This window comes from Narcine bancroftii, chromosome 1, assembly GCF_036971445.1.
Source record: "Narcine bancroftii isolate sNarBan1 chromosome 1, sNarBan1.hap1, whole genome shotgun sequence".
Lineage (NCBI taxonomy): Eukaryota > Metazoa > Chordata > Chondrichthyes > Torpediniformes > Narcinidae > Narcine > Narcine bancroftii.
The window spans coordinates 159,362,157-159,434,245 of record NC_091469.1 but is presented as its reverse complement, the minus strand read 5'-3'; the positions used below and the strand labels follow the sequence as shown (position 1 = coordinate 159,434,245).

At 44.7% G+C, this 72,089-nt stretch overlaps 1 protein-coding gene across 2 annotated transcripts; it reads right to left on the bottom strand.

Moving 5' to 3' along the window:
- Positions 1-28,527: 28,527 nt before the first annotated feature.
- Positions 28,528-68,325, bottom strand: LOC138765566 (uncharacterized). 2 transcript variants are annotated; one of them, XM_069942591.1, is made up of 6 exons: positions 68,200-68,325; positions 54,508-54,891; positions 51,725-52,120; positions 49,628-50,011; positions 43,381-43,774; positions 28,528-28,611 (listed from the first exon to the last, which is right to left on the bottom strand). In XM_069942591.1, the coding sequence occupies exons 1-5, from the start codon at positions 68,258-68,260 to the stop codon at positions 43,578-43,580; spliced, it is 1,422 nt and encodes a 473-aa protein (XP_069798692.1). In that variant the 5' UTR covers positions 68,261-68,325; the 3' UTR covers positions 28,528-28,611; positions 43,381-43,577. The 2 variants fall into 2 exon arrangements, with proteins under 2 accessions (XP_069798692.1, XP_069798693.1); XM_069942592.1 differs by having other exon boundaries at positions 49,670-50,011.
- Positions 68,326-72,089: the final 3,764 nt, after the last annotated feature.

Sequence of the window (72,089 nt, the reverse complement as noted above, 5' to 3'; positions counted from 1 at the left end):
AGGTTTATTCTTGAGTATGTTTTATGTCTAGCCGAGTAATATGAATATTCCTTTTCCTTTGGGTGTTGTTTCCTCCATATATCCAAAAGTTGCATTTCTTCCATCGATTTAATTATAAATTTGGTTACTTTGTTCTTTCTGTTAATTTTTTTCCCAGTTTTGTCCATATTTGAATCCAAATTCAGGTTGAAATCCCCTCCTATTAATATGTTCCCTTGCGTATCTGCTATCTTCAAAAAGATATCTTGCATAAACTTTTGATCTTCTTCGTTAGGTGAATATACATTGAGTAGATTCCAAAACTCCGAATATATCTGACATTTTATCATTACATATCTCCCTGCTGGATCTATTATTTCCTCTTCTATTTTAAATGGCACATTTTTACTAATTAATATAGCTACTCCTCTTGCTTTTGAATTATACGATGCTGCTGTTACGTGTCCTACCCAATCTCTCTTTAATTTCTTGTGCTCCAATTCAGTTAAATGTGTTTCTTGCACAAATGCTATATCAATTTTTTCTTTTTTCAGTAAATTTAGCAGTTTCTTCCTTTTAATTTGGTTATGTATTCCATTAATATTTAAAGTCATATAGTTCAACGTAGCCATTTTATACTTTGTTTATCTTCCCTTTCCTTTTCTCCATCATTACCTTTCCTTCTTATCCATTTCTGTTTTCTTGTTTTGAATCCTTTATAAGACAACATTCCTAAAACATCAAACATTTTCCTTATTCTCCTATTTAAAACTTCTTTAGCCCCAATCCCCCCTTCCCCTCCTGAGTTGTCCTTTATCCCTTGTCGGACAACCACATCTCCCCTCTCCATTTGGATTTGCGAATTCACTCGCAAGCGTCAGCTGATTTTGCAGTGACTGTAACTCCCCCCCCCACCCAGCCCCCCCCAGAATAGATTTCACTTTTCATATGTAACAAAGGTCACTCTTTTAATTCCCTCCTTATTCCCTCTTTTCCATTTCCTTCCCTTATTAATTCTTGTCTATACTATCTATATTTTCCTCTAAATACGGATACCTTCATATATGCACATTATACATATACACACATATACCTCTTTACCCACATACATATAAAGCGTGGTCATTTTTACTCTTATTACATGTCTTCATCTCTCTGTTTGTTTTGTAGTTGTTCTGCAAATTTCCTTGCTTCCTCTGGATCTGAGAATAGTTTTTTTCCATAAGATCGTTTTCGATGTATTGAACTCCTTTCTCTTCTTCAGGAGTTCAAAACTTATGTGTCTTTTTAGTTCGCAGTCTTTTGTACTCTCGTTACACGTCTTCATCCCTCAGTCTATTTTGTAATTGTTCTGCAAATTTTCGTGCTTCCTCTGGATCCGAGAATAGTCTGTTTTGTTGTCCTGGAATAAATATTTTCAATACCGCTGGATGCTTTAGTATAAATTTATACCCTTTCTTCCATAAAATCGCCTTTGCTGTATTGAACTCCTTTCTCTTCTTTAGGAGTTCAAAACTTATATCTGGATAAATGAAGATTTTTTGCCCTTTGTACTCCAGTGGTTTGTTGCCCTCTCTTACTTTTTCCATTGTCTTCTCCAGTTCCTTTTCTCTTGTAGTATATCTTAGGAATTTTACTACAATAGATCTTGGTTTTTGTTGTGGTTGTGGTTTAAAGGCCAATGCTCTTTGTGCCCTTTCTATTTCCATTTCTTGCTGTAGTTCTGGACATCCTAGGATCCTGGGGATCCAATCTTTTATAAACTCTCTCATATTCTTGCCTTCTTCATCTTCCTTAAGGCCCACTATCTTTATGTTATTTCTTCTGTTATAATTTTCCATTATATCTATTTTCTGAGCTAACAGTTCTTGTGTCTCTATAACTTTTTTATTAGATTCCTTCAATTTCTTTTTTAAGTCCTCTACCTCCATTTCTACTGCTGTTTCCCGCTCTTCCATCTTGTCCATTTTCTTTCCCATTTCTGTTAAGGTCATATCTATTTTATTCATTTTCTCTTCTGTATTGTTTATTCTTCTTCTTAAGTCATTAAATTCTTGCACTTGCCATTCTTTAAATGACTCCATGTATTCTTTAATAAGAGAAAGTATATCCTTTATCTTGCCTTTCCCTTCTTCTTCTATTTCACTGTACCCTTCCTCTTCCTCTTCTTCTTCCTCTGGGTTGGCCATCTGTTGTTTCTTTGTTGCCCTTTTCTTCTCTTCTTTCTTGTTTCCATTGTCTTCTGTGTTCTCCTCTTGCTGCAGGTGTTCTGCAGCTGTCATTGCCGGTTGTGGAGATCAACTCCCCAGCTGGTCACCCCTCCCGTCGGTGTGTTTTTTTTCATGCGCGGTTGCGCACTTTTACTCGGCTCAGCGAGCCATTTTTGTAGTCCACTTTCTTCCAACCTGAGGGAGCGGGTTTCTCTCTCCACCGCGGGCCTCTTCGAACAGGTAAGGCCTTCTCCTTCATCTTCCGTTGTCTTCTCTTCCTCTCTTCTTACCGTTGGTTTCGATTTTTCTTTTGTCATCGCCATCTTCTTTCCACCTTTATACTCACTTTACTTTAATTTTTATTTTTGTGCCTTTGTGTTTTCCTTTGTTTTTTCCGACTTTTCTGGAGAGGGCTGGAGTTCACCGTCCGGCCACTACTCCATCACGTGACTCCTCCCGTCCATATTGTATTAAACATTCCTTCAAATGTAAAAGTGACTGAGCTGGATTTGTTAGGTACATCAATACACCATCAGCAAATAAATTAATTTTATGCTCCTCATCTAAAACTTTCATACCCTGTATCTATGTAGAGCTCGTCGAAAGAACCAAACACTTGTTGATCCAAACCAAGGCTTTTATTAGCAAAAGACCGGAGCTCTTCACAGGTGGCCGACCAGTCCTGGCTAGGGACACAACCCTTTAAGGCCCAGACAATAGGTGTGGCTTAGCTCTCAGCCAATCGCTGTAAGCACAGTCTAGATACAGTAACTATATACACTATGTTCATTGGTGATAGAGCTGTACTATCACAATCTGTGTATTCTATCTTATCAACTATGCCAAAGGTTCAATATTTAGAAGTTAGATATTTTATTCAATCAGGAAAATTCCTGAGACAAATATTCTTGATTTCCTTTTTGACTTACAGCTCCCAAATCGAGGCTCAATATCAATTATTTATAATAATTTGCTGGACTTGAGAATAGCCTCACTAGTTAAGATCAAGAACGATTGGGAACATGATTTGAATCTATCACTTTCAGATGAAGTTTGGGATTCTATTTCCAATGCGATTAATACGACCTCCTTTTGAGCATGACATTGTCTGTTGCAATTCAAGGCCGTCCATGGAGCACATAGATTGAAACTTATCTCACTTTTATTCTGATATAAATGCAACATTTTTGAGCTTCATTGATTCTTAGGTTCTGGGTTTGCCCTCATTTACAGAAAATTGGAAAAACAACTTTCAAACCTTATCGGTGATTTTTAAGGTCAAGTTGAACCCTGTCCCTTCATTACATTTATTGGATGTTCTCAAGAAGCTGATGCTTTACTGGCTTCATCTCAAGAGCGAATTTTATCTTTCACTCCTCTGATAGCTACACAGGAAATTTTGATGAACTGGAAAGACAGTTCTCTGCCTACTCACACACAATTGTTAAGCGATATCATGTTCTACGTAAGTTTGGAAAAAAAATCAGATACACAATTAAAGACGTAAAGACCAACTTCCACAAGACGTGGGGCCCATTTATGGATTGTGATCATAACCTTAAGGATTAGAGTGTTTGAATGCTCCAGTGATGTGCGGCCTGGGTCCCCGTTGTTGGCATTCGATTCCCATTTGTGGCGGATGATGTTTGTGCTTTTATGCCATCATGTTGAAGTGTGAGGAATAACGAGACCACACACAAAATTGTCAGCCAGAGTAGAAGTGTTCATTGACGTGCGGTCAGGCTCAATATAGACACACAACATGTGACCCGCCGTCATGACATCTGACGTACGAACGACCTCATGATGTAGCTACGTTGAGTAGGCCAAGGCTTCTCAGTAGACCTGTGGGTTCTGCTGAATCACTCTGCCTCGTGGCTGTAATGGCTAATTACCAGTAGATAGGAGGCCTCTGTGTCTAGCCCCTTCTGCACTGGTTCTGCCCCTTCCGCCAAACATACCTCTACACCGTGTACCTTTATTTTAGATGACCTAGTTCAGAGGTCGGGGTTTTGATTTATAGGGGTGTTTGTTTTTCTTTGATAACATAATAGATAATTGTTTTATTTAATTGAGAATTGGAGATATTGATTATATTATAGAAGAAGATAAGCGTAAATTCCCCCATCTTTAAATAAGGGAAATTTTATAAGTTCCTTGAAAAGGAATTATAATTTCTTCTGTTTCTTTTCTTCCCTTCCCCACACCCCCCCCCCCCCACCAGATTTATTTGGGTGTCATGTTTTGATACATTATTAAGGTCAAGTCAAATCCTCTTTATTTGTCATTCATACTAGGCTTGCATGGTAAAGACGAGAGACCGTTTCTCCAGGACCATGGAGCATATTTACATAAATATACATTAGAATAGAGGTTAAACACATAAAAATATTAAGATGTACACAGTAAAAGTCCATGGTTCACTATCCACAAATGTCCTGGGAATTCAGGAGTCTGATGGTTTGGGGGTAAAAGCTATTGCCCAGTCTGGATGTAAGGGCCCGAGTGCCACGGTACCTCCTATCAGATGGCAGAAAGGAGAACAGTTTACGTGAGGGGCATGTGGAGTCCTTCACAATGTTTATTGCCTTTCACTTGCATCAAGTGTTGTAGGTGTCCTTCATGGTAGGAAGAGAGCCCCCAGTGATCTTTTCCACTGACTTCATTGTCCTCTTGCGGTCCGAGATGGTACAGCTTCCAAACCAGGCAGTGATACAGTTACACAGGATACTCTCGATACATCCTCTGTAGAAGGTAGTGAGGACGGAGAGTGGGAGTTGAGTGAGGGTCATGTCTGGTGCCAAATTCTATCTTTAATGAGCAGATGTCATCTACAAAAAGAAGTCCCGGTTTTTGAAACCCTAGATGAAAGGTTCAGCACCTGTCCTCTATATAACCAACATTTCAGGGCAGAGCCCTTCAAGATATGAGTATAAACTAGATACAGTCATCTGAATTAAAAGACTACTGGAGGGAAACAGGAAGAATGGGAGGGGGAGGAAAGCAGACCAACAGAAAAAGGGGTTAATAAGAGAGGCCGAGAGGCAGAGAGGGTGGGTTTTAACAGTATCTGGAGAACTGGATGTAAATGCCATCCGGTTGCAAGAGGTCCAGATGGGAGGCGAGGTATTGTTCCTCCAATTTGTGGGTGGTCTCCATCTGGCAGTGGGTGAAACCATAGACAGACATGTCAGCATAAGACCTAGGAACCTTTGACGCCCTGGCTCATCAAGAACCGATCAATCTCTGCCTTAAATATTGATGTCCTTCCTGCAACTGGGCTTTCCCTCCCTTGGAAGCTACACGGCCTGCTGAGTTCCTGCAGCATTTCTGTTCTTCTGTTATACGTGTCATCTTTACACTGTTGTGCCCCGTGGGCAGGAGAACGCAGTTTCATCGCGTTGTCCTGGTCCAATCGGATGACAAATAAACTTGAACTTTAACCTGTGTTTTATGGAGCAAATAAGGCTGTAATATAAGTGACAACACTCGGTATGACAGGATGGGCAGCGCCAGGGAGATTTTCATCTAATCAAATTACTTGAAAGTTGGGACTTATGTCGCGACCAATCACTTGTTCCCACCCCGGATGAGGGAGGGACGGGGCCGTCTTCCTGGGTTCAGCCATCGTCGACGATTGTCACCTTCACTGTTTCATCCCCACGGCTGCGTAGATGACACCTGAAACACAGGAAGCAGAATGGTGCAGGCACACTCCAGGAAGGGCACACCCGCACTCGAGAACCATGGGGTTTACAGGAGCAGGAGGCAGGTGACAAATACTCTCCCTCCAGTGGCAGCCGGCATCCGAGTCCGGCAGATGGTGGATTGATGTCCGACGCACATGCCGTTCAACGGGGGCCGACCTTCACACTGTTATCACAGACTCTCTGAACCCAGTTCTCCCCAGCGGAGTACTGTGGGCAGTTACACAGAACTGCAAAACTCTACGGCGCACAAACAGGCCCTTCAGCCCATCTAGTGTGTACCAACTATTCTGCCTCATCCCTGCACCCAGAACATATCCCTCCATATCCCTCCCATGAACTTACATGTTCAAATTTCTATTAAATGTCAAAATCAAGCCTGCATTCATCACTTCATCTGGTAGCTCGTTCCACACTCCCACGACTCTCTACAGTGGTTCGCAACTTTTTCTTTCCACTCACATTCCACTTTAAGTATTCCCTATGCCATCGATGTTCTGTGATTAGTAAGGGATTGCTTAAGGTACAAAGAAAAAAGTTTGAAAAACACTATTTTAATTGTACCTAATTAACTTGTTATGTGCATGGTTTCAGAACTTCAAAGGAAATGGACAATGACAATTTTTATCAAGCAAAATATTTCAGTAACATTTGGGTGTAGAGCAATGGTTCTCAACCTTCCCTTCCCACCCACATACGTCCTTAAGCAATCACTTCCTGACAAGTGAGGAGATGTTGAGTGTTCATGATAGGTCACCTTCCCCCCCCCCCCACGCACCCTTCCCACGGACACTGTCCACCATCACTGACCCCCAATGAATCCACTCCCACAGCCATGGAGTCACATGATAAATTCAGAACTCTATTCATTGATATCTTTTCTATAGTTATGTGATTAAAACTGCACACAATACTCCAAATTTGGTCTCACCAATGTCTTATACAACTTTGCCATAGCATCCCCATTCCTGTACTCAATACGTTGATTTATGAAAGCCAACATGCCACAAGATCTTTTTACAACCCTATCCACCTGTAACACCACATTCAGGGAATTATGTATCTGTGTTCTCAGATCCCTCTGTTCTACTTCACTCCTCAGTGCCTGACCATTTACCGTGTACGTCCTCTTTTAGTTTGTCCTTCCAAAACTCATCAGCTCACACTTGTCTTCATTAAATTCCATCTGCCATTTTTCAGTCCAATTTTCCACCTGGTCTCAAATTGGATGAGACCAAATGACCGACAGGTTTCTATTGGACACAAATCCAACAGCCATGAAGTCCAATGAGGCCCCATTTGGAGGACTGTGTCCAGATTTGCTCACCATGCTGCAAGGAAGATGTCGTCGAGCTGGAGAAGGTGCAGAGTAGATTTACAAAGATGTTGCCAGGACTCGGGGGGCTCTGAGCTGCAGGGAAAGGTTGCGCAGGCTGGGGCATTACTCATTGGAGTGCAGGAGGGTGTGAGGGGTGATCTCACAGAGGGGCACAGCATCATTAGCCCAGAGTAGTGGAATCAGTAACCAGAGGATCTACAGGAGGTTTAAGGTAGGGGGTGGGGTGGGATGGGGTGGAGAGATTTAACAGGAACCCGGAGGGCTGCCGGAGAAGAGGGTTGAGGCAGATACTATTGCAATGTTTAAGAAAATATTGGATGGAATCATGGATCAGGTGGGTTTAGAGCAGTGGTTTTCAAAGATTTTGTTCCACTCACAACCCACTTTAAGTCATCCCTACGCCATTGCTGCTTTGTGATTGTTAAGGGATTATTTAAGGTGGGGTGTGGGTGGGAAGGGAAGGTTGAGAGTTACTGCTCTAGACCCAATTGTTACTGAAATATTTTGCTGGAAAAAAATTGTCATTGGTCCATTTTCTTTGGAGTTTCTGAAACCGTGTACATAATGAATCAATTTGGGAAGATTAAAACAGTGGATTTCAAACTTTTTCTTTCCACCCACATACCAAACCTTAAGCAATTCCTTACTAATCACAGAGCACCAATGGAACAGGGAATAAAGTGGTTTCTGAGTGGAAAGGAAAAGGTTGAGAACCACTGTTATATACATTTATAAAGTCATGAGGGGCTTGGTTAAAGGGAAGGTTCACAGTCTTTTTCCAAGGGTCAAAGATCAGCTCATCTCCACCGACCTGCTTTTTCCCCTTATCTCTTAATTCCCTTACTATGTAAAAATCTACGCAACCCTGCCCTAAATCTATTTACTGAGGTCACCTCCACTGCTTCAATGGGCAGTGAATTCCACAGATTCACCACTCTCTGGGGAAAGCAGTTCCTCCCCATCTAAATCTACTCCCCTGAATCTTGAGGCTATGTCTCCTAGTTCTAGTCTCACCCACCAATGGAATCAACTTATCTTCCTCTATCTTATCTCTGATTTTCATCATTTTATACCTTTCTATAAGATCCACTTCCATTCCTCTAAATTCCAGCGAGTACAGTCCCAGATGACTCAATATCTCCTCATCGGCCAACCCCTTCATCTCTGGAATCAATCTGGTGAACCTCCCCTGCACCGTCTCCAGATGCATCTTCACCAGCAGAACCTCCCTGCTCCTAAATTCAATCCCTCCAGCAATGAAGGCCAACATTCCATTTGCCTTCTTGATAACCTGCTACACCTGCAAACCAATCTTTTGTGATTCATGCACAAACATTCCCAGGTCCTCTGCACGGCAAAATGCTTCAATCACTTGCCATTTAAATAATATTCTGATCTTCCATTTTCCCTTCCAACGTGGATAACCTCACATTTACCAACATTGGACTCCACCTGCCAGCCCCTTGCCCACTCACTTAACCTATCGCTATCTCTCTACAGATTCTCCAGATCCTCTGTACAATTTGCTTTTCCACTCAATTCAGTCTTATCACCAAACAGATACATCCCACTCTGTCCCCTCTTCCACATCGTTAATGCACATCATGAACAGTTGTGGGCCCAGCACCGACCCCTGCAATACCCTGGTCATCACTGATTGCCCAGAGGAGACCCATGCAGGTCACGGGGAGGTCGTACCAAATCCTCACAAACAGCAGGGTATTGGAACCGGGTCGCTGGCACCGTAACAACTTCGTACTAACCACTACGTGAATCGTGACCCCCCCTGAAGCTGCTCCATTTCTCCACTGGCTGTGATCCAAGTCACCTGGGAGGTGGCAATGAGGAACATTGAACTTACCTGCACCGTGGGCTTCAGGTGTTTGGGCTTCTCCACCACCGACCACAAGGCTGGCGTACGTGCAGGTATCTGTAAGACAGGCAGGGATGACGGCCGAGGTGCAGGTTGTCTGCAGACGTCCAACTCCACATACACGGAATCTCAATGATGTGGAGGTGTGGCTGATAGTGATGGGAGGGCGGGGCCTGATACTGATGGGAAGTGGGGGCCTAATACTGGCAGGAGGGTGGGGCCAAATACTGATGGGAGGGTGGGGCCTAATACTAATGGGGTGTGCTGATATTGACGGGAAGTGCAACCTGATACTGACGGGAGGTGGGGCCTGATGATGAAGGGGTGGGGCTTGATACCGAAGGAAGTGGGACCTGATATTCACTGGTGTTAACGGGAAATTCTGCAGAGACTATGACTGTGGCGCCTGTCGAACCCTAAGTTCAAATACAGTCAACACTCTGAGATGTTCAACTATATTCAGTCATTTACTCCCGCTCGTGATTCTGCACAACATGACTCCCTCGTGGTTCTGTGTAACATGCCAGCCATTACAATCGATAACCAATCTATGTAATCCTGCAAGTCATTATAGTCGATAACCAAACGATTATTTATTACAACTACACTAAATCCCTCCCTTATCAAATAAAAGGATCATCAAATAAATGAATAATGCTTAAACTACTTTTAAAACAGTCAACTTTCAATACTGATTATTTTCAATACCAATATCCACTTCCAAATCACATATTTTCCTGAATGATTTACAAAACACAGATTTGCAAACTATAAAATACAAAGTTAATACAAAGTTCTCCACACTAATACATCACAAAGTCTTGAAATCTCCTAGGTTGTTGTCGCTGACGTTGTGGTCTCTCTCCTGGTGGTCTCTGGCCCGCTTCTGGACCGCGATGTCTTGCTCAGTTTGTCTACCACCTTGATGCTGGTTTCCATTAGTTTCTCATTCCAGCTGGTGCATTCTAGGTCCATCAAGCTGGTCATCTCCGTTCTGCTCTTTCGCAGTTTTGTCTGGCGTAGACATCACCGGAGCGTTGCGACGATAATACTTTTTCCACATGTGATGTGTTTCTGTCATAAGTAACACCTTCTGGTGACTGGACCATTCCCTGATTTCCTTCTCTGGAGACCACAATATATGGTTGGGGAATAAATGGTGTGTCCATTTTATTCTGACTTTCTTTCTTCACCAGTACCTCATCCCCTGGCATTCCATCTGAAGGTCTGGAATTCCTCTTCGTGTCCACATACAGTTTTGTTGCCCCTTTTCCTTCAGCATCATGGTCTTCCACTTCTGGTCATTCATTACGTCAATAACTAGTGGTATTTTGTTTCTGATCTTTCTTCCGAAAAAGAGTTCTGCTGGACTCTTTCCTGTGGTACTATGGCACATTTCCTGTGGCACATTTCCTGTGGCATCATTTCATCAGATGCAAGGATCGACAATGAGATAGACAACAGACTCGCCAAGGCAAATAGCGCCTTTGGAAGACTACACAAAAGAGTCTGGAAAAACAACCAACTGAAAAACCTCACAAAGATAAGCGTATACAGAGCCGTTGTCATACCCACACTCCTGTTCGGCTCCGAATCATGGGTCCTCTACCGGCATCACCTACGGCTCCTAGAACGCTTCCACCAGCGTTGTCTCCGCTCCATCCTCAACATCCATTGGAGCGCTTTCATCCCTAACGTCGAAGTACTCGAGATGGCAGAGGTCGACAGCATTGAGTCCACGTTGCTGAAGATCCAGCTGCGCTGGGTGGGTCACGTCTCCAGAATGGAGGACCATCGCCTTCCCAAGATCGTGTTATATGGCGAGCTCTCCACTGGCCACCGTGACAGAGGTGCACCAAAGAAAAGGTACAAGGACTGCCTAAAGAAATCTCTTGGTGCCTGCCACATTGACCACCGCCAGTGGGCTGATATTGGCTCAAACCGTGCATCTTGGCGCCTCACAGTTCGGCGGGCAGCAACCTCCTTTGAAGAAGACCGTAGAGCCCACCTTACTGACAAAAGGCAAAGGAGGAAAAACCCAACACCCAACCCCAACCCACCAATTTTCCCCTGCAGCCGCTGCAACCGTGTCTGCCTGTCCCGCATCGGACTTGTCAGCCACAAACGAGCCTGCAGCTGACGTGGACTTTTTACCCCCTCCATAAATCTTCGTCTGCGAAGCCAAGCCAAAGAAGAATGTGGTATCGCTCTGTATGCTGCTACATAGGTTAAAAGAGCTTCTTTCCAATCCTTCCCTTCTGATTGAATGATTCTCATTCTCTTCTCCATTAACTGATTCTGACATTCAACTTCTCCATTGGCCTGTGGCCACTTTGGTGTAACTTTGTTGTGGTTTACACCAGTAGTTCTCAAGAATTCTTGGAGTATCTCTGATATGAATTGAGCTCCATTGTCTGAATGCAAAGTCACTGATAAGCCATGTCTGGCGAAGATCTCCCTCAGTTCTCCGATAGTCTTTTTTTTTGCTGTTATTGATTTCATTATGACCTACTCATAATATCTGCTGTAATAATCGACAACCACCATAAGCGACTCTCCCGTTGGGAATGGGCCCAAGAGGTCTACAGCAATATCCTCCCATGGTCCTGCTGGTCTCAGTGTACTTCGTATCGGTTCAGGTGGGTTAGGTCTGCTTGTCACCTGACACCTATGGCATGATCTCACATATTTTTCCATGTCGTTTTCCATTACTGGCCACCAAACGATTGTACGGAGAGTTTTTGTCCCAACAATTCCTAAATGTCCCTCGTGAGTCAGTGCTACCATCCTCCCTCTCAGTTTCTGTGGAATAACAAATCTGTTTCCCCTGAGTACACATCTTCCAATTGTACACAGTTCATCTCTGATGGCCACATAGGTTTTATTTTGACAGCTGTTGATCTGATCCCTCATGTCCATCAGTTCTGAGTCCATACATGATTCCTTCTCAATCTACCTGGTTTGTACTGCTACACCACAACGAATCTCACGAACGATTCAGCTTCCATCTCAAGCATTGAATGCTTTACCCCATCTTCTTTCAACAACCTTGATAATGAATCAGCAATATTATTTTTTCCTGTTATGTAAATCATCCTGTAATGATATTTTTGTAATCCCAGGATCCATCTTTCAATTCTAGCACATGGCTTCGAACTTGAAGAATAAATTGCTTTGAGTCCTCTGTAATCAGTTAAGAGCTGAAACTCTATGCCATATAGATAAGCATGGAAATGTTTGCAGGCCCATAAAAGTCCCAGGGCCTCCTTCTCTGTCTCTGAATAACGTCAGTAAGTGACTTGCTCACATATGCAATCACCCTCCATTGTTCCCCTTGCTTCTGAACTAGGACTGCTCCAAGTCCCACTGGGTTGGTATCAGCTATAACTCGTGTCTGAACCTTTGGATCAAAATATCCCAATGTATGTGCACTCATCAGGCTTCTTTTCAATTTCTGGAATGCCTTCTTTTGGTCGGGTCCAAGCACGAAGTGAGCATTTTTCCATGTCAGCCTTCTCAGTGGTTCTGCAATAGTTGCTAGATTTAATGAACCTGGCATAAAAGTTCATTAGGCCCAGAAAGCTCCTCACTTCTGTTGCAGTCCTTGGTTCTCAATCCTCTGCAATTGCCTTGATTTTATCTTCAGTTGGATTGATACCTTCACTAGTCAGCTTGTGACCCATGAACACCCTCTCGGATATACAGGTACACGATCCTTTATCCGGAACCTTTGGGGGGCAGTGTGTTCCGAATTATGGATTTTTCCAGATTTCAGAAAGCCCACCTCAATTGTGCTGCCGTATCCACCCCCACCCCCTTCCATTCGCTTGGCTGCCCAGCTGCCTCCCCCAAATGCTGGCCACCCTGCCGCCTCCCCCAAGCGCCGGTCCAGTGGATGCCTCCCCCAAGCACCGGCCGCCTCTCTCCCCACTTACCGGATTTTGGAGCTTTCTGGATTTTAGATGTCCGGATAAAGGATCGTGTACCTGTACCCAGCAAACATTTGTCTGCATTCACTGTCAATCCAACATCTCTCAACCAGGCTAATGTCTAAGTCTTTCATCATGTTCCTCACATGTGGCATCATGGACAATGATATCATCTGAGATGTTCGCTGTACTGGGAACTCCTTGGATGACTTTGTGGATTTCATGTTAATAGATCTCTGGAGCAGCGTTTACACCAAATAGTAAGCTCTTGTAACTAAACAATCCACAAAGTGTGATGAATGTCGTGATTTTTCTTGACTCTGGCTCGAGTTCTAGCTGGTGGAAACCCCATTTCAAATCCAACTTCGAGAAGACTTTGCTTGTCGATAGTTCCTGTAGGACTTCATCCATTGTAGGATCCACTACTGCTTCGTTTGCTCTCCTCATGTCAATACATAGTCTGATCTCTCCATTGGGTTTCAAGACTACAATGACTGGGCTGACCCAAGTGTTGGTTCCTCCACTGGTTCACTTATGTCTTGTTGGACAAGTTCATGTCTACTTTCTCCCTCAGCCCAAACGGGGTCCTTCTCAGGGTTGTGCTACTGGCCTGACCTCTGGATCTATTTTCAGTTTGATCTACCTGTTCCTTAGTTTTCCAAAACCTTCAAAAACTGACCAGAATTCCTCCTTCAAATCAATATAGGATTGCACTGAGTTCACATTCAGGCCTATACGTAATACACCCATTACCTGCACCATCTCCCTTCTCAGTGGAAGTTCCTCTATGACAACGAACTCTGCCATCGTGGTAGGTGGTGTAAGATTACTCTGGGCATCCACCTGCACCTCTGCTGTAAAGCATCCAGTTGTTTGAAGTGGCTTTGATGAGGTGTATGGAAACAACTTTTTCTCAGATCTTCTGGTTGTACATGTTATCTTTTTCATTTTCAGTTCCTCCCACAATACCCTGTCTATGATGTTGGTATCACTCCCGCTGCCCACCATGATGTCGACCTTCACACCTCCAATCACTGATGGCATCTTTGCATTTGCATGTTTATTGTTAATGACGAAAGCCTTTCTTGTCTCAGTTTGTTTTTCCTGATCGTCTTCACATACACGTTCACATTCACATGGACCCTTTTCAATGTGACGTACATTTTGTTTGCCCCTTGGCCTACATCTGCCTCTCATCCCCCTTGTATGTCCGGGTTCACCTCTTGTCTGGGGTGGGGCTCTGCATTTCTTAGCAAAATGGCCCTTTCTACCACAGCTTCTGCACACTTGAGCCATGGCTGGACAGCACGAATCCTTGCCAAAATGTCCGATATTGCCACATCAGTAACATTGACAACGTTCCGAATAATGAGTGTGTTTACCTTGTTCCTGTCTTTTGCCTGCGGCGGTAAATATCTTACAAACATGACCATAAACTGCACCATCACGTCCAGCTGGGGGACCATCCAATTTCATCGTCTGAAACTGAGTTTCCACTGCTTCAGATGATGCTCCTGTTGTCAATGTGTCTGCCAGTGTGAATGTTGCACCTTTCTCCAACAACTGGCATCTCAAGTGGTTGGATGTACAACTTTGCACCACCTGATCTCGATGGTTTTCCAAATCTGCTCCATAATTGCAACCTTCGGCTGCCTTCCTGAGTCATGTGACCAATTGAGCAATGGTTTCCATGTCCCTCTGTTTGATCTGTCAAAAGACATGGCATTGGAATGTGGCATTTGATTCCACAACAAAATAATTTTACAAGGCATCAACAGTCCTGTTATAATCAGCTTTGTTCCCTGTGTTGGCCAGTGTCCTGAAAATCTCCTGCACTGCAGCCCCAGCAGTATACAAGAATAGAGCCCTCCTCCGTGTGAGCTCTGCTGGCGTCGCCCCATTGACAAACAGTCCCACGCTGTCAGCATATGAATCGAACTCCTCGTACCAAGCCACCCAATCGGGTCAAATGGAGACAAACCTTTAATTCCTGTGGCTTCAATTCCTGCAGATGCCCTATTTTCTCCTGTGTAGCTAAATATCAAAAATCTCAGTTCATCTTCATCGCCAATGTTGAGTCCTGAGTTCAAATGAAGTCAACACTGAGATGGAGTTCAACTATATTCAGTCTTTATTCCACCATTACAGTCTCTTACACCCCTTGTGATTCTGCACCACACGACTCCCTCGTGGTTCTGTGCAACATGCCAGCCATTACAATTGATAACCAATCTACATAATCCTGCAAGTCATTATAGACGATAATCGAACTATTATTTATTACTACTACACTACAGTGCCATCCACTAACGTGCTGGACAAACTCAGCAGGTCACTTAGTGTCCACAGGAAGAGAAGAGTAACCAACATTTTGGGCCTGGGCCCTTCGTCAGGGATGAACATAAAGCAGGTCCCTGAATATAATGGTCATGGGGTGGGGAGGGAGGCAGGAAGACACTTTGAGGAGGTAAAAGGTAATGGTAAAGGTTCCATTATTGTCACATAATACTACATGAAATTCTTTAACCTTGTCTACCTTAAGGAAGACAGAGTCACCACTTTGTCCAGCGCCCCTCACAGAAATGAAGCCCCTCCAAGGAACAAACTCACAACCCCTAGTTTACAAGACTAGTGCTCTAACCACTGAGCAAGGGAAGGGGAAGTGGGTGTTTTGCCAGGTGAACATGTTCAAGAGTATCTTGAAGGATAGAGTTGGCTCACCCTCTTCTGAAGCTCTGACTCCGCTCTTTGGGCCACCTGGATCTGAAGGAGAATGTGAATTTAATTTATTCATTTATTAATTGTGTTCATTAATTGAGAGATACAACACGGTAACAGATACTTTCAGCCCACGAACCCACGTTGTCCATCTACATCCGATTGATGGATTTACCTACAAACCCAATACGTCTTTGGACCATGGAAGGAGCATAAGAAATAAGAGCAGGACTCAGCTATCTGGCCTGTCGAGCCTTCTCCACCATTCAATAAGATCACGGCTGATCAGATGATCGGCTCATCTCCACTCACCTGCCTTTCCCCCAAATCCCTTAGTTCCCCAACTATGTAGAAATCTATCCAACCTTGTCTTAAATGTATTTGTGCATTTATGTCTGTCTGTTTGTCTGTTCTCCATGCAAGTCAATATGGAGCATTCTAGAAACGTCCAAGAGGTTCAGTATGGGTAAAATTTGATGCTGAATGTCATAACTACATTGAATTTAACCTTTAAGGTCATATGAAGTTCAAAAGTTCAAAAAAAGGTTGAAGTAGTTAAAAGGATTCAACAATGGTTGAATGGGAGAGGCCAGAGAGTAGTGGTCAATAACTTTGTCAGATTGGAAGCCGGTGTCTAGTGGTGTGCCATAGGGTTCAGTAATGGGTCCATTACTGTTTGTCATGTACATTAATGATCTGGATGATGGGGTGGTAAATTGGATTTGTAAGTATGTGGATGATACCAAAATTGGTGGAGCTGTGGATAGTGAAGGGTTTCAAAGCTTACAGAGGGATTTAGGCCAGTTAGAAGACTGGGCTGAAAGATGGCAGATGGAGTTTAATGCAGATCAGTTTTATATTTTGGTAAGGCTAATCAAAATAGGGCGTACATGGTGAATGGTCGGGCATTGAAGATTGCAGAAGAACAGAAGGATCTAGAAATAATTGCACATAGTTCCCTGAAGGCGAAGTCACATGTGGATAGGGTGGTGAAGAAAGCTTATGGCATGTTGGCCTTTATAAATCAGAGCATTGGATATAGGAGCTGGGATGTTATGTTAAAATTGTACAAGGCATTGGTGAGGCCAAACTTGGAATATTGTCCACAGTTTTGGTCACCATATTATAAGGAAAGATATCAACAAATTGGAGAGTGCAGAGAAGATTTACTAGAATGTTGCTGGGGTTACAGGGTCCACGTTATAGGGAAAGGTCAAATAAGTGAGGTCTTTATTCTTTAGCATGTAGAAGGTTGAGAGGGGATTTGATAAAGATATTTAAAATGATTAGAGGTATAGATAGAGTGGATGTGGAGAGGCCTTTTCCTTTAAGAAAGGGAGAGATACAAATGAGAGGATATGAGCTGAAAATTAGGGCGCAAAAGTTTAGAGGAAATATGAGGGGAGACTTCTTCACTCAGAGAAGTGGTGAAGGCCAGGCTCGATATTACCATTTAAGGAGGAGTTGCATATGTATATGGCCGGGAAAGAAATGGTGGGTTATGGGTTATGTGTAGGTCAGTGGGGTTAGTTGGGAGTAAGTCATCAGCATGCACTAGAAGGGCCAATTTAGCCTGTTTCTGTGCTATAATTGTTGTATGGTTATATGATTGAACTTGCACCAGGGACTCCTCAATTAGTTACAGTGCTGTGCTTCAGTGTACATTCAGAATAAAAACAAGTGGCCAGACCCAGTTCAATATGAGCCCAAATAGCAAAGCAACATTGGCAGAAGCTCTTCACAAGCCCGTAGAGTTAGAGAAAGGAGAAAGCAAAAGACAGCAGAGGAACATCAGTCTAGCCTCCCTGTTGGTGCTTCCAGACAAACAAGGAGCAGGCAGCTGGAAAAAGAGCAGCAGCAAAATGCCCGTGTCAGTTCTCAGTCCTCCAGACAAACAAGGAGCAGGCAGCAGGAATCTGAGGAACAATTCCAAGTCCTCCTCAGGGCTGATGCCACCAGGGATTCCATGAGCAGACCACAAGAGTATGCTGAGGAAGAACAAGCAAGACTCCGAGCAACAAGAAAAAAAGCCACCAGCCGAAGGGCAGCACCATTTCCTGCAGCCGACCTGTGAGATGCTTCCCTTAATGACTCGGTGGACATTGAGCCTTCTTCCATTAATGCAGTTGTGATTGGCTCCATGTCAGAGGTTTGCCAACACTGTCTTTGTGTTGCCAGAGTCAACTCTGTGTGAACCGTGTATCTCTGTTACAAAGAATATAAATGTGGTGTTTGAAAAAATACATTTATGCAGAATTTCCATGAAGATTTTTGGGTATTTTGTTCCAACCACATCCTCAGCATGTTTTATTTCCTGGACATTGCCGGCTATCCTGCTTGTCTTAAATCTATTTACTGAGGTCACCTCCACTGCTTCCACAGATTCACCACCCTCTGGGGAAAGCAGTTCCACCTCATCTCCATCCTAAATCTACAACCCGGATCCTTGTGGCTATGTCCCCTAGTTCAGGTCTCGTCCACCAATGGAAACAACTTACCTACCTCTATCTTATCTATGCCTTTCACAATTTTATACATTTCTATAAGATCCTCTCTCATTCCTCTAAATTCCAGTGAGTACAGGCCCAGATATCTCAGTCTCTCCTCATAGGCTCACCCTTTCATCCCTGGAATCAACCTGCTGGACTTCTTCTGCACCGTCTCCAAAGCCAGGACATCCTTCCTCAAGTAGGGAGACCAGATCTGAACGCAGTTCTCCAGATGCAGCCTCACCAGGACCTTGTCCAGTTGCACCACAACCTCCCTGCCCTTAAATTCAATCCCTCTGGCAATGAAGGCTTTTTCGGAAGGAGATTTTATTTATCATTTGCATCAATACAAACATTTAACTCAATGAAAATAACAACTTGGAACAACATAGTACAAAATCATACAGTGAATTTTTCTATTTTCTCCCCAACCCCCCTCCCCCCACCCCCAGACAGAAAGAAGAAAAGAAAGAAAAACAACACCTAAATCTCTACTTTAATCATTATTATAATCATTAATACTTACTGACTACATTTTATTAATCATTAGCTGAGAGGGGTGGGTCAGGTGGATGATGTGGATGGACTTTTATTCATGAAATCCATATACGATTCCCAAATCTTATAAAAACTCTCAATCTGTTCCTTAAACGCTAAGTAATTTTTTTTCTAATGGTATCCAATGTTGCAATTCAATCTGCCATCTGTCTATTGATACAAAATTCTCCGTTTTCCACGTTATTGCTACACATTTCTTTGCTGCCGCTATTGCCAGACTCAGAAATTTTTCTTGACTTTGATCCCACTTCAATTTTCTATCTGCTTCATCTATATTTCCAAGTAGAAATATTCTCGGATCATTTTGTATCTTTATCTCCATAATTTGTCCTAGTAACAAACTCAAATCCTTGGAGAACCCTCCACTTTTACACCAGACCAAACCCAATGTAAAAAGTCCCGATTTCCTTATTACATCAGAAACACATCAGAATAATTGGAATTAAGTCCATTTCATTTATATGGAGTGCAATATAATTGATGGAGAAAATTATATTGAACCATTTGGGATCTAACATTAAACATATTTATCACACTCTCTCGAAACAATCTAGACCATGTTTCCTCTTGAATTTGTATATTTAAATCTTTTTCCCATCATTATTTTGATTTATATGTCCTTCCCCATAGTATTTTGCAATTTTATATACATATTAGTAATAAATCTATCTGTAATTAAATATTCTAATTGACTTTGTTATGGAAGTCTCAAATTCACACCCAATTTCTCTTTTAATTCTATTTGCAACCATTTTAGCTTTTGGTTGATTAGATAACACTTTCATCCAATTTATAAAAGTATTTGGAAAGCCAAAACAATTTGATACCGAAAAAAATAAAAATTCCTATTCCAATCTATCAAATGCTTTTTGCAGTGAAGGTTAACATTTAATTTATTTTCTTGGCATCCTGGCAACTATTGGCAATTCACGCACAAGCCCTCCCGAGTCCTTCTGCACGGCAACGTGCTGCAATCACTTGGCATTTAAATAATATTCTGGTCTTCTATTTTTACTTCCAATGTGGAAGACCTCACATTTACCAACATTGGACTCCACCTGCCAGCCCTTTGCCCACTCACTTAACCTATTGATATCTCTCTGCAGATTCTCTGCATCCTCTGTACAATTTGCTTTTCCACTCTATACAGTGTTATCACCAAACAGATACACCCCGCTCTGTCCCCTCTTCCAGATCAGATTGTATATGTATATTGTGGATAGTTGTGGGCCCAGCACCGACCCCTGCAGTACCCTGCTCACCACTGATTGCCACCGAAACTGGAGCTCCTGGAGGAGACCCACACAGGTCACGGGGAGAACATGCCAAATCCTCACAGAGAGTAGTGGATTGGAACCGAGTCACTGGCACCGTAACAGCTTCGTACTAACCGCTACGTGAACCATGACCCCCTGAAGCTGCTCCATTTCTCCACTAGCTGGAATCCAAGTCACCTGGGAGGTGGCGATGAGGAACATTGAACTTACCTGCACCGTGGGCCTCAGGTGTTTGGGCTTCTCCACCATCGATCACAACGTTGGCGTACGTGCAGGTATCTGTAAGACAGGCAGGGATTATGGCCGAGGTGCAGGCTGTCTGCAGACGTCCAACTCCACATGCACGGAATCTCAATGAGTGTGGAGGTGTGGCTGAAACTGACGGGAGGGCGGGGCCTGACACTGGTGGGTGGGTGGGGCCTGATACTGTTGGGAAGGCGGAGCCTGATACTGACAGGAGGTGGGGTCTGAAATATATCTTCTGCGTGTGTATTGTAGCTGCACTGGTCTCACAGCGAGATAAAGAACCACACAGAGTCGAAAGTGAGTTGAACCAATTGACTTTAATAAAAATCTCACACACATTTAAATCCCTTGGAAACCGATGACACAGCTCCTGGGACTTTTATGACACAAGCTGCCAGGCCGTGGACTTGTCGCGCACCTGGAGTTCTCACAATCAGATCTACTGAGGACTTGCCCGCCAATTCGTGAGCTGGTTTGTCTGTTTGTGTGAATACACACACGCACACACACAGACAGACACACACATGCACAGTTTTCTGACATCTGATAGGACTTTCTATGAATTGGTAATGCGTCACTCACTACGTCATTGCTGAGGAGGGCAAATTACAGGGAATTTGGACCGCAGTGTGAAAGGCCCAGGATGTTCTACCTTCCCAAGAGTTTCACTGATAAAATTTGATATTGAAAAAATTAAAAGTAGTGTCACCACTCGCCCACAGAGTGAAAAGGCCTACGGTTTCATCATCCTCCCCGCTGCGACAAGTTATATCTTCCTCCTCCTCCAGGATTGATTCCACCAGATTTCTTTGATCTTGTTCTACATTAGTAGATGTGGGGATTGCCTGGGCTTCTGGACAAGGTGCCAAGTCACGGACAGACCCAGTAGACTCCTGTCCATCTGGGTGCCTGATGTTTGCATATGTGGGATTACTGTCAAGGACAGTGGTTCTCAACTTTTTTCTTTCCACTCACATCCCACTTTAAGTATGCCCAATGCCATCGGTGCTCTGTGATCAGTAAGGCATTGCCTCAAGTGGTATTTGGGTGGGAACGAAAATGCCGAGGACCACTGGTCTAGGAGTTCAATTTGATCTACAAGTGGTTCGTTCTTGTTCCTCCTCACAACCCTTGTGTAGGTCCTAGTTGTGTAGGTCCAGGGGTCATTAGCCAGGAGGGCAGTGAATTTCCATAGAATGAGCGGCGTTGGAAAGCAAAAAAACCGTTCACAGGGTGTAGTATTTGTTGCTGTACACAAGAGCAATCTTTGGGAATGTAGTACCTCAGGAAGCGCCAATTCCCATTGCTTTTTGGGCAGGTAACATGATCTAAGGGCCAAATGGACTGCCTTCTATATGATGCTGTTGAACCCCTCTACCTGTCCCTTCCCGATTGGGTGGTAAGGGATAGTATGACTTGTGGCAACCCCCTTCTGCGAGACATGAAGTTCATGCCTTGATCAGAGTGGATGTAATCTGGCATTCCCCATGGACTGAAAGCATATCCAGGCATCTGATCCCTGTGGTAGTCTGCATATTGGGACATGGGAAGGCAAAGGGGAAACGTGAGTATTCATCAAACTCTGTAAGCAGATATGGGTTACGTGAAGCTGTCGGCAAGGGGCCCTTGAAATCAATACTAAACTGTCCCATGGGTGTTGCTGCTTGGATAAGAGTCCCTCCTGGTGGCTGGTAGAACTGAGGCTTTAGTTCAGCACAGACCATGCATGAAGCACGTCTTCTCGACATCTTCTGTAGAAAAGGGGAGATTCTTTGCTCTAACAAAATGCAGCAGCCGGAGTTATTCCTGGATGACAAAGTCCGTGGTGAACATCAGCGAATGCGGCGGTAGTAAAGCTGAACTCAATGTGTCAGGGCCCAAGACAGTACTTTATTGTGGAACTAAATGCTGCAAGTTCCAGTCTCCATTCTTGAATCTTTGCGTTCTTTATCTTTGTTTACGTTTTACTGTTAAACATAAAGTCCACTGACCTCTGATCAGTAACCAAGCTGGACAGTGAATGGTAACAGAAACCACAGAAGAAAATGTCCATTTTGTAAGACAAGAGGCCGCCACAGCTGGTTTCAAGCGATGTGCTATGCCCCTCCCACCCCCCCATAACGGTCATGGCCATCAATCACTGTCAGACCCGCCTCCCCCACCCTCTCTGCGATCACTAACGTCCAGCTTGACGCACACTAGCAACGGTCCACCCGCCCCAGGCCGCGTCACTGGTGTGCGTCAACTGTCACTACCATTTAATGACGCTCGATGCCATAAAAGCAGCGCTCGCGTCACCTACATCAGAGGGGCGGACAATGTCAACCGCAGAACCCACCCCACCCCCAACCTCATGCCATCGGCTTGAGTCCGGGTGGAAGGACCTTGCTCCGTGTCCGCTCCCTGCCCTCCTGGGTCTACCCCAGCGACAGTATTGCCATTTTTAAAAATAAAAGTGAGAGAATCATCACTTGGTGACTTTGGGGGGGTGGGGGGGTCCTCTCTTTTGCTTCTCTTTCTCTGTCTGTAAGAGACACTTCAGGCAATTTCTGCCGATGGCGAATCTTTCTTCCTTACAGCAGGTAAAAGGCAGTTTTGTGGACCATGACACTGTTTTTATGACATGAAAATAAACTGAATCTTGAATCCTTGAAGAAATGCAGTGACCTTCTCAAATGCCTTACGAAATTTTGTGGTTCCCCTTCCTTCCTCTCTACTCCATCCACTCCCATTCTTATCTCTCGCTTTAACCTTCCCATGCTCCCGTCACCTTTCCCTCTTCCTGCCTCTCCACATCCTGCCACCCCCTACCTCCTTCCCCACTGATATTGCGGATATTGCCCTATCCCACTCATCTCGATAGAGGGTCTCGACCCGAAAGGTTGCCTGTTCCAACTCTGTACCTGATGCAGACTGAAGCTTCTTCTCCCTTCTCCCACCAAGGCTGGTAGAATTTGGAGCGCTCCTGTTGAAAATGGACCCAAGGTTAAGAGATCACAGCACCATCCCACTTGTGACCTTCCTCCACCCTCACTCACCGTGACCCCTCGCCCCCACACACCAAAGGCAAATTTACAGAGAGATTCAATATGATGCAAAATCCACGACACTCAGTGACTCTAAAGGAGCTGTAAATATTTAAAATGTAGACATACAGTATGGTAACAGGCCCTTCGGCCCATGAGCTCGTGCCGCCCAAACACAAGTAATTAACATACAACCCTGTACATTTTGAACGATGAACTGGAGCTCCTGGGAAACTCATGGAGACATGAGGAGAATGTACAAATTCTTTATAGACAGCACGGGATTTGAACCTAGGTCACTGGCACTGGAACAGCATTGCTTCTTTCTCTTATTCCGTAAGGGTCACCGGGTTAACTTATGGTGACTCTTTGCCTGTCTTACACCAGGCAGAAGCCAATTGCATGTAATATTACACGATTTGTACTATTACATGACAATGAAGGAATTTTGAATCTTGAATAAACCTCAGCTCCAGTAAAAACACCAACATCTCTACTTTCTGAGAAGATTTGGGATGTCCACAAGATTATAAGACACAGAAGCAGAAATAGGACATTCAGCCCATTGAGTCTGGCCTGCTATTCAATCATGAGCTGATCCATATGCCCACTCAGCTCCACAGCCCAACCTTCACCCCTTAACCTTTGATACCCACTCTTTCCACAGACACTCTCACACTCTACCCCACCGACACGCAACCACTGATTTATTCATACCTAATTGACTCGTTATGTGCACAGTTTCATAACGCCAAAGGAAATGGGCCAAAAACAATTTTTCTCAAGCAAAATATTTCAGGAACATTTGTATCTCGAGCAGTGATTCTCAACATTCCCTTCCCACTCACACACAACCTTAAGCAATCCCTTAAGAACATCGTTGGCAGGGGGATTACTTACAGAGGGATGTGAGTGTAAAGGAAAAGGTTGAGAACAGCTGCCCTAAACCTTTCCCCTTTCATCATGAACCCATGACATCATGTTCTTGTCTCACCCAACCTTAGTGGAGAAAGACTGCTTGCATTTACTCTATCCAACCCCCGCATCATTTTGTACATCTCTATCACTCTTCTACGCTCCAGGGAATAAAGTCCGACCTGTTTAACCTATCCCTGTAACTCAGTTCATGAAGTCCAGGCAACTGCTCTCTTTCTATCTTATTGATATTGATCCTGTGGTTGGGTGACCAAACTGCACACAGTTCTCCAAATTTGGCCTCACAAATGTCTTATTGAACTTCCACACAACATCCCAACTCTTACACACAAAACCTTGATTTATCAAGGCCAGTGTGCCTAGATCTCTCTTCACAACCATCTTGTTTAATCAGCTTCATTGACCCTGATCTTCACCACTAGTTCAGCTTACACAGTGATCGAAGAAACTAGTCGTTCAAAGGATGGATCACTTTAGAAACGAGGTCAGGGATTCCTGAGGCCCACAGGGTCACATGGGGGAAGTTACTCTTTACCTAATATCTGATAATCTTACCTTTTTGGACGACTCTTACACATCATCAGACACAGATTCTCTGAAGGAATAAAAAGTTGAGGAAGTATTAACCTTCAAACCTGAAATCCACCCCATCTACCAAGAGGTGCAGAATTAAAGGTCAAATAAATGTCATGGCTCAGAGTGACTCGCCCTGTTACCGACTCTCCCCATCGACCCTCTCCCCCGTCACCGTCTCTTCCCACGGTCACTCTCCCCCATCATCGACTCTCCCCATGGACACTCTCCCCCGTCACTGACTCTTCCCATGGACACCCTACTAATGGATGAAGCTTCACCCACGGACACTCTCCCACAGGAACACTTTCCCCACAGACTCTCTTGTAATGGACAGTTTCACCCATGGATACTCTAGCCCACAGATACCTTACCCATGAAAACACTCCCCTGTCACTGACCCCCCCCCAATGAATCCCCTCCCACGGCCCATGGAGTCACATGACAAATTCAGCGTGATATTTTTAACCTTGCTCACCAAGCAGTAATCACAACTTTCGGCAACATGAATGGACCAGAATTTAATGAGGTTTATCTCAACAGCAGTGAAGAATTAGGCCATTTGGTCTATTCTATCTATGCTAACTTAGAACCCAGTCTTGACCCAGTTCCCCACCAGTCCCTGAGATCCAACTCTGGTTTGAACCAGCTGATGGTTTGAGTGGGCAAGGAGTGGACGACTGGGATTCACTGCAGCATGAGTGGGTGGGAACTGCAGGTCATGTGGCATCTGCAGGAAGTAAAGGGTGGCCAACATTTCAGGTGTCGATGCTTTGTCAAAGCACGAGCAAAAAGCAGGAAGGTGCCGGAATAAAGTGGTGGAGAGGGGGAAGGAGGAGAGGAGGGGGGAAAGTGTAGGGGGGAACACAGGCCGACAGGTAAAAGGTGGATATGGGTGGGAGAGTAGCTCTCCGAATGGAGAGGAAAGGGAGAAAGGAGACAGAGGGAAAGAAAGTCTCAGATAAGGGGGATTATGGAAATTGGAGGTCGTCTCTGGTTGGAGGGGGCCCAGATGGAATATTAGGTATTATTCCTCCAATTTGTAGGTGGCCTCGGTTTGGCTGAGCGTCAGGCCATGGACAGGCATGTCAGTGTTTGAATGGTGCAGGGAATTAAAATGGTTGGCCACTGGGAGGTCTTTGCTGTAGACGGAGTGAAGGTGCTCAGCGAAGCCATGTCCCAGTCTGTGCCCAGTCTCTCCGATGTAGAGAAGACCACAATGGGAGCACCGGATGCAGTAGATAACCCCTGTAGATTCATAAGTGAAGTGTTGTTTCCCCTGGAAGACTGTTTGGGGCCCCAAATGGTGCTGAGGGAGGAGGTGTGGGTGCAGGTAGAGCATCTCCTGCAGTCACAGGGGTAGGTGCCAAGGAGGAGATCAGGAGGGAAGGGAGGAGTGATCTAGGGAATCATGGAGGGGGTGTGTGGTGAATCTCTGCTAAGTTGCCTGTCTCCCCTTTGGCGAGCCTTGCTGTACTAACATTGGGTGTGCATTATCTCTACCGTTAAGGACACTCCCCTTGTGTATAAATGTATATGCACCTATTGTCTTTCATTATTGTACCATGAGTTTCTGCTCATAAAAGGCATGATTATTGTTTGACCACATCGTCTTTGTCTACTTCATCATCTGGCACTTCAATTTTATTACGAGAAACTTATGGTACAATAATGAAAGACAATAGGTGCATGTACAGTTATACCCAAGGGGAGTGTCCTTAACAGTAGAGATAATGTACAGCCAATATTAGTACAGCAAGGCTTATCAGAGGGGAGACAGGCAGCTTGGCAGAGATTTTCCACAGTCTCCCCCTGGTAGAAGAAGAATTTAAATCAAAAGGACAACTACAAGGTAAAACTTAAGCAAGCGATACATGGATACATGATTGTTCAAGGAAATCAGGATCTGTGATGGACTGGCCAGCCTGTTTATCTGAGCCTGGAACCGAGCTGCTGAAGAGCCACGCTCGGGCACATAAAACAGACCCCCTAGTCCAACCAGTTCAGCTACTGCATACTAACCCCAATTATGCTCATGTTAAATTCCCAGACGGGAGCATGGACACTCTACCCCAAAGAGATCTGGCCTCACTTGGTTCACCCCTTCCTCGCACCCCTACTCAGAGTGAGCCTGAGAGGTTGGACTTACCCCACCAGCCTGTGACCCCTAGTCAGTTTTCAGATGGCCATGCTGAGGCTCCACTACTTCAAGCTGGTGATTCTGGAGCAGGTCCAGATGTCCGACCTTCCCACACTACAGATCCAGGACCTGTACCAGTTCCCAAGATTACAAAGTTTAGAAGGCCTGCACCTGTCCCACTGAGAATATCAACCAGAATTCGGAAACAACCCAATAGGCTCCAATTTTCATAAAACAACTCATTATATTTCGATTACTTTGCTAGATACTGGCATGTTTTAGCTGTCAGAGAATTCTCAATGCCAAATATGGTATCCTTGTATTGCTTGTTTAAGTTTTCCCTAGTAGCTTTCCTTTTGATTTCAACCCTTCTTCTGCCGGGGGGAGATTGTGGTGAATGTCTGCCAAGCTGCCTGTCTCCCCTCTGGCGAGCCTTGCTGTACTAACATTGGCTGTGCATTATCTCTTCTGTTAAGGACACTCCCCTTGGATATAACTGTAGATGCACCTATTGTCTTTCATTATTGTACCATAAGCTTCAGCTAATAAAAGCCATGAATATTGTTTAATCGCATCGTCTTTATCTACTCATCAACTGGCACTTCAGGGTGGTCCCTGGGAAAAGTGGTGTGCTTTGAATGGGGCATTGGGAAACCAGGCAACTGGGGAGGGGCAGCAGAGATTGAGGAAGGATGGGGTTAATAGTAAGTAAAGAACACAGTTAGGTTTTGCATAATTCTAGTAAGGCAGGCAAGGCAATTCAAGAGGACTAATTAGCATGTTGACGAACTATAGGAATTTACTCTGAACCAATCATCGAGCAAGTCTGAGAAGAGGCTGTCGATCTTATGTGGCAATGGAATTTGTACTTGTAGTAACTGCATTGAGTAAGAATGTACTGTGAAAACTTTTGATTGGGTCAAGTGTAACCCTACCCATGTGTAGACTGAACAAAGGCAAGCTGTGAAACACGGGGTCAATCTCTGCCAGCCTTTATAGAGAGAGCATCTTTGTGAGGCCTTGTGCAGATCGCTCACAATTCTGCAGAATAAAATAGTCTGACCAGGACGAACGTTTGGGTAATATCATTTCGTGAGGTCCACCGAATGAACCAGGATCCACAAGTTCACCCAACTTCATTTAAATTTGGACATGCAGCACGGTAACAGGCCCTTCCAGCCCATGAGCCCGTGCCGCCCAAATACCCCAATTAACCTGGAATCTCTGTATATTTTGAAGAATGGGAGGAAACTAGAGCACCTGCGGAAAACCCATGCAGGTCACGGGGAGAATGTGCAAACTCCTGAAAGCGCTGAATTTGAACTCTGGTCTCTATGGCGCTGTTACAACATTGTCCTAACCACTACACCAACAGTGCCATCCATTCTCTGTTGGACAACTCGCTACCATTTCACCCCACCTGTGGCCAGCACTGATGGAAAAATGGAGATGGGTTAGCGAGCTGATTGGTTCCACCTCCTTCAGAGAGAGATGTGTTTGGTCAGCAAGAGAGGAGCTCACCTTTCTTCCGGAAGATGAGAAGGATGACGCAAAGTGTGATCAGGAGAACCAGGATGACTAGCACATAAATGAAGGTGGGGTTCAACGAGACTGGGAAAGAGAGTGAGAACAATGTTGGTGCATTGCACGTTGAGTCCTCGTCCCTCAAAGGATTGAGGACAAACGAGACTGCTGCACCCCCCAACACCCACTAGGTTCCATCTGTCCATCTCCTCCTCCTCACCCACTTCCCTATCTCTTACCTGACCCCCTTCTCCCTCAGCCGGTTACCCCATCACTTACCTGAACCATCCCCATCTACCCCACCTGGTTCCTCCATTACGTACCTGACCATCCCCTTCTCCCCCACCTGGTTCCACCATCACTTACCTGACGCCCTTCTCCCCCACCTTGTTCCCCATCACCTACATGTCCCACCCCTTGATCCCCTACCCAGTACCCCCTTAACTCACCTGTCCCAACACCCTCCCTCCCAACCAGTTCCCCCATCACTTACCTGTCCCACCCTTTTCTCCCCGACCTGGTTCCCCCTTCACATACCTGACCTCCACTCCCGAACCTGGTTTTACCATCATTTACCTGACACCCTTCTCCCCAACCTTGTTCACCATTAACTACCTGTCCCACCCCTCTTTCCCCTAACCAGTTCCCATTTCACTTACCTGTCCCACCCCTCTCTCCCCTAACCAGTTCCCATTTCACTTACCTGTTCCACCCCTCTCTACCTTACCCAGTTCCCATTTCACTTACCTGTCCCACACCTCTCTCCTCTACGCAGTTCCACTTTCACTTACCTCTCCCACCCTCCTCTCCCCCACCTGCTTCCCCTTTCACTTGCCTGACCCCCTCTTCCCCACCTGGTTCCACCATCATTTACCTGGCAGCCTTCTCCCCCACTTTGTTCCCCCATCAACTGCATGTCCCACCCCTCTTTTCCCCAAACCAATTCCCATTTCACTTATCTGTCCCACCCCTCTCTACCCTAACCAGTTCCCATTTCACTTACCTGTCCCACCCCTCTCTACCTTACCCAGTTCCCATTTCACTTACCTGTCCCAAACCTCTCTCCTCTACCCAGTTCCCATTTCACTTACCTGTCCTACCCTTCTCTCCCCTACCTGGTTCCCCCTTCACTTACCTGACACCCTTCTCCCCCACCTTGTTCCCCATCAACTACCTGTCCCACCCCTCTTTTCCCCAAACCAGTTCTCATTTCACTTACCTGTCCCACCTCTCTCTCCCCTAACCAGTTCCCATTTCACTTACCTGTCCCAAACCTCTCTCCTCTACCCAATTCCCATTTCACTTACCTGTCCTACCCTTCTCTCCCCTACCTGGTTCCCCCTTCACTTACCTGACACCCTTCTCCCCCACCTTGTTCCCCATCAACTACCTGTCCCACCCCTCTTTCCCCTAACCAGTTCCCATTTCATTACCTGTCCCACCCCTCTCTACCTTTCCCAGTTCCCATTTCACTTACCTAACCCCCTCTCACCCAGCTGGTTCCACCATCATTTAACTGACACCCTTCTCCCCCACCTTGTTCCCCCATTAACTACCTGTCCCACCCCTCTTTCCCCTAACCAGTTCCCCTTTCACTTACCTGCCCCACCCTCCTCTCCCCCACCTGGTTACCCCATCACTTACCAGTCTCACCCTCCTCTTCCCCACCTGGTTCATCCATCACTGACCTGACCCCCTCTCCCCACCTGGTTTCTTCATCACCTACCTGTCTCACCCCACTCTACCCCACCTGATTCCCCATAATCTACCTGTCTCCCCCCCCCCCCACCGGGTTCCCCCATCACTTAACTCTTCCCTGATCCACCACCTGGTTGCACCTGCCCAGAATCCACCCTCACTTGATTCATGAGGATGTTGCCGGGACTTGAGGAACTGAGGTACAGGGAAAGGTTAAACAGGTTAAGACTTTGTTCCTTGGAGCGTAGAAGAATGAGGGGAGATTTGATCGAGGTATTTAAAATTTTGAGGAGTAAACACAGAGTAGGTTTTTTCCACTGAGGTTGGAGTGAAACAAGAACTGGAGGACATGGGTTAGTGGAGAAGTTCAGGGAGAATGTCAGGAGGAACCTTTTCACACAGAGAGTAGTGGGAGTGTGGAACGAGCTGCCAACTTGAGTTTGACAGACAAGAAACAAGCAAGGGGGACAGGTACATGGATGGGAGGGGTCTGGAGGAATATGGTCAGTGGGACTAGGCAGAATAATAGTTTGGAACAGACTAGAAGGGTTGAATGGACTGTTTAGAACCATGGAACATTACAGCACAGAAACAGGACTCTTCGGCCCTTCTATTCTGAGCTGAACCATTTTTTTGCCTAGTCCCACTAACCTGTACCCAGGTCATATCCCTCCATACCCCTCCCAACCATGTACCTGTCCAAATACTTCTCAGATGTTAAAATTGAGCCCACATTCACCACCTCAGCAGGCAGCCCGTTCCACACTCCCACCACACTCTGTGTGAAGAAGTTTCCCTCAACATTTTTAGAGTTGGAGTCAGGAGGCTGGAATTGAGTTAATTGATTAAGGCCAGGAAGCCATGGAGATAATAGATGGTGACAAAGAAAGAGAGGGAGAGCTGTTAAAGCAGGACAGAATGGAAATTCAGAAAGCAGAGGTTTGTACATGATAGGAATGTTCTCAGATGTATCAATTTTAAATTGTCAATAAGTTAGATGTGTTTAGGAAGTGGATTTCCATGTGGGATTATGATGTTCTTGCTATTAGTGAGACTTGGTTGCAGGAGGGACAGGACTGGCAGCTCAATGTTCCGGAGTTCTGTTGCTTCAGACGTGATGGGGGCAGGGGCGATGAAAGGGAGAGGAGTGGTGTTGCAAGTCAGGGAAAATATCACAGCTGTGCTGAGACAGGAGAGTCCAGAGGGCTCGTCGACAGAGGCCATTTGGATGGAGCTAAAGAATGGTAAATGTGTGAACACACTAACAGGCTTGAATTATAGACCACCTGATAGTTTGAGAGAATTAGAGGCACAAATTTGTCGGGAGCTGGCAGACCATCGTAAGAAGCAAAGTTGTGGTAGTAGGAGATCTTAACTTTCCACATATTGAATGGGTCTCCCATACTGTGAAAGGACTGGGTGGCTTGGAGATTGTCAAATGTCTACAGGAAAGTTTTCTAAATCAATATGCTGAGGTACCAATGAGAGAGGATGCAATACTTGATCTCCTATTAGGGAACCAGGCAGGTCAGGTGGCAGAAGTCTGTGTTGGTGAGCACTTTGGTTCCAGTGGCCATAATGTCATTAAGTTCAAGTTACTTATGGATAAGGATCAGTCTGATCCTCGAGTTGAGGTTCTACATTGGAGAAAGGCCAATTTTGTCGAAATGAGAAAGGATCTTGAAGGAGATGATTGGAATAAACTGTTTTCTGGCAAGGATGCGTCCAACAAGTGGAAGGCATTCAAGGGCGAGATTTTGAGGTACGTTCCTACCAGGATTAAAGGGAAAATTAACAGGCATAGGGAACAATGGTTTTCAAGGGATATTGGTAATAGGATTAAGAAGAAGAGAGAGGTGTATAACTGGTTATAGGTAACAAGGAGCAAATGAGGTACTCACAGAATATCGAAAATGTAAGGGAATACTAAATAATGAAATCAGGAAGGGAAAAATGGTCCCCGGGAGGATCAGAGTGGTCAACGATGCATGGAGACTAACAAAACACTATTTTTGCATCAGTATTTACTCAGGAAACTGGCATTTTGCTTACGAATGGAAGGGAAACAAATAGAAACGTCATGAAATGTATGGAGATTAAGGAGGGAGATGAGATTGCTGCCTGACAGCGAATAAAGGTGGACAAATCCCCTGGGCCGGATCTAATATTCACTTGGACCTTGAGGGAAACAAGTGTTGAAATTGCAGGGGCCCTGTCAGATTCAAAATGTCCTTGGCCACAAGAGAGGTGCTGGGGGATTGGAAAGTGACTCCTGTTGTCTCCCTGTTTAACGAAGGCTCCTAGAGTAAACCAGGTAACTATGGCCCAGTGATCCGGACGTCAGTAGTAGGTAAATTATTAGGAGTTCTGAGAGATAGAATGTGTAGATATTTGGACAGATATGGACTGATTAAGGACAGTCAGCATGGTTTTCTGCATGGTAGGTCACGTTTAATGAATCTTGTTCAGTTTTTAACATTTTTTATTTCTCACACAGTGAACCATATCAACCAAAATATGTACAAACGTTTCTCATTCAGTAAACACAGTGGCATTTTCCCCCTTTTTCCCCCTTCCCTCCCTCCCCCCTTCCCACACCCCTCCAAAACCAATAAATATTCAACATATACAATACAATAAAACCATAAAACAAACAAGAAAAATGTGCCATCTACTTTTACACACTAAATTAAATCGTTTTGTCTTCTTATCCTTTTAGGGGATGGAATTTTGAGGCAAACTCTCTCTGTTATGTTCGATGTACGGTTCCAAAATTTGTTCAAACTTTATTTTTTTAAATGATATGTTATTTTTTCCAATGGAATACATTTATTCATTTCCATGTACCATTGCTGTACTCTCATTATACATTTTTTTGCTACTGCTAAGGCTATCATAATGAATCTTTCTTGCGCTTTATCCAATTTGAAGACTAATTCTTTACTACTTATGTTACTTAAAAGAAAGATCTCTGGATTTTTTGATAGGTTGTTTTTTTGTGATTTTATTTAATATCTGATTTAGTTCTTCCTTCCCAAAATGTATTCACTTTCGTACATGCCCAAATTGCATGTTTTCTTGTTCCCATTTCATTTTTACAGCAAAAACATCTGTCTGATATTGTTGGATCCCATTCTTTTAATTTTTGAGGCGTGATGTATAACCTGTGTAACCAATCATGTATAATCTCGTGTTTATTATATTCTTCATAGTTCCAGAACATAACTTTTCCCATGTTTCATTTTTTATCTTTTGTTTAAATCCTTTTCCCACTTTTGTTGAGGTTTATAGCTTATTTCATCATTTTCTTTAACTTGCAGCTTAATGTACATGTTCGTTATAAATCCTTTTATTATCATTGTCTGTAATCACATATTCAAAGCTGCTTCCTTCTGTTAATCTCAGTCTGTTTCCCAATTTATCCTTTAAATAAGCTTTCAGTTGATGATATACAAACATTGTACCATGAGTTATTCCATATTTGTCCTTCAACTGTTCAAATGTTAATAAATTATTTCCCAAAAAACAATTTTCTATTTTCTTGATTCTTTTTCTTTCCCATTCTCTAAAGGAAAGGTTATCTATTGTAAAAGGGATTAGCGGATTTTGCGGCAATAACTATTTTGGTATTTGGTAATTTATTTTCTATGTATATCTTCTTCCATAAATATTAAGTAAATGATGCAATACTTGTGAGCTGTTACATTGCACCAGCTTTTCATCCCACTTATAAAGTATATATTCTGGTACCTTCTCTCCTATTTTATCTAGTTTTATCTTAGTCCAATCTGGTTTTTCTCTCGTCTGGTAAAAATCTGATAAATACCTTAATTGTGCTGCTCTATAATAATTTCTGAAGTTTGGTAACTGCAAACCACCTTGTTTGTACCACTCTGTTAATTTATCTAGTGCTACCCTCGGTTTCCCCCCTTTCCACAAGAATTTCCTTATTATTCCTGGTTAGGAAAAAAGGTGGAGGCATTAGGTATAAATTAGGTATAAATAAGGAGGTAGTGAAATGGATTCAGCAATGGATGGATGGGAGGTGTCAGAGAGTAGTGGTAGAAAATTGTTTGTCCAATTGGAGGCCGGTGACTAGTGGAGTTCCTCAGGGTTCGGTCCTGGGTCCACTATTATTTGTTATATATATTAACGATCTGGATGTAGGGGTAGAAAATTGGATAAGCAAGTTTGCGGATGACACAAAGATTGGTGGTGTTGTGGACAGTGAGGTAGATTACCGTAGATTAAAAGGTGATTTAGGAAGGCTGGAGGTGTGGGCTGAGAAATGGCTGATGGAATTTAATACAGATAAATGTGAGGTGCTGCATTTTGGAAAAGCAAATTTAAATAGGTCATATACATTGAATGGTAGACAATTGAGGAGTGCAGAGCAACAAAGGGATTTAGGAGTGATGGTAAATAGTACCCTCAAGGCTGATACTCAGGTAGATGGTGTGGTGAAGAAGGCATTTGGAATGTTGGCCTTCATAAATCGGAGTATTGAATTCAAGAGTAGGGAGGTTATGATGAAATTGTACAAGGCATTGGTGAGGCCAAATTTGGAGTACTGTGTACAGTTTTGGTCACCAAATTATAGGAAAGATATAAACAAAATAGAGAGAGTGCAGAGAAGGTTCACGAGAATGTTGACAGGATTTCAGGGTCTGAGTTACAGAGAAAGGTTGTGCAGACTGGGGCTTTTTTTCTCTGGAGCGTAGAAGATTGAGAGGGGACTTAATAGAGGTGTTTAAGATTTTAAAAGGGACAGACAGAGTAAATGTGGATAGGCTTTTTCAATTAAGAAAGGGGGAGATTCAAACTAGAGGACATGGTTTAAGATTGAAGGGGGAAAATTATAGGGGGAACATGAGGGGAAATTTCTTTACGCAGAGGGTGGTGGGGATGTGGAATGAGCTTCCGGCAGACGTGGTCGAGGCGGGATTATTGGTTACATTTAAGGAAAGACTGGATCGTTACATGGATAGGAGGGGACTAGAGGGGTATGGACCGGGTGCTGGTCAGTGGGACTAGGAGGGTGGGGATTTGCTATGGCATGGACTAGTAGGGCCGAACTGGCCTGTTCTGTGCTGTAAGTGGTTATATGGTTATATGGTTATATTCTCTTTAGTTCAACAAAGAATTTCTCTGTTAAGGGAATTGGTAACATTTGAAATAAATATTGTATCCTTGGGAGCACATTTATTTTAATGCAGTTCACCCTCCCTAACAACGTTAGCGGTAATTTTTTCCAATGTTCTAAGCCTTCCTGGAATTTCTTTATTAGTGGCTGATAATTTAGTTTGTACAAGTGGCTTTAGTTATTATCTAACCTGATCCCTAGGTATCAGATAGCTTGTGCTTGCCATTTAAATGGTGATTCTTTTTCAAGTTCTGTACAATTTGCATCACTCATTGGCATCGCTTCACTTTTATTTGTGTTAACCTTATACTCCAATATTCCTTCAATTTCTTATGTAGTTATTTTATTGATATCTCTGGTTCTGTTAGGTCAGTAGTTCCCAACTTTTTACTTTCCACTCACATATCACTAAGTATTCCCTATGCATAAGTGTTCTGTGATTAATAAGGGATTGTTTAAGGTGGTATGTGGGTGGAAAGAAAAAGTTTGAAAACCACTGTTTTAATCATCCCTCATTGACTCGTTATGTGCACGGTTTCAGATCTCCAAAGGAAATGGACCAATGACAATTTTCTCAAACAAAATATTTCAGTAATAATTGGGTCTAGAGCAGTGATTCTCAACCTTCCCTTCCTACTCACAGACCACCTTAAGCAATCACTTACTAATCACAGAATACTTATGGCAGGGAATATTTAAAGTTGTATGTGAGTGGAAAGTAAAAGGTTGAGAACCACTGTGTTAGGTATACTATGATGTCATCTGCAAATAAACTGATTTTATACTCCTTCTCCTTTATTTTTATCCCTTTTATTTTATTTTCTATTCTTATCAGATCTGCCAATAGTTCTATTGCTAAGGTGAACAATGAGGGCGATAATGGACATCCCTGCCTAGTTGATCTACTTAATTTGAACTGGTTCGATACATATCCATTTACCTTTGCCAATGGTCCATTATATAATGCTTTAATCCAATTAATATATTTTTCTGGCAGATTGAACTTCTGTAATACTTTAAATAAGTAGTTCCACTCTACCCTGTCAAAGACTTTTTCTGCATCTAAGGCAACAGCCACCATTGTTTTTTTACTTTAATCCTTGAGCTGCATGAATTTAATGAATAAGTTTACAGACATTATCTGCTGTTCGTCTTTTCTTGATAAATCCAGTTTGATCTTGTTTTACTATTTTTGGTACTCAGTCGGCCAATCTGTTTGCTAATAATTTCTCTATTATCTTATAATCTGAGCTAAGTAGAGGTATTGGTCTATATGATGCTGGTGTTAATGGATCCTTCCTTTGGTATTACTGTAATTATTGCTGTCTTATATGAGTCTGGCAAGTTTTGTGTTTCTTCAACCTGATTCATTACTTCCAGGAGAGGAGGAATTAATAAATCTTTAAATGTTTTATAGAATTCTATTGGGAATCCATCCTCTCCTGGTGTTTTATTGTTCGGCAGCTTTTTTAATATATCCTCTACTTCCTCTATTTCAAATGGTTTTATCAGTTTTTTTTTTGCTCCTCTTGCAATTTTGGCAGTTCAATTTTAGCTAAAAACTCTTCTATTTTATCATCTTTCCCCTCATTCTCAGTTTGGTATAATTATTCATAAAATTCCTTAAGTTTTCATTAATCTCTGTTGGGTTATATGTGATTTGTTTGTCCTTTTTCCTTGATGCCAATACAGGTCTTTTAGCTTCTTCTGTTTTAAGTTGCCAGGCTAATATTTTATGTTTTTTTCCCCCAATTCGTAATACTTTTGCTTTATTTCCATTATGTTCTTCTCCACCTTATACGCTTGTAATGTTTTGTATTTTATTTTTATGTCCGCCATTCTCTCTTTTTCTTTATATCGTCCCTTTTCACTAGTTCCTTTTCTGTAAATACTTTCTCCCTTTCCAACTGCTCTATTTCCTGATTGTATTCCTTTTTCATCTTAGTTACATAACTTATTATCTGCCCTTGAATGAAGGTTTTCATTGCATCCCATAGTATAAATTTATCTTTAACCAATTCTGTGTTTATTTCAAAATATGTTTTAATTTGGTGTTCAATAAACTCTCTAAAATCCTGTCTTTTAAGTAGCATGGAGTTTAACCTCCATCTATATGTTCTTGGTTGGATGTCCTCCAGTTCTATTACTAATGACAGGGGTGAATGATCAGAAAGTAATCTAGCTTTATACTCAGTTTTCCTAACTCTCTAACTCTCCCTTGAATATGGGCCAACAACAAAAACATATCAATCCTTGAGTATGTTTTATGCCTACTCGAATAATATGAGTATTCCTTCTCCCTTGGGTGCTGCCTCCTCCATATATCCATAAGTTTCATTTCCTGGATTGATTTAACCATCAATTTGGCTACTTTATTCTTTTTGCTTGTCTTTTGTCCAGTTTTATCCAACTTTGGGTCCAAATTAAGGTTAAAGTCCCCTCCTATCAATATATTCCCTTGTGTATCTACACTCTTCAAAAAAAATATCTTGCATAAACTTGTGATCCTCCTCATTAGGTGCGTATATATTGAGAAAATTCCAAAATTCTGAGTATATCTGACGCTTTATCATTACATACCTCCCTGTTGGATCTATTATTTCCTCCTCTATTTTGATTGGTACATTTTTGTTAACTAATATGGCTACACCTCTGGCTTTTGAATTATATCATGCTGCTGTTACATGTCCTACCCAGTCTCTCTTTAGTTTGTTATGTTCCACTTCAGTTAGATGCGTTTTTTGCACAAATGCTATATCTTTTTTTTTTCAGTAAATTTAGTAGCCTCTTCCTTTTAATTTGGTTATGTATTCCATTAATGTTTATAGTCATATAGTTCAACATGGCCATCTTATATCTTGTTTACACCTCTTTTCCTCCTCCTCACCACCTCCATCCCCCTTTTTCCCATTTTTGTCTTTTAGTTTTCATTTTTTAAACTCAATGTATCACAACACATTTAAAACATGAAATACTCTGACAATCCCCACAACCAATAACACCTTGACCCCAAATGAACCCCCCCTCTCTGAGTTTCCCCTTATCCCTTGCCAGGCAACCACAACTCCCCTTTCCATTTGGTTTGCGATCTTGCTCGCAAGCATCAACTGATTTCACAATGACGGTTATTCTCTCCCCCCAGCCCCCCCAAGAAAACATTATCTTTTTATACATATTACAAAGCTCTCTCTCTTTTCCCCCTTCTTCCTTCCTTCCCTTCTCTTTTCCATCTTTAGTTCTTTACATATACATTATTTTTACTTTATATTTTTACATCTTTATATATACTTTATCACCGTTCTTCTTTCATGTTACATTTCTTCATCTCTTCTTCTGCCCTGCAAATGTTCTGTGAATTCTTGCACTTTCTCCGGATCCGAGAACAGCCTGTTTTGCTCCCCAGGTATAAATACTTTAAGCACGGCTGGATGTCTTAACATGAATTTATAGCCTTTCTTCCATAAAATCGTTTTCGCCGTATTAAATTCCTTCCTCTTCTTTAAGAGTTCAAAACTTGTCCAGGTAAAAAAATATTTTTTGTTCCTTATATTCCAATGGCTTATTATCTTCTCTAATTTTATTCCTTGCCCGCTCCAGTATATTTTCTCTTGTTGTATATCTTAAAAATGTTACTAAGATGGATCTTGGTTTTTGATGTGTCTGTGGTTTCGGAGCTAATACTCTGTGTTCCCTTTCTATTTCCATTTCTTCCTGCATTTCTGTCGTTCCCAGGACCTTCGGGATCCATCCTTTTATAAATTCCTTCATGTCTGTGCCTTCTTCACCCTCCTTCAGGCCCACTATTTTTACGTTGTTTCTCCTACTATAATTTTCCAACATATCAATTTTCTGAGATAACAACTTTTGTGTCTAACTTTTTTGTCACTTTCTTCCAATTTTTCTCTTTACTTCCATTTCTAGAGACGTTTCCCGCTCTTCCACATGCTTTTCCCTATTTCTGTCATGACCAGTTCTAAACTTTGCATTTTATCTTATGCTCTTTTCATTTTTCTTTTAACTGCACTAAATTCTAATGACAACCATTCTTTTAATGCTCTCATTTGTTCTCGAAAAAAAACTTTATCTATATTCTGTCCATCTGTTTTACCTTCTATTTCCCTGTGAAGATCTTGGTCTTCTTCCTCCTCTTCTTCTGTGTCTGTACCTGTGTTTGGGTCTTCTTCTTCTCTTCTTTGTATCTGTGTCTCTTCTGATTTTCCTGATGAGTTGCTTGTCTCACTTTGTTGAGCCTCTTCTTGCTGGACCTCTTGCTGTTGGGCCTCTGGTCACGGGCCATCTGTCTGTTGGGCCTCCTGCTGTTGATTCTCTTGTTGTCAGCCACCCTGCCACCGTTCTCCCTCTTCCGGCTCCTCGATCTTTTCCTCGCCGTTATTTTGTTCCTCCAGCTGAGCGCCCTGATGCCGGGCTTCTCTCAGCTGGTCACGTTGTAGCTGCCCGCTCCTCAGCTGAGCCCCCCCTCCCCCCCTCCTGCTGGTGTTCACTTTATCCTATGATTGCGCACTTTTGTTTGGCTCAAAAAGCCAGTTTTGGAGTCCACCGGTCGGGAGGTCACGATTTCGCAGGGCACTCACCAACCTCAGAGATCAGCTGCTCTTCACCACTGTAGCTCCCTGCCCCTGCGTGCAGGTAAGGCCTTCTTCTTTCTTCTCCAATGATTTTCCTTCTTTTTTCCCATTGATCATACTTTCTCTTTTTTTGGTGCCATCTTCTTGTTCTTCTCTGTAACTTTATCTTCTATTTCTTGAGTTTTATATTCGTTGAGCTCTGTCTTTTCCAATTTTTTATTCTTTTTTTCTGGAGAGGGCTGGTTCAAACCAACTGGCCACTACTCCATCACGTGACTCCCCCTTGTTCAGTTTTTTTTCAGTAAGTTGCCAAGAAGGTAGATGAAGGAAATGTTCCACAAGGGAGGTTAGTTCAGACAGTTCAGGCACTAGTGTTTGGGGATATGTTAGAATAGTAATGAAAAAAATTGTGTTTAAAAGAGAGATTGTGGGGGTTTTATGTAGGTCACTTCACAAACAGTAACACATCACAAAAGACATCTCATTTCAAATGCAAGAGCTTTGCTGAAGCTGGATGCTGAGGCTCCGGTTGACTTTGCAGAAGCAATGAAGATGCTGATCTATTGTGTACGGGTGATAAAGTCCAGGCTCAGAGATACAGATAAGATCTTTCGGCAATTGGGTTTGGAGCCCTGGAAGAGGTCGTATGGTTTTTACCAGTAGAGAGAGAATAAAGAAACAGGTGATTTCTTTTTGTGTGAGAGAGAGAGAGGTCAGTTCCACAGTAGCAGTTGAGGCTGCAAAATGGCAAGCTGGCAGCTTGTTGAAAACCCTATTTTGAAGACAGGTTGTGAGTTGTGAGTTCAGCCTGTTCAAAACCCTTGTTGACCTTACAAGATGAAATGGCTGGCTAGAGTGTTTTTCATGAAATAAGGGAAACAAGAGGAACTCTGTGCTGACCTGGAAGAAGAGGTTATCACCTAGAAAATCCATGATGTGGCAGTTACTTCAGCAAGACATTGAAGTGACTGATTAGAGGAAATCTGTTCGTGTGTGTCCAACGAGCAACAAATCTCTCTCTGAAAGCAACGAGAACATTCCTGAGCAGTAACCATTTAACTTTAAGCACCAGAGCCTGGTGAAGATTCATAAATGTATAGGTCTGTGCACAGTATGAGAATTGCCTGATACCGGTGAACTTGGAGAAGTGAAAAGAGAATGATTGAACATTGAAACAAAGAACTTTCCTGAATGCAAACACATTACATACATGTGCACTTAGAATTAGAAGGGGTTTAAGGTAATAGGAATAAGTTAAAATTTGACCCTCTTTTTATGTTTAAAAGAAATTTAAGTAACCATTATCTTGGTGAATTTCTACTGCTGCTGGGTTTTGGGGCCCTCTAGGCTCATAACACTACGTGTACATAGAGTGGTTGTAAACTGGATTCGAAATTGTCTGTGGGGGAGAAAATCGAGTGCCCGTGGATCATTGCTTCTCAAACCGGAGGCCGGTGACGAGTGGTGTGCCTCAGGAATCTGTGTTGGGATAACAATGATCTGGATGATAACGTGGTAAATTGGATCAGCAAGTTTGTCGATGACTCAAAGATAGGAGGCATTATGGACAGTGAGGAAGGTTTTCAAAGCTGGAAGAAGGATCTGGACCAGCTGGGAAACTGGGCCAGTAAATGGATGATGGAGTTTAATGCAGACAAGTGTGAGGTGTTGAATTTTGGAAGAGCAAATCCAGAAAGGACATTCACTGTAAATGATCAGGCACTGAGCAGTGTGGAGGAGGAAAGGGACCTGGGGATACAGGTACATTGTTCCCTGAAGGGGGTGTCACATGTGGACAGGGTTGTAAAGGAAGCTTTTGGCATCTGGCCTTTATAAATCTAAGTATTGAGGATAAGAGTTGGGATGTTGTGTTGAAGTTATTTAAGACATTGGTGAGGCCAAATTTGGAATATTGTGTGCAGTTCTGGTTGCCTAGCAACAGGAAGGCTATCAATAAGATTGAAAGTGCAGAAAAGATTTACTAGGATGTTGCTGAGTCTTCAGGAGTTGAGTTACAGGGAAAGATTAAACAGGTTTGGATTTTATTCCTTGGAATGAAGAAGAATAAGTGGAGATTTAATCAAGGTTTACAAAATTATGAAGGGTATAGTCCGAGTAAATGGGAGAAGGCTCTTTCCACTTAGATTAGGAGAGAGAAATACGAGAGGACATGGCTTTAGGGTGAAAGGGGAAAAGTTTAGGGGGAACAGAGGGTGGTGGAATGTTGAATGAGTAGTGGTAAATGTGGCCTCAATTTAAGAATTATTTGGGCAGGTACATGGATGGGTGAGGTATGGAGGGATATAGACTGGGTGCAGGTTAGTGGAACTGGAAGGGCTGAAGGGCCTGTTTCTGTTCTGTAATGTTCTATGACCTCTGAAGGTTCACAAGTGAAGTGTTGTTTCACTTGGAGGTGGAGAGATGAGCCAAGACCCTACATGGAGTCCTCTTTCCTTCCCTCACCCTTTGCGCGAGATGTGTACCTCGTGATCGCTGCCAGTCCCATGGCCCTTGCTGCACAGTTACCAGTCCACACATGTTAGGGGGCCAAGGCTCCACTAAACTGTGACACCTTCCCATAGTCAGTGTGAGTGAATGAGGGTCCAAGGTCAAGGTGGTGTGAGGAAGCAGACTGTGGGTGCTTGAATCCAGAGCAACAAACAATCTGCTGGGGAAACTCAATGGGTCGAGCAGCATTCGTGGAAGAGAGAGAACAGTGGATGGACCAGTGAGAGGCTCAGTGGCTGAGGAACCCACACAGGATGCGGGCAACTTGTGGTTGGGGGACCTGCATGGGTTGCTGGAGACTGGAACAAGATATTGGAACCTGGATTCGAGAGGGTGCTGAGGGCAAGAAGGGCTCCCAAAAGGCCTCGGGTGCTGAAGGCTTCCTGATTGGGTCAGGAGTTTGGATCTGGAGCTTGGGTTGTCGATGGATCGAACAGGAGTCTGTGTGGCTGCAGAGGCTGCGGGAGGGTTGGAGATAATCCACAGACACTCAGCGACTCTGAAGGGACTCTCCATTGCTTCTTCCCTTCATGTGACACTAATGGCCACTCTTTGCCTTACAGAAAGCAATTTCATGTAATATTACATGTTCTGTAACATTACATGACAATAAAGGAATCTTAAATAATCAAGTCAAGGTGGGAGGGGTTGGGCAGGAGCCATTGAGGGATTGGTGGATCAGGTTGACAGACAGAGGCCGTTGATTGGCAGGTGCCGGACAAGAGGTGAAACAAATTGTGTGTTAGTCGGAGTCCGGGAAGTTGGTCGAAGTCTGGCAACGACAGATCTGACCTTCAGCTCAAGATTTTGGATATGGGGCGTGGGTGCAGCTAAATGCCTGGCGTGTCCCAGCCTGTGACAGACTCTCCACCCCGCCCTCCCCCTCACCACACACTGGAGAAAGTGACAAAGGTTTCTTACCAGGAGAGACCACCAAGTGGGCCTCGCATTGGGTCAGATGAATAAACGAGGTCTTCAGGGGACCATAAATTCCCTTTGGATAATGGAAATTAGCTGGTTTACTGGACTCCACCAGACACAGGTATCTGCCACTTTCTCGCACACTCAGCTGGTTTATCCGGGTTGAGGCATCTCCATGTTCGGGGTCCCCGACGAGCTCATAACTCGATATTGCTTTCTGCCACCCACGATCCACCAGATCTCTGCCTGAATGTGACGATGTGCCGATAGGGATCCTTCACCATCCAGGTGACCGTGTGCAGGGTGAGGTCAGACAGAGGCCATTTGAACACACAGGGTAAGGTGACTGAATCTCCCTCAGTCCCACTCACCATTGAGCAATTCCCGTCAGGAGCTGAGGGAAGAACAGACACCAGAATATATCAGTCGACCCTCTCTGCCTTCACGGTCAATTCCTGCCAAAGTTTCCACCTTGTAAATAATAGTCATGGGAGCACAGAACAGTCCCTTCAGCCTGAATCACACTGACCCAGCTGGCATTCTGGGCCAGTCGCATTTGCCTGCATTTGGCCCATATCCTTCGAACCTTCTCATCCATTTGCCCGACCAAATGTCTTTGGGATGTTGCAATCGTGCTCATTTCTATAGGATCCTCTGGCAGCTCATTCCAGATACAAACAACTCTATTTTTTTAAATTGAGACATACAGTACGGTTACAGGCCCTTTCAGCCCACGAGCCCGTGCCACCCAATTAATCTACATCTCTTGGTATGTTTTGAAAGATGGGGAGGGGGTTAAACTGGAGCCTCCAGGGAAAACCCACATGGACACTGTAGCGCGTTGAATGACTCAAAGTCTTGTTGACTCAAACCAAGGCTTTTATTAGCAAAAGACTGGAGCGTAGTACATCGAGGTCGACTAGTCCAGACTGACCTGGGTCTGGTTAGCAGCAGCCCTTTATGACCTGCCAGTAGGCGTGGCTACAGCTCACAGCCAATCACTACTAATATATGTAAATATATACAAATATATACATTGGTGAGAGTATCCTATACTATTACATTCACCCCTTCTTTAAGAACTGACCCCTGGGGTGAGTTAAAAAAGGGCGGGGGGAATAGCATGCAGTGTTCATGGGTTGTAGCAGTCGGGAGGCCTGAATGTCCACGTGATCGCCGTGGCGCCGGGATTGGGGTAGCTGTTGGAGTATCATCACTGGGGTTCACACACAGTTTTGCCTAGTCCATGGTCATCGTTGGCTGTAGATTGGTACAAACTGCTGCCATTGTCATCTGTGAGGAGCTGCTGGTCTCGCTGTCCTGGCACCGTAACCTAGGGGAGGATTGGATGGAGGTTTGGGCTGGAACGTGACAACATCAGACCCAGCTTGGGCCGGGTCCCTTACCAAGACCGTGTCCTCCCATCTGTCCAGGTACTTGATATAAATGTAGTGTGGGTTCATGTTTAACAGTGTTACCCGGTCGACTGTGTGGTCGATTTTCGAGTACCAGATGTGATGTCTCAGTAGGACAGGTCCTGGGACCATCAGCCAAGCCGGTGTGGTCATTCCCGACTACGATTTCCGTGGGAACGAGAACATATGTTCGTGCAGGGTAGCACTGGTGACCTGATGGAGTGTTGGGCGTTTGGGAAGACGTCCTGCCAGCGAGTGGTGGGGAGGCCTTTAGAATGAAGGGAAAGCATGATCACTTTCCAGATGGTGGCATTCTCCCTTTCGACCTGCCCGTTACTGCGCAGGTTGTAGCTAGTGGTTCTGCTTGAAGCAATACCGTGCTCCAGAAGGTACTGCCACAGCTCCGCACTCATGAACGAGGACTCCGGTCACTATGGATGTAACTGGGGTACCCAAAAATGGTTAATATGCCATGCAGAGCGTTTATGACTGTGGAGGCGGTCATGTCCGGACAGGGAATACCGAACGGGAAGCGGGTGTACTCCTCGATTACTGTGAGGATGTAGGTATTATGGTTCGTTGATGGTGGGGGCTTCTTGGAGTCCACACTGAGTCATTCGAAGGGCCATGTTGCTTTAATGACATGGGTCCTCTCTGACCAGAAGAAGTTGGGCTTGCACTCAACGCATACTGGGCAGGCTCAGATCATGGAGTGGATCTCCTCGACCTTATGGGGCAGGTTGTGAGTTTTCACAGAGTGGGCGAACCTGGTGACCCCTGGGTGACAGAGCTCTTCATGGAGTCTCTGCAGCCTGTCCAGTTGTACACTGGTGCATGTCCCACAGGAAAGGGCATGGGACGGGTCATTAAGTTTGCCAGGCTGGTACAGAATATCGTAGTTGAAGGTAGAGAGTTCGATTCTCCACCTGGCGATCTTGTCGTTTTTGATCTTATCCTGATGGTTGCTGCTAAACATAAATGAGGCCACGCATTGGTCGGTCAGCAGTGTAAAGCGCCTGCCATGAGGTAGTGTCTCCAATGACAGAGGAATGTCGGCTTTCTGGGCCCTGGAAGGTCCGAGAAAAGAAGGCAACAGGCCTATCGGCCTGGTTTAAGGTGGCTGCCGGCGCAAAGCCAGATACATCACTCTCTTCCTGGAAGGGTATGGATCCGTCTATGGCGTGCAGAGTGGCTGCGGCGATGTCCAACTTGATGCGGTCGAAGGCCGCTCTGACTTCTGCTGACTGGGACTGTGGTCATGCCTTGTCAGCGTACTGTGGGACCCATTGGGTGTAGTAGGAAAAAGCCCCAGGCAGCGTTTGAGTGTCTTCTGGGTTTGGGGCGGTGGAAGGTCCATGAGAGGGCGCATGCGGTCGGGTCTGGCTTTACCATCCCGATTTCCACCACGCAACCTAGAATTGCGAGTCGAGTGGTCCGGAAGACACTCTTCTCGAAATTATAGGTCAGATTCAGCCATTTCGCTGTTTGGAAGTATTTGTCAAGGTTGGCGTCATGGTCCTGCGGATTGTGGCCACAGATGGTGACATTGTCTAGATTCGGGAATGTAGCTGTTAGGCCGTTCTGGTCTACCATCTGGTCCATCTCTCGCTGAAAGACCGCGACACCATTGTGACACCAAAGGGAATCCTGAGTAATTGATACAATGCCCGTTCACTTCGAAGGCCGCGAAAGGGCGGTCTTCCGTGCGGATCGGGAGCTGGTGGTAGGCTGACCGGAGATCGATGGTGGAAAACACACGGTATTGGGTGATCTGATTCATCACATCCGTGATTCGCGGAAGAGGGTAAGGATCCAAAAGCGTGAAGTGGTTGACAGTTTGGCTGTAGTCAACCACCATCCGCAGCTTCTCCCCGTTCTTCACCACTACCACCTGCGCCCTCCTGGGACTTGCGCTGGGCTCAACGATGCCCTCGTCCAGCCATCTGCACACCTCACTTTTAATAAATTTCCTGTCCCCAAAACTGTACTGCCACATTTAGTGGTGATCGGTTTCCAGCCAGGGGTGAGGTTAGTGAAGAGTGCTGGAGGAGCGACCAGGGGGGTGGAGAGGCTGCAAGTGGAGTGTCGGAGTGCGGGTATTGGCATGGGGTGACACTGGCAGGAGGTATCCAGAGTGGAGTGGTGGTGGCAGACAGAGAGTGGGACGTGAAGACCCCCGTAATGCAGTGACACCGATTGAAAATGGCATTGAAAATCCAACCCCAACAATACAGGAGCACACAGCTGAGACAGGATTAGTAACTTAAAACCAATATATCTGATGCCCTGAACTTTCAGGATCTCCTCACAATACCCCTTGGTGTCCGTTGAGTGGGCTTTTGTGGCCAGTGAAATCTTCTGGTCTGTCGGGTGTACTGCTAGCGCGCATTGTTGGACCAGGTCCTGGTGAAGGAAGATCTCTTTCGAACCTGAATCAAATAGACAGTTTGCTGTTCACCTTAATCATTTCCATAGCCTTGGCAGGGGGGTTTTGCTGGTCCTGGTTTTAATGTCACTGATGCAGCAACTGATACAGGGAGTGGGGCTGCAGTCTGTGTTGGTGACGGTGGAGGCTGGTGTGATGACATCACTCGTCGCTGGCGAGGCCGTCCAGTGTATCCTCGCGTCGCTGGAGTGGGGGTGAAGTGTCATGGGGCCTTGGCCTGGTGCGTGCTAAGCTCATGCGGTGATTTCATCAGCGTGGGCGGGTTGACGGTGGTGAGTTGCAGAGACGGTAGCATTCGGCCGGAGTCAGCGGCAAGCTGCAGAGGTGGCAATACTCGCTGTGCAGGCTGGCCGACGGGGTCTTCCTGTGCCGGGACACGGTCAGAGTCGTCGAGCTGTGGAGGCGCCGGCCGTCGCTGTGTAGGCAATTTGGGGCCTGCTTGCGCGAAGGTCCTGTTGGGTGGGGGGGGGCCATGTCGGGGATCAGCATCACAGCGGCGAGAGTGGAGCGTGGCGTCATAGTGGCGAGGGTGGAGCGTTGCGGGGCGGATCTTTCCGCATGTGATGCTTGTGTCATGACATCAAGTGTTGCCATGCGATGCATTCCTCGCTCTCATTGAATGAGAGTTCTGAGGACAAGTAATTTGAATTTGGGGAAGGCAATTGGGACTCGCACATCGGTCCTTCCTTGAAGGGCATAGGGATCAACTATGCTTCTCCCTCTCACAGAAATAGCACTTTGGGGCTGCGTCGAGTAGTGTGGTGGCGGCGGCGAGGCCATCACCGGGGCGTGGGGAGCCTGGGCTAAACGCTGGCATTCTACTCACATCGTAACGGGGGGCCTAGCCCTGTGTGTAGTCATCCAGCAATTTGAATGGTCTCCACCAAGCTGTCTCCCCCATACTCCAGCAATTGTTGCCTCACTTCATTGGATCGGACCCCAGCCACATATACATCCCGGATGAGGTCGTCGGCGATTCCGGCCACCATCTTGTTTGTGCATGCACAAGCTCTACCCAGTAACCTCAGTGCCTGGAGGCAGGTTCTGCAGGACTCACCGGTTTACCTACTGGTCGCTAGCATATGCTTGGCATAGACCTTATTCACAGGCCACTCGTAGAGTCCCCTCAGCACATTCATGGCATCCTGGATGTTTTTGTAGGCCACCGTGGACACCACGGACATCAGGGTTACCAGTATATTTGTGTCTTCCGCCACGATGGGGTCTGATCTCTGCAGGTTTGCCTCGAAGCACCTCACCCAGTGCCTGAAATCACTCTGGGCAGTAGCTGACTGCGGGTCGATGCTGAGGCATTTTGCTCGCAGCATTCTCTCCATCCGTTGAAACTTTTGCAAATAAAATTGTAGTGCGTCGAATGACTCAAAGACTTTTTGAATCAAACCAAGGCTATTATTAACAAAAGACTGGAGCGCAATACATCGAGGTCGTCCAGTCCAGACTGACCTGGGTCTGGGTAGAAGCATCCCTTTATGACCTGCCAGTGGGTGTGGCTACGGCTCTCAGCCAATCACTACTAATATATGTAAATATATACAAATATATACATTGGTGATAGTATCCTGTAATATTACAGACAAGGGGAGAACGTACAAACTCCTTACAGACAATGTGGGATTTGCACCCTGGTCCCGATCGTCAGTGCTGTAAAGACATTGCGCTGACCACTACACAGATCATGCCATCCACCTCTGTGTGAAAAGATGGCTGTCAGATCCCTCTTGTGTCTTTCCCTTCTTACCTCAAACTAAGGCCCTCTGGGTTCAGGATCATCTACCTTGGGGACAAATCTGTGAGCATTCACTTCATCCAGGTTCATCATCTTCCTACGCTCCAGGAAGGAAAGACCCAGCCTATCCCAGCTCCCCTTTTACTCAACCCTTCCAGTCCTAGCAACATCCTGGTCAATCTCCTCTGCCCCCTCTCCATAGCTTCCACATCCTTTCTGTAATGCTGTGACCAGAACTGAACACAATATTCTGGCAGTGCAGGAGGCCAGAGACAGACAGGTCAGTGCAGGGGGGGGAAGGGAATTGAAATGATTGGCCACTGGGAGCTCCTTGCTGTGGCAGTGAAGGTGCTCAACGGTCGGTATCCAGTCTCTCCGATGTAAAAGTGACCACAACAGGAGCACCAGATGCAGTAGGTGACCCCTGCAGACTCACAAGTGAAGTGTTGCTTCATTTGGAAGGACAATTTGTAGCCCCGAATGTTGGGGGTCTCAACTCAAGCATGTGCAGACTTGGGTTGTGAATGACCATGTTGAATTATCCTGCTTTATGTCACTTGTAAGTTTTGAAAACAATATGATTAGTTGGGGGAGGAGTGAAGACTGTGACGCACTGCAGCAGGTGGGGTCTTTGCTCACCTCTCACTGTCAGGTTTGTTGTAACTGCAGTTTGAATTTTACCGATGTTGAGCTCCACGTGGCACCGATACTGAGCTTCGTCCTCCCTGTTCAGATGATCCACCATGACCGAGGCATCCCTCTGGCTCATGTTCCCCACGAACCTGAATCGACCCCCTTCGACCTCCTGTGTTGCCCGATCACATCGGTAGGGTCCAAGGTCGGGATATGTACAGTTAAACACAAGTTGATTTACTCCTAGATTAATCTTATACCACATCACGGTACCAGTGAGGGTCTGCTCCATGGGTGGGTGGGTGAAACTACATGGCAACACGGCGGATTCCCCTTCCACGGCTGTCACCATATCAGCACCAGACATTGTCCAACCGTTGTAGGAATAATCTGCAGGGAGAGAGGGGAGGGGTGATCAGTATTGGAAGAACTAGAGAAAACACTGTGAGTTTCAGGATGCAAACCTGCTTATTACATGTTGTCAGTTACTGCTAGGTCTGGTTGAGACATAAACACAGTAGAACAGGGGAGATACAGGCCAGGGTGTAAAGAATTATGGGAAGGGGTTTCTGCTGTAGTACGTACACAATATTAGCTTAAGCCATCCACAGCTGCAGAGCATAGCAGGACTCGAAGGAGATGGGCGTGTGAAGCAAGAGATATGGGGGATCAGAAAGCTGCTGGGAAGATCACTGAATTGTAAATCTCAGGAATTGCAAAGGACAGAAGTAGCAAAAACATTAGATTGTAAAAGTTAAAAAAAAAACATTTAAAACTACATTCAAAACTGTCCGTGGGCTCCCATCTAAAGGACAATATAAGCTGAGCAAGAATATTGTTTTCTGAGTAAGGTTCTGTGCAGGGAACGAGTTTCATTACTTACTCTTTTTTTCTTCTCCTCACTCCCACTAGCATAAAACAATAAAGAAGTAATTGTGCACAGGTGGATGAGGCAGGGAGGGAGAATGGGGTGGAGACTGGCAGAATCTGGTGAAGTTGATGTTAATGCCATGTGGCTGGAGAGTGCCCAGACAGAAATTAGGTGTTGCTCTTCCAATTCATGGGAGGTTTTGGTGGGATATCACAAGAGGCCATGGACAGACAAGTTGCCCTAATGGGCATCAGATTAGAAATGGTTGACCACTGGAAGATCAGTCTCCTACAGCTCTCTATCCCCTTCCCTCTCCATACACAGAGCCATCCCCCCTCTCCCTGTTTGCTGCTGTGTCCCCTTCCCTTATCCACCTATCACCACATGCCTGTGGGACTCTGCACCTCCTACTGCCCCATCCCCCCATCTCCACCAGCTCTCCACCCCATTCCCTCTCCATTCACAGAGCCCTCCCCCCTCTCCCTGTTTGCTGCTGTGTCCCTTTCACTTATCCACCTATCACCACATGCCTGTGGGACTCTGCACCTCCTACTGCCCCATCCCCCCATCTCCACCAGCTCTCCACCCCATTCCCTCTCCATTCACAGAGCCCTCCCCCCTCTCCCTGTTTGCTGCTGTGTCCCCTTCCCTTATCCACCTATCACCACATGCCTGTGGGACTCTGCACCTCCTACTGCCCCATCCCCCCATCTCCACCAGCTCTCCACCCCATTCCCTCTCCATTCACAGAGCCCTCCCCCCTCCCCCTGTTTGCTGCTGTGTCCCCTTCCCTTATCCACCTATCACCACATGCCTGTGGGACTCTGCACCTTCTACTGCCCCATCCCCCCATCTCCACCAGCTCTCCACCCCATTCCCTCTCCATTCACAGAGCCCTCCCCCCTCCCCCTGTTTGCTGCTGTGCCTCCCTCCCTTAGCCACCTATTACCTCCTGCCTGTGGGACTCTGTTCCCCCTCCGCCCCACCCCCACCATTTAGTTTGGGCACCTGCTAACATTTTGCTCATTCCTTGATAAAAATCTCAAGCCTGAAACGTAGGTTCTGTATCTTTGCTTGCATGAAGTCACTGTTCGACCTGCTGAGTTTTTGGCTGCGGTAAAGTTGGTTCCCATCCAGAGGAGCCCCATCCTCTGTCCCACCCTCTGTCCTGCCCTGGGACCCACCCTCTGTCCCATCCTCCCCATCACCACACACTGGCAATGGGTTCTTACCAGGAGAGACCAACAAGCGGGCCTCGCACTGGGACAGATGAATATAGGGGGTCTTCACTTGACCGTTAATTCCCTTTATATTATAGAAATAAGCTGGTTTCCTGGACTCCACTAGACACAGGTAGCCGTGATTGTCTCGCACACTCAGCTGGTTTATCCGGGTTGAGGCATCTCCATGTTTGGGGTCCCTGATGAGCTCGTATCGAGTTGCATCGCTTTCTGCCACCCACGATCCATCAGATCTGCGCCTGAATGTGACGACGAGCTGATAAGGATCCTTCACCATCCAGGTGATCGTGTGCAGGGTGAGGTCAGACAGAGGCCGTTGGAACACACAGGGTAAGGTGACTGAATCTCCCTCGGTCCCATTCACCACTGAACCCTTCCCGTCAGGAGCTGAGGGGAGGACAGACATCAAAATTTATCAGTCGACCCTCCCTGCCTTCACGATCAATTCCTGCCAAAATATCCACCTTGTAAAATAATAGTTATGGAGTTATAGAGCACAAAACAGGCCCTTCGGCCTGACTCCTTCATATTGACCCAGCTGGCATTCGGGGCCAGTCCCATTTGCCTGTATTTGACCCATATCCTTCAACCCTTCTCATCCGTTCGCCCCACCAAATGTCTTTAAGATGTTGCAATCGTGGCCATTTCTACAGGATCCGCTGGCAGCTCATTCCAGATGCAAACAACTCTATTTTAAAATTGAGATGTACAGCACGGTTACAGGCCCTATCAGCCCACGAGCCCGCGCTGCCCAATTCACCTACAACCCATGTTGTGTTTTGAAGGGTGGGTGGGTGGGGGGGGAATGGAACCTACAGGGAAACCCTCACGCGGACACGGGGAGAATGTGCAAACTCCTTACAAACAGCGTGGGATTCAAACCCTTGTCCCGATCACTGGTGCTGTAATGGTGTTGCGATGACTACTGTGTGAAAAGATGGCCGTCAGATCCATCTTGAGTGTTTCCCTTCTCACCTCAAAATAAGGCCCTCTGGATTCAGGATCGTCTACCTCGGGGACAAATCTGTGAGCTTTCATCCAGGTCCCTCATCTTCCTCCGCTCCAGGGAATAAAGACTCAACCTATCCAACCTTGCATTTTACTCAACCGTTCCAGTCCTGGCAACATCCTGGTCAATCACCTCTTCACCCTCTCCATAGCTTCCACATTCTTCCTGAAATGCAGTGACCAGAACTGAACACAATATTCGGTGTGTGGTCTAATCGGATATTTATCGAGCTGTGACATTACCTCATGACTCCTGAGCTCAATCCCCAACTAATAAAGGCCAATGTACCACAGGCCTTCTGAACGACCCCATCAACCTGCGGCTGGTCTCTGATGGACCAGATCCTGTCCAACTGCCGATGATGCTCCTCACTCGAGGAATTTGCATGAAGGGAACCCTGATGTGACCTGAGAGGGAAAATGGATCCTTGTCTCGGGAAAACACAGCAGGTCACGGAATATCAACAGGAAGTAAAAGGGAGCCAAAGGGTTGGGCCTGAGCCGTCCATTACCACCTGGATAAAATAGTGGGGTAGGAGAGGAGAGAGGAAGGGGCATGGGGAGGGGCACAGGCCAACAGGCAAAAGGTTATAGGTGGGTGGTGCAGCAAGGGTTGGTGTATTGGTTAGTGCAATGCTGTTACAGCGCCAGTGATCAGGATAAGGGATCGAATCCTGTGCTGTCTGTAAGGAGTTTGCATGTTCTCCCCGTATCTTCGTGGTTCTTCCCCGGGGCCTCCAGTTTCCTCGAACAATTCAAAAATGTACCAGGAGTGTAGGTTAATTGGGTGGCACGGACACATGGGCCAAAAGGGCCATTTACCACACTGTACATCTAAATTTAATTAAAAATTAAATTAACGAAAAAATGTTGGGAAGTGATAGGAGGAGGGGGGTTCCTCTCTGAATGGAGAGGGAAGGGGGTGGGGAACTATGGAAAGTAGACAGAGGGATGGGGAATGAGAAAGAGAGATGGGGTGGGGGGTGTTAACGGAAATTGGAGAAGTCGGCATTAACGCTGTCTGTTTGGAGGGGGCCCAGACGGAATATGAAGTGTTGTTCCACAAATTTGTGACTAGCTTTGGTCTGGCAGTGCACGAGGCCAGGGACAGACATGTCAGTGCGGGAGTGGGGAGGGGAATTGAAATGATTTGTCACTGGGTGCTCCTTGCTGTGGTAGTGAAGGTGCTCAACGGTCTTCATCCAGTCTCCCCGATGTAGAGGAGACCACAGCGGGAGCACCAGATGCAGTAGATGACCCCTGCAGATTCGCAAGTGAAGAGTTGCTTCATTGGGAAGAACTGTTTGTGGCCCCGAATGTTGGGGGTCTCAAGTCAAGCATATGCAGACTTGGGTTGTGAATGACCACGTCGAATTATCCTGCTTTATTTCACTTGTAAGTTTTGAAAACAATATGAACTCATGCAGGAAAGATAGGTATAGTGTCGGAAGATTGACGTATTGCACAGGTGGTTCCTTTGTTTAAAAGTGTTCAAGGAGCAAGCCTAGCAATTATCAGGCTGTAAGTTTAAAGTCAGTGGTAGGTAAGTTCATGGAAAATGTTCTTAGCGATACATTAGGAACACTCAACATGGGTTTGTGCATGGGAAGTCATGTTTGACCAAACTTGTTGAATTTTATTGGTGCGGACTAGAAGGGCCTAATGGCCTGTTTCCGTGCTGTAATTGTTATGTTATGTTATGTTATGATTAGTTGGGGGAAGAGTGAAGAGTGTGACCCAATGCAGCAGATGGGGTATTTTCTCACCTCTCACGATCAGGGTTATTGGAAACACAGTTTGAATTTTACCGATGTTGAGCTCCACGCGGCACCGATACCAAGCTCCGTCCTCCCGCCTCAGACGATCCATCATGACTGAGGCATCTCTCTGGCTTAGGTTCCCCACGAACGTGAATCGACCCCCTCCGACCTCCTGTGTTGCCGGATCATATTGGGAGGATCCAAGGTCAGAACATGTACAGTTAAACACAAGTTTATTTACTCCTGATTTAATCTTGTACCACATCACGGTTCCAGTGAGTGTCTGCTCCGTAGGTGGGTGGGTGAAACTACATGGCAAAACGGCGGAGGATCCTTCCACTGTTGACACAATATCAGCACCAGACATTGTCCAACCATTGTAGGAATAATCTGCAGGGAGAGAGGGGAGATGGATCAGTATTGGAAGAGGAGAAAACACCGGGAGTTTCAGGATGCGAATCTGTTCATCACACGTCGTCAGATGCTGCTGGATCTGGTTGAGAAATAAACACAGTAGAACAGGGGTGTAACAGGCTAGAGGGGCTCAGGGTGGTTATACCTACAACAGGGGAGATACAGGCTGGAGGGTCTCAGGGTGGTTATACTTACAATAGGGGACATACAGGCTGGAGGGGCTCAGGGCGGTTATATCTACAACAGGGGAGATACAGGCTGGAGTGGCACAGGGTGGTTATACCTACAACAGGGAAGATACAGGCTGAAGGGTCTCAGGGTGGTTATACTTACAATAGGGGACATACAGGCTGGAGGGGCTCAGGGCGGTTATATCTACAACAGGGGAGATACAGGCTGGAGGGGCACAGGGTGGTTATACCTACAACAGGGGAGATACAGGCTGGAGGGTCTCAGGGTGGTTATACTTACAATAGGGGACATACAGGCTGGAGGGGCTCAGGGCGGTTATATCTACAACAGGGGAGATACAGGCTGGAGGGGCACAGGGTGGTTATACCTACAACAGGGGAGATACATGATGGTGGGGCTCAGGGCAGTTATACCTACAACAGGGGACATACATGATGGAGGGGCTCAGGGCGGTTATACCTACAACAGGGGACATACAGGCTGGAGGGGCTCAGGGTGGTTATACCTACAACAGGGGAGATACAGGCTGGAGGAGCTCAGGGTAGTTATACCTACAACAGGGGGCGAATAGCAGGAAGGGGAAAGTGGATGAGGGAGTCACAGAGGGAATGATTCCCTATAGAAAGGGCAGGAGATGTGTCTGGTGATGGGATCATACCCACATATGTCTGACCTTGGCCTGATGGATGTCATACTAAGACCACCTGTAAACTGGAAAAGCAACACCTAATATTCCTTCTGGGTTCTCTCCAACCAGATGGCATTAATGTCAGCTTCTGCTAGCCCATTCCCCATTCTCCCTCCCTCCCCATCCCCCATCTCCTCCATCTCTCTTCCCCTTCCCTCTCCATTCACAGTCATCCCGCTCCTCCTGTTTGCTGCTGTGCCTCCCTCCCTTAGCCACCTTTTACCTCTTGCCTGTGGGACTCTGTGCCTCCTGCTGCCCCATCCCCCCATCTCTCCACCCCATTCCTTCTCCATTCACAGAGCCATCCCCCCGCCCCCTGTTTGCTGCAGTGCTCCCTCCCTTAGTCACCTATTACCTCCTGTCTGTGGGACTCTGCTCCCCCCCTACCCCTCCCCCACCATTTGGTTCAAGCACCTGCTGACATTTTGCTCATGCCTTGATGAAAATCTCAAGCCTGAAACGTAGTTTCTATATCTTTATATTTGCACCATAAATTCACTGTTTGACCTGCTGAGCTTTTAGCTGCGGGAAAGTTAGTTCACATGGCAGAGGCGTCTAGGACAACAGGACACAACTTCAGGATTGACGGGACCCATTTAAAACAGAGATTCAGAGGAATTTCTTTACCAAAACTTGGTGACGTCTGGAATTGCTACCATGGGAGGCTGTGGAGGCCAGGTCGTTAGGTGTATTTAAGGCAAAGATTGATTGACTCTCTGCCTTAAATAATCGACTGATCATGAAGAAAGAACATCAGCACCTCTACTTCCTCAGGAGTTTGCAGAAGTTTGGATTGACATCAGAAATCATGAAAAATTTGAGGGGCATAGCAAGATGGCGTAGGGAACAGACATGCCTTCCAGCCCTCTCCTGACTCTGATTTATTGTTTTGTCTTTAAGTGCCCGTTAAAGTTCTTTTAAAAGTTTATAAATAATAAGAGGTGCTGGATTAATACCTAATGGTTTATATGCAAAAAAAAAGGTAAAAGAAAACATCAACAGACTGTTAAAAAACTACATTTTCCGAAATTGTCTGAGACTACTTGTTTACAAGAAGCCAGGACTCAGCGTAGAATGGATCCAGAAGAAGACGTACAGAATTCGGCATTGAAACTCCGTTTTATACCGGTAAGGCTCTCTGAAGGTCGCACTCAGCAGCTTTCAGAACAAAGAGCTGGCCGGGTGCCAGTATTTCACACAATGGCCACTGTGAGTGCTGTTACTGAGACTTTGACAGTTGAGTCAGCTGGGGCGCCACCAGCTGGAGAGTTAAAGAGCTGTCATTCGACTGCTACAGTGGTGGCGCTGCAAAATGCATCCTCAATTACAACGGATTTTCCAGACATCGATTCAGTGAAGATGATTAAAGAGGTTTGGCTTAAAGATAATCCTGATCTTCAGTCTCCTGGCATTGCTGGGGGGACTTTGAGAGGGATTTTTATACGAAGTCAAACTGCTAGAAAAGATACTAAATTAAGGGAAGAGACAGAAGATCCCGTGGTCTCTAAGGAACAGCAAGACCCCATTATGGCTGAATCTACTTCTGTTGAAATGTCTGTTAAGGATCTTGAAGATAAGATATATTCTGTATCGAGTCACTTAGCTAATTTTGTGAACCTGTTTATTTCCAAGATTAATGCGATGGCGGAAGTCATTAATGGAGCTTTTAAGCTTGAAACCATTGAAAGATTTGAAATGTGTGATCAAGGTTTAGTCGATGCACAGGATCAACTGCAAGATGAAAATAGAATAATTGAAACATTGCAGATCCAAAATAAAAATTTAGCAAAAAAGGTTGATTATTTGGAGAATTAATCTAGATGGAACAACGTGAAAATTGTTGGTTTGCCAGAAGGCATAGAAGGACCAGATCCAACAAAATTTTTTACTGAATGGATTCCACGAGTGTTAGGACAGGATAAATTCCCTTAACGTTTAATACTGGAACGTGCTTATAGAGTTTTAAGAAGAAAATCTTTTTCAGGACAGAATCCAAGAGCTGTTTTGATCTGTTGTTTAAACTATTGTGACAGAGAGACAATTCTACGTACGGCTATTAGAAATGCCCAGCAAAATAGATCTCCTTTGATGGTTCAGAATAATCCTGTTTTCTTCTATCAAGATTTGAGTCAAGAAATTATGTTTCAACAACGCGAATTTAATTCTGTGAAAGAACGGTTGTGGAAAAAAAGACATAAGGCAAAATCAGGTATCCTGCGGAACTGAAGATTTTTTAGGATGGAAATTAGCCAAAGTTCTTTGACAATCCTAAAGAGGTTATGGACTTTGCTCAGTCTCTACTAATCATGCAGTTTCAGGAACGATGTAGTCCTTCAAGGTCTCCAAAGAAAGTAGAGATGTAAGGTGGGATCCAGTTTTTTAAAAGAAATGGAAGCAATGGTGACCGAAGTGGTTACGTTGATTTAAAAAAATAAATCTTTTATCTTTTTTTTGAGAAGAGTTTAAATAGTTTAAATAATGATGATAGTTTAATGAAATGGGCGTTGGGAGAGGGAACTGGGTGGGCACTAGTTTCCAGAAGTCATCAGCTACCTGGGAGTTATCTCACACCCAATATTTTGGGGGAGTTACCGCTTTGGGCGGTTTAAACAGGAGGAGGTAGTCGTGACCTCCGACCTGTTTTTTTTTTCTTTTTAATTTTCGGGTTAAGAAGTGAAGGTTTTTTTTAATTATTTTTTAAAAATAAATAATTTTTTTTAACTCTTTTTGTTTTCTGATTGTAATTGAGAGGGAATTAGGAGCTTTTTTTTCTCTCCTTTTTTTTCCTCTTTTTTTGGGGGGGCGGGTTTTCTCTTTTTTCTCTCTTTTTTAAGAGGATGATGTCACAGAAGATAATAAGTCAAAAATTGAGGACGTTGAATTAGATGAAGAGGAAGATGAGGGGAAGAGTGATAAGAAAAAGAAGAAAACCAAGTACAAATACATTGAGGGAGAAGAGTTTAATAAAATTAAGTTAATTTCGATAGAGAATTTTGAAGATGTTATAAATGAAGAATATGGAGAATTTTATAAGAGTTTGAAGGGAATAAAAAGTTTATCTGATTGTTTTTCTAAGGGATGTTTTTGTTCTCTCGATGAATTATAAAGGAAACGGTATTAATGGAAATTTTGTATTTATGTATTATTAATTATGATTTTTTTAATATAACAGATATGTGGTTGATATATGATATTAATATTTGAACTTAGTTTTAAAGTGGATTTCATTTGTTAAATACATGTATTATGTTTGATTTAAATATATGTTTAAGGGTATTATTTTAGTATTGATATTTTTTTTGTTGTTAGTAATTTTTTTTATTGTTAAGTTTCATCCTTTTTTTTGTAAGTGGGGTTTTTTCTATTTTATTTACAACATTGTTAATTAATTATTTTGGGGGGGAGGGTTGGACTAATTTTAAATTAGATGATTAATGTTGTGTTATAATTATTGGGGGGGGGTTAATTTGTGTAGTTTAATGATGTAGTATTCTAATTTTTATTATCTTATTTTTTATTATTTCTTTAAATGTAATTTTTATTTTATTCATGTCATAAAATTTTAAATAAAGTTTAAAAAAAAAGAAATCCTGAAAAATTTATTATGATAGCCTTAGCTGTAGCAAAAAAATGTATTTATCAACCTGGAAATTAGAAGACAACCTGAGAGTACAGCAATGGTACATAGAAATGAATAAATGTATTCTATTGGAAAAAATAACATACAATTTAAGAAATAACATCACAGTATTCGAACAAATATGGGAACCATACATGAACCGTATACAACAGAGAGGGCCTACCGCGGACCCCCACCCCCTAAAATGACTGAAGGAGAAGACAACGAAATATATAAAAGTAGAAGACACAAATTTCTTGTTTATTTTATTAAGTGATGCCATTGTTTAACGGTTTTAATGAATCATATAGATTGAACTTTGAATAAATGGGGAGGGGGGGTGAGGGAGGGAGGGAAGGGAGGGGGGAAAAAGGGGAGAACATGACACTATATATTCAAGAGAAAAATGTCTGTATGTATTTTGGTCAGTATGGTTTATAGTGTGAAAAATAAAACATTTTTTTAAAAAAAGAATTCCTGGAAAAATTCTTCAGACGTGTGGTGGAAAGTGTGCTGACCGTCTGTATCACAGTCTGGTGGGGTGCCACCAATACCCACGAGCTTAAAGCCTTCCAAAAGGTAGTGGCCACAGCCCAGGAAGTCACTGGCAAAACCCTCCCCCTCATTAAGGACCTCTACAGGGAACATTGCCGTTGGAGGACAGCAGCAATCATCAAGGATTCACACCACCCAGCAAATGCTCTGTTGTCGCTGCTGCCATCAGGAAAGAGGTCTCAGTGCCAAAAGATTCACATCACGTTCAGGAACAGCTGCAACCCCTCCACCATCAGTCTCCTCAATGACAATTCAATCAGGGACTCATTTAAGGACTCTTACGTTTGTATTTGATAGATATTTTTATTCCCTCTGTTTTGCACAGTCAGTTTGCTTTATATTTCTTTATTTGTTTACATGTGTTCACTGTGTACAGTTTTGTTTTGCATTATCAATAAGTCAAAATTTGCCTCGCCTGCAGTAAAACATATCTCAGATTTGTATGTGATGTCACGTACCATAAATCTGAAATCTATGTATATGAATAGTCAGGATATCAGGGCAAGTCAGGGGAGTTGGGCTGAGTTGGAGAATGGATCAGCTCAGGATGGAATGGTGGAGCAGACTTGATGGGCCAAATGGCCTATTTCTGCTCCAATATCTTCTGGTCTTAGTCTAAACCGGCTGAGAAGATCACTGGGGTCTCCCTTTCCTCTACTGATGTCATCTACTGAGAGCATTGACTCAATAAGGCTCTAAGAATTATGGGAGACCCTTTCCATCCAGGGCACAGTGTCTTTGACCCACGGCCATCAGGAAGGAGGTACAGGAGCATTGAAATCAGGGCCGTCAGCTGCGAAATAGCTTCTTCCCACAGGCTGTGGGATTGATGCACAGTATCCTGTGCACCAACCCTCTTTTCAATCTTCTTCAGCATGATGCTGAACCAAGCCATGAAAGACCTCAACAATGAAGATGCTGTTTACATCCGGTACCGCACGGATGGCAGTCTCTTCAATCTGAGGCGCCTGCAAGCTCACACCAAGACACAAGAGAAACTTGTCCGTGAACTACTCTTTGCAGACGATGCCGCTTTAGTTGCCCATTCAGAGCCAGCTCTTCAGCGCTTGACGTCCTGTTTTGTGGAAACTGCCAAAATGTTTGGCCCGGAAGTCAGCCTGAAGAAAACTGAGGTCCTTCATCAGTCAGCTCCCCACCATGACTACCAGCCCCCCCCCACATCTCCATCGGGCACACAAAACTCAAAACGGTTAACCAGTTTACCTATCTCGGCTGCACCATTTCATCGGATGCAAGGATCGACAACGAGATAGACAACAGACTCGCCAAGGCAAATAGCGCCTTTGGAAGACTACACAAAAGAGTCTGGAAAAACAACCAACTGAAAAACCTCACAAAGATAAGCGTATACAGAGCCGTTGTCATACCCACACTCCTGTTTGGCTCCGAATCATGGGTCCTCTACCGGCATCACCTATGACTCCTAGAACGCTTCCACCAGCGTTGTCTCCGCTCCATCCTCAACATTCATTGGAGCGACTTCATCACCAACATCGAAGTACTCGAGCTGGCAGAGTCCGCAAGCATCGAATCCACGCTGCTGAAGACCCAACTGCGCTGGGTGGGTCACGTCTCCAGAATGGAAGACCATCGCCTTCCCAAGATCGTGTTATATGGCGAGCTCTCCACTGGCCACCGTGACAGAGGTGCACCAAAGAAAAGGTACAAGGACTGCCTAAAGAAATCTCTTGGTGCCTGCCACATTGACCACTGCCAGTGGGCTGATATCGCCTCAAACCGTGCATCTTGGCGCCTCACAGTTTGGTGGGCAGCAACGTCCTTTGAAGAAGACCGCAAAGCCCACCTCACTGACAAAAGGCAAAGGAGAAAAAACCCAACACCCAACCCCAACCAACCAATTTTCCCCTGCAACCGCTGCAACCGTGTCTGCCTGTCCCGCATCGGACTTGTCAGCCACAAACGAGCCTCCAGCTGACGTGGACATTTACCCCCTCCATAAATCTTCGTCCGCGAAGCCAGGCCAAAGAAGATCCTGTTACCAGATAAGTCATCCCAAAATATTTATCTGTATATATTATTTTTAATGATATCTTTATTGAGAGATATGATTAAATATGTTTGTGCACCTGAGAGTGTGTATGTGGGTACACCATCGTGCTTCAGAGAAGTGCTGTTTTGTTAGGTTGTATATGTAGAGTCAGGCAATAGAACATGGAACCCTACAGCACAGTATGACCCTTCAGCCCTCAATGTTGAGCTGACTCAGATATTCTTTAAAAATAGTACTAAACCCTCCCTACACCGTAACCCTCTCTTTTTCTCCCATCCATGTGCCTGTCTAAGAGTTTCTTAAATGCCCTCAATGTTTCAGCCTCCACCAACATCCCTAGCAAGGCATTGCAGGTACTCACAACTCTCTGTGCAAAAACCTACCCCTGACGTCTCCCCTAAACTTCCCTCCCTTCACTTTGTACACATGTCCTGAGGTGTTTGCTGTTCCTGCCATGAGAAACAGATCCTGGTTGTTCACCTTGTCTCTGCCTCTCAGAATCTTGTCGACCTCTATTGTCTCTTTTCATCCTTCTACACTCCAAAGAGAAAACTCCTAGTTCTGCTAACCTTGCCTCATAAGACTTGTTTCCCAATCCAGGCAATACCCTGGCCAATCTACTCTGCATGAGGTGACCAGAACTGAACACAGTGTGATCTCACCAGAGAGAACATGACCTCTCGATGCCTGAACTCCATCCCCCTATTAATGAAGTCCAGCATCCCATAGGCCTTCTTAATCATCTTAACCTGGTTGGTGACCTTGAGGGATGTATGGATTTGAAACCCAAGGTCCCTGTGATCATGGACTTGAACCTGATTAGTAGTTACAGGTTTACAGAGAGAGTTGAAGGATGTACGAAGCGAGAATGTTTCCTGCACAGTTGGAGGTGCCTGGAATGTGTCCCAAAGGAGAGGGAGGGGAAGCAGATACGATCGCTGTGCATCTGATAGGCAGAGAGAGAACTGATGGGGGTCACAACGGGTCAGACAGCATCCACAGGGAGAAATGGTCAGTCAGTGTTTCGTTTGGGGACACTGGAGGGACAAAGAGGGTGGATAAGGACAAGGCATTTAACATGAGTTATCTGGATTTGAGAAAAGTGCTTGCTAAGGGAGGCAAGGTTGGCACAATGCTACTGCACTAGTGATCGGAACCAGGGTCCAAACCTGCACTGTTTGTAAGGAGTTTGCACGTTCTCCCTGTGTCTGTATGTGTTTTTTCCAGGGATTCCAGTTTCCTTCCATTGTTAGAAACTTACTGGAGTGGGGGGGGGGGGGGGGGTTGTAGGTTAATTGGGTGTAATTGGGTGGCATGGGTTCGTGGACTGAAAGGGCCTGTTACCATGTTATATGTCTAAATTTATAATTTAAAAAACTCCTGTCATGGTCGGCTAGTCTGGGAAGTTAATACACATGAAGTAGGAAATCAACTAGCAAGTTGGCTGAATAAATTAACTGAGGGACTGGAGTCAGAGAGTGGCTGAAGAGACTGGAGGACCGTGATCAGTGGAGGGCTTCAGGGTCTGGGACTGGGACCCTTTATCAAATATACATAAATGATTTGAATGGGGATATTTGTGGGAAGGAACATGGGCTGATAACATGGACATCTGTGCGGTGGTGGACAGAGAAGAAGGTTTGTACTGGGACCTGGACCAGATGAGGAACTGGGCTAAGGAACGGCAGATGCAGTGGAACCGGCAGAAGGGCGAGGTGCTGCATTTGGGTAAATCGCTACCAAGACAGAGAAAAAATATTGGGAAAATATTGGGAGCAGTGGCAGCTGGAACAAGAAGGAGGGGATGCCTTGGGGGGCATGGCAAGATGGCGTAGGGAACAGACGTACCTTCCAGACTTCTCCTGACTCTGATTTATTGTTTTGTCTTTAAGTGCCCGTTAAAGTTCTTTTAAAAGTTTATAAATAATAAGAGGTGCTGAATTAATACCTAATGGTTCATATGCAAAAAAAAAGGGTAAAAGAAAACATCAACAGACTGTTAAAAAACTACATTTTCTGAAATTGTCTGAGCCTACTTGTTTACAAGAAGCCAGGACTCAGCATAGAATGGATCCAGAAGAAAATGTGCAGAGTTCGGCATTGAAGCTTCATTTTAAGCCGATGAGGCTCTCTGAAGGTCTCACTCAACAGCTTTCAGAACAAAGAGCTGGCCGGGTGCCAGTATTTCACACAACGGCCACTGTGAGTGCTGTTACTGAGACTTTGACAGTTGAATCAGCTGGGGCGCCACCAGCTGGAGAGTTAAAGAGCTGTCATTCGACTGCTACAGTGGTGGCGCTGCAAAATGCATCCTCAATTACAACGGATTTTCCAGACATCGATTCAGTGAAGATGATTAAAGAGATTTGGCTTAAAGATAATCCTGATCTTCAGTCTCCTGGCATTGCTGGGGGGACTTTGAGATGGATTTTTATACGAAGTCAAACTGCTAGAAAAGATACTAAATTAAGGGAAGAGACAGAAGATCCCGTGGTCTCTAAGGAACAGCAAGACCCCATTATGGCTGAATCTACTTCTGTTGAAATGTCTGTTAAGGATCTTGAAGATAAGATATATTCTATATCGAGTCACTTAGCTAATTTTGTGAACCTGTTTATTTCCAAGATTAATGCGATGGCGGAAGTCATTAATGGAGCTTTTAAGCTTGAAACCATTGAAAGATTTGAAATGTGTGATCAAGGTTTAGTCGATGCACAGGATCAACTGCAAGATGAAAATAGAATAATTGAAACATTGCAGATCCAAAATAAAAATTTAGCAAAAAAGGTTGATTATTTTGAGAATCAATCTAGACGGAACAACGTGAAAATTGTTGGTTTGCCAGAAGGCATAGAAGGACCAGATCCAAGACGAGTGTTAGGACAGGATAAATTCCCTGAAGGTTTAATACTGGAACGTGCTCATAGAGTTTTAAGAAGAAAATCTTTTTCAGGACAGAATCCAAGAGCTGTTCTGATCTGTTGTTTAAACTATTGTGACAGAGAGACAATTTTACGTACGGCTATTAGAAATGCCCAGCAAAATAGATCTCCTTTGATGGTTCAGAATAATCCTGTTTTCTTCTATCAAGATTTGAGTCAAGAAATTATGTTTCAACGACGTGAATTTAATTCTGTGAAAGAACGGTTGTGGAAAAAAAGACATAAGGCAACATTCATGTATCCTGCGGAACTGAAGATTTTTTAGGATGGAAATTAGCCAAAGTTCTTTGACAATCCTAAAGGGGTTATGGACTTTGTTTAGTCTCTACCAATCATGCAGTTTCAGGAACGATGTAGTCCTTCAAGGTCTCCAAAGAGAGTAGAGATGTAAGGTTGGATCCAGATTTTTAAAAGAAATGGAAGCAATGGTGACTGAAGTGGTAACGTTGATTTTAAAAAATAAATCTTTTATCTTTTTTTTGAGAAGAGTTTAAATAGTTTAAATAATGATGATAGTTTAATGAAATGGGCATTGGGAGAGGGAACTGGGTGGGCACTAGTTTCCAGAAGTCATCAGCTACCTGGGAGTTATCTCACACCCAATATTTTGGGGGAGTTACCGCTTTGGGCGGTTTAAACAGGAGGAGGTAGTCGTGACCTCTGACCTGTTTTTTTTTCTTTTTAATTTTTGGGTTAAGAAGTGAAGGTTTTTTTTATTATTTTCTTAAAATAAATAATTTTTTTTAACTCTTTTTGTTTTCTGATTGTAATTGAGAGGGAATTCGGAGGTTTTTTCTCTCCTTTTTTTTCTCTTTTTTTGGGGGGGGTTTCTCTTTTTTCTTTCTTTTTTAAGAGGATGATGTCACAGAAGATAATAAGTCAAAAATTGAGGACGTTGAATTAGATGAAGAGGAAGATGAGGGGAAAGGTGATAGGAAGAAAAAGAAGAAAATTAAGTACAAATACATTGAGGGAGAAGAGTTTAATAAAATTAAGTTAATTTCGATAGAGAATTTTGAAGATGATATAAATGAAGAATATGGAGAATTTTATAAGAGTTTGAACTTTTTTCTTTTTTTTTTCTTTTTTTTATATAAGGGGAGGGGAAGGGAATAAAAAGTTTATCTTATTGTTTTTCTAAGGGATGTTTTTGTTCTCTTGATGAATTATAAAGGAAACTTGGTATTAATGGAAATTCTGTATTTATGTATTATTAATTATGATTTTTTTGAATAACAGATATGTGGTTGATATATGATTTTAATATTTGAACTTAGTTTTAAAGTGGATTTCATTTGTTAAATACATGTATTATGTTTGATTTAAATATATGTTTAAGGGTATTATTTTAGTATTGATATTTTTTTTGTTGTTAGTAATTTTTTTTATTGTTAAGTTTTATCCTTTTTTTTGTAAGTGGGGTTTTTTCTATTTTATTTGCAACATTGTTAATTAATTCTTCACTCTTTATTTGGGGGGAGGGTTGGACTAATTTTAAATTAGACGATTAATGTTGTGTTATAATTATTGGGGGGGTTAATTTGTGTAGTTTAGTGATGTAGTATTCTAATTTTTATTATCTTATTTTTTATTATTTCTTTAAATGTAATTTTTATTTTATTCATGTCATAAAATTTTAAATAAAGTTTTTTAAAAAAAAGAAGGAGGGGATGCCCGATGGAAATAGAAGGTTTCCTTCTACCCCGACATTAGTGCAGCATCCTGAAGTCCAGGAAGGTGCTTGAACCAGCCAAAAGGCTGATAAAGCAGAAAGGATCTGAGTGCGTGCGGAGAACCCGGACACCCTGAAAGTGATGCTGCGGGGGTGGGGGGGGGGGTGGGGGGAGGGAAAGTTTTTAACAAACCCAGAAAAGGCATGGCAATTCGCCAAGAATTTACCTAACCCTTGACCCTTGACCACGGTCACCAGCAGCCACTTTTCTGTGTTTCTGTAAGATCCCCTCCACCTTCCAATCTCCAATGAGCACCATGCCAGATGATCAATCTACCGTAGAGACACGTGATACAGTGTGATAGTCGAGCCCCAACCCCCCCCCCCACTTTTCTGGCCCAGAAATCATGCCTTTTCACCCTTTTATTTTTCGCCTCAACTACCTGCCCATTCGAGCTTTCTACATACCAACTGCCCACCCGTCTGAGCTCCTGATCTGTGACCCATCCGAGCTCCCTACATACCAACTGCACACCCATCCGAGTTCACGACGCCCCGACTGCCTGGCCATTCGAGCTCCAGACCACCTGCCCATCCGAGTTCCCAACACCCCATCTGGCCGCACATCCGAGCTCCTGACCTCCAATCCATCCGAGCTTCCGACAACCCAACTGCCCAGCCATCCGGGCTCCTGACCACCTTCCCATACGAGCCCTGACACTCCAAATGCAGGCTAATGACCCTGTCCCGGCTATCGAGCTCCCACAGGTAGGTCTCTGCTGCCATGGAGATGGAAATGAGCTAAACAGTGTTTTCTGCCCCATTGGTTTTCCTGTGAAAGCTTTTCTACCACCCCCCATCCACTGTGAAATGTCCCAATGTCCGCACCGTAAGATGAGCAGAGATGATGAGAAAAAATGAGGCAGGAAGGTCAACAGAAAACATCTACTGTACCTCTGGATGGGGACCAACAGCAGGAGGCTTTGAATGACACAGGTACCTACCACATTCAAATATGTATGAGCCACGTAAAGGTTGACCCCCCCCCCCCAATTTGATCTGAAAATTTGGAACAAAAATGTGGACCATTACACAAGTATATACGATAATTTTATTTTATTCTTGCATGACCTGCTGAGCTATGTCAATGGATAGCACGTAAATAAAAGCTTTTCACTGCATCTGGAAACATTGGAAACATTAATTCAATGCGCTGTAGCCAAAAGCCTTCCCCATGACCAGGGAGGATCAAGGCAGGAAGCCTGAAGACGAACACCCAGTGGTACAGAAACAGCTTCTTCCCCTCCGCCATCAGATTTCTGAACAGACGATGATCCACAGACACAGCCTCACTTTCTCCTCTTGTCCACTAATTTATTTATTGTTTAAATTTAATTTGTAGCAATATGTGCAACTAATGCTGTTGCAATACAACGAATTTCGTAACGTTCATGACATTATAGCACGACCAAAGCAGGGCCACCCTCCTAACCCTGGTTTGCCCGTCAAAGCTTTTCCCCCACCATGGAATTATCCAAAGTCCAAACCGCAACGTTAACAGAGACGGTACAGAAAAAGACCTACTGTAACCCTGGACGGAGATCGACAGCAGGACCCCGCAGAGACAGACCCACTGAGAGCTCATCACCAAAGTTTCAGTGTCGACTTCTCTCAGCAAAATACTTCTTATTTTCCCACTGTCAAAAATAGATGTGGCTGCAAATGTTTTTTCATTTCCTACCGTGGACACTCATCATCTACTCATGTGTTCAGGAAGGTACAACAGTGACTGCACTTCCTGAGAAGACTGAAGTGGGCAAGGCTACCGTCCACCATTATGTCAACCTTCTACAGGAGCTCTATCGAGGGTGTCCTGTCCAGCTGCATCACAATGGGGTACAGTTGCTGCAGAGAAATGGAACAGAGGTCAATCCACGTTATCATAATTGTGGCAGAGAGGATCAGTGGAGTTTCCTTCCCCACCCTACACTGACGTGATCTACTGGGATTGTTGTTTGAAGTGGGTGCATGAAATCATTGAGAACCCCTTCCACCCTGCACACAGCATCTTTCAGCTGTTCCTATCAGGGAAGAGATACAGGAGGATCAGAGCCAGAACCACCAGGCTGAGGAACAGCTTCTTGCCACGGGCAGTGAGAATGCTAAACGACCAAAGGAACTGATCACGCTGACCATCCGAGATTCTCACTTAGACAAAACAATATTCATTTATCTTTATCGAGGAAGTAAAAAGTTAGGTTCTACTTGTACAATCAGACAACAATAATCTTGACTTGACGAGACTTATCTTTGCCATAGAAAGGAGACTCTTTGACCAGCTGAGTTTCTCCAGCATCGGGATTTTACTTCAACTGCGGTGTCTGCACTTTTGTGTTTTCCCTCTGATTGAGTTTGTGGTTGAGGAGTCTGATGGTGGAGGGGGAGCAGCTGTTCCTGAACCTGGTGGAGCAGGACTTGTGGCATTGAGACCTCTTTCCTGATGGCAGCAGAGAGAACAGAGCATGTGCTGGGTGGTGTGGTCCCTCGATGACTGCTGCTCCTCTCTGACGGAAGCGTTCCCTGTAGATTTTGAAGTGAGTGGGGATGGTTTGGCCTGTGATGGGCTGGGTCCACGATCTTTGGTGGGGTTTTCTGCTCAGAGGTATTGGTGCCCCCATACCAGACCATGATCCGACTTCCAGAAATGCATAACGGTGCACCTTAGTGGATCCACCTGTCAAATCTCCACCCGACTTTCCCACTGTTTTACCTCCTGATGTCTCCTTCAACAGCCTTTCATGGAAAAGTTGATGAACCAAGAAAAATGGTTGAGGTAGAGATTAGCACAATTCAAGGGATTTGTACGCTCTCCCCGTGTTTGCTTGGGTTTTCACCGGGGACTCCAGTTTCCTTCCAGCATTCAAAATGTACCAGGGGTGAAGGGTAATTGGGTGTAAATTAGGTGGCATGGACTCGTGGGCCGAAATGGCCTGTGACTGTGTGTATGTCTATTAAAAATAAATAAATTACTAACCACCCATGAAATGAATGTGAGGGGGTACTTTGAGGAATAAGGTCACTTATATGATCTTAAGAGATGAGCAGAAATAGGCCATTTAATCATGAGCTGATCCATTTTTCCACTCAGCCCCACTTCCCGCCATCTCCCCATAACCTTTGACGCCCTGGCTAATCAAGATCGATTCAATTTCTTCCTTAAATACACCCAATGACCTGGCCTCCCCAACCACCTGGGGCAATAAATTCCACAGATTCATCACCCTCTGGCTGAAGAAATTCTTACGCGTCTCTGTTCTCAGCGGACACCCTTCAATCCTGAAGTTGTGCCCTCTTGTCCTAGACTCTCCCACTGTGGGAAACAACCTTTCTACATCAACTCTATCCATGCCTTTCAACATTTGAAATGTTTCAATGAGACTCCCCCTCCCACCCCCACATTGTTCGTAATTCCAATGAGTACAGACCAAGAACTGTCAAACGTTCCTCAAATTGTAACCCTTTCATTCCTGGAATCATCCTTCTGAACCTCCCCTGAATTCTCTACAATGTCAGCACCTCCGTTCTTAAATGAGGAGCCTAAAACTGCTCACAATTCTCCAAGTGAGGTCTCTTCAGGGCCTTATAAACCTCAACATCACATCCCTGCTCTTGTATTTGATTCCTCTTGAAATGAATGCCAGCATCGCATTGGCCTTCTTCACCAACGCCTCAACCTGCAAGTTCACCTTCAGATGATACTGCACGAGGACTCCCAGTCTCTCTGCATTTGAGTATCTTCCATTTTTTCCCCATTTATACAATAGTCTGCTCATTTATTTTTTCATGACTGGGCACTTTCTGACATCTCTGCCCATTCTCCTCTGTCCCAGTCCTTCTGCAGCCTCCCTGCTTCCCCAACACTGCCAGCTCCTCCACCGACCTTTGTATCATCTGCAAACTTGGCCAGAAAGCCCATCATTCCATGACCTGCAAACAAAGCTCCTGGCAAGGAATGCACCAAAGTTCAGGTTTATTCTCACCTGTACTGAGATGCAGTGAGAGAGGTTCTTTTACGGGCAGGCAAGTTGGTCATCTCATCCATAGTCCAATGAATAAGATGTAATAGAGAAATTCAGCCCATCAATTCTGCCCCACCATTCAATCATGAGCTGATCCATTCTCCCACTAAGCCCCACTGCTCGGTCTTCTCCCAATCCCACGGCCTTCTCCCCACTGCCTTCTCCCCACTGCCCGGCCTTCTCCCCACTGCCTGACCTTCTCCCCACTGCCCAGCCTTCTCCCCACTGCCTGACCTTCTCCCCACTGCCTTCTCCCCACTGCCCAGCCTTCTCTCCACTGCCCGACTTTCTCCCCACTGCCCGACCTTCTCCCCACTGCCTTCTCCCCACTGCCCGGCCTTCTCCCCACTGCCTGACCTTCTCCCCACTGCCCTCTCCCCACTGCCCGGCCTTCTCCCCACTGCCTGACCTTCTCCCCACTGCCCAGCCTTCTCCCCACTGCCTGACCTTCTCCCCACTGCCCAGCCTTCTCCCCACTGCCCAGCCTTCTCCCCACTGCCCAGCCTTCTCCCCACTGCCCGACTTTCTCCGCTCTGCCCGTCCTTATCCCCATAACCTTTAATGCCCGGGCGAATCAAGAACCTGTCCATCTCTGCCTTAAATGCACCCAATTATGTTTAAAAGCAGAATTGCATTTAGAAACACACAGGATGTGGAAGCTAATTTAAGCTGTGAAACTGTTTTAAGAGGAAGTCAGAAGAGAGAGAGGGTCTGCCAGGAACAAGCTGAGATAGCACTTGGAACATCGAAGCCCGAACCCCCAGAAGGAACAAAAGGCCATGTTGTTGCAGCAATTGACATTTGTCACACAAGCTATAAGAGCAGAAGTAGGCCAATCGGCCCCTCGGGGCTGCTCTGCCATTTAATCATGAGCTGATCCTTATCACTCAGCCCCACTCCCTGGCCTTCTCCCCGTAACCCTTGATGCCCTGAATAATCACTTTAAATACACCCAACGACCTCACTTCCACAGCTGCCTGTGGCAACAATTTCCACAGACTCGTGACCCTCTGTCTAAAGACATTTCTCCGCATCTCAGTTTTAAATTGTCGCCCTTTTATCCTGAAGTTGTGGCCTCTTGTCTTGGACGCCCGAAGATGGGAAACACTCTTTGCACATCTACTCTGTTCAGGCCTTTGCGCATTCAAGATGTCTATGAATTCCCGCTCCTCCTTCTGTACTTCAACGAGTGCCGTCCAAGAGCTGACAAACGCTCCTCATTTGCTAACCCTTTCATTCCTGGTATCATTCTAGTAAATCTGGTCTGAACCCTCTCCAGTGCCAGCATGTCCTTTCTCAAATAAGTTCCCAAAACTGTACACAGGACAGATAGTCCCCGACTCACAACTCTCCCCACAAACGTGTAAATTTTTTAATATGTATCCACTTTAAAAA

Excerpts from the sequence above, each read along its gene's own strand:
- LOC138765566 (XM_069942591.1), bottom strand. The coding sequence starts at position 68,260 with ATGAGCTCTCAGTGGGTCTGTCTCTGCGGGGTCCTGCTGTCGATCTCC. Across the intron at positions 54,892-68,199 it reads GATCTCCGTCCAGGGTTACA|ATTATTCCTACAATGGTTGG; the intron begins GTAGGTCTTTTT and ends CTCTCCCTGCAG. Across the intron at positions 50,012-51,724 it reads CCGCTTGTTGGTCTCTCCTG|ATTATTCCTACAACGGTTGG; the intron begins GTAAGAACCCAT and ends CTCTCCCTGCAG.